Raw genomic sequence first — 72089 nt, forward strand, 5'->3', positions numbered from 1 at the left:
ATCAAAAGCTTCAGAATGTTTTGCTGGATCGTGACAACCTTCGCAATAAGAATGATGAATTGAAAGGTATGATTTTCTTATCTGTGTCTTCAATTTGCCTTTCTAATGGTTTTTCCTTCCCATATTTAATTATCCTTGAAATCCCTCTTTCGCATGTTAAGCCTTAAACCAGAAACGAATAATGATGAGATATCAATTTGAATCTGCTGTTGAAGAAGCCCGTGTTGATAAAGAGATTTTGATGGATCAATATAACCAATTGGATAACCTTTATTCATATTCTCTTGATCATATAAATAATCTTACCAATGAAAATACCCAATTAGCTCAGAAGCAAGATTTATTAAGTAATGAAATATCTCGCCTTTCTTATTCTTTAACTAAAGCTAATTTAGGGATGAAAACTTTATTAGATGAGAATAAAACCTTATCTCAAGAGAAGCGATCTTGTTTAAACAAGATGGCGATATCTTCGCAACAACTTAGCATTCTTCATAAAGTATGTGATGACCAAGAACAATCTCTTTGCTCTTTGAGAAATGAACTTAAAGAAGTGACAGAGTCATCTATTGCTGAAAGAGATACACTCATTCAAGGTAGAATAGCTTTAAGTGTGAAGGCAAATCAACTTAAAGAACAATATTCTAAATTAGAAGAATCTTATTCTTCTCTTGCGAAGAAAAATGCCTTTCTTATTTCTAAAGAGAAAAATCTTCAGTCTCGACTTAAAGGTTTGGAGATAAATTTGATGATGCGATGGGCCGTTGGGAGAATAGTTGTCTGAATTTGATTCAACATCTTATTTCGCAAAAGGAAGGTAGTCATAATAGTTTGGCTGCCTTAACTGTCTTTTCTTTGTCATATCTTTTTGAGTTTTTCATCTTATTGAAATTTTGTATTTTACCTTTCGCAGAGTCTGAGAAGAATCTTCGTTCCTCCATTTCTGCTTTGGAGGCTAAATATGCCAAAATTCGCAAAGAAAATGCATTTCTTGTCTCTGTCCTTACTAGTTCTCGCGACCGAGCAGAAAGAAGACTTGATTATCCTGCTTACTTTAAGGATATTCAAGATAGGAATCATCAGAGAGAACTTCTTCGTCAAGTTCATCTCCGGGCTGAAGTCCTGGTAAATGATATCTTATTGTCTAAATCTCTTCCTCCTACAATAATTGAACCTTTGGAAGTAGATGATGATGAAGTTCCTCGTCCTGCTGATAGTGATTATGATTACGAAAGTGGTGCAGAGGATAATCTCTTGGAAGATGAAGAAGAAATTCCTTCTAAGGAAGCATCTGCTGGTGTTAATCAAAATGAGAATGAAAAAGAAATCTCTTCTGAAGAAGCAATTGCTGGCGAAAATCAAGGTGCTAATCAAGGCGAAGATCAGAATCAAAATGAAGGAGAAACTTGCGATAATGAGAACATTGGCGAAGAACGTCTATTATCTCCTTCTACTGGAACTAATATTGAAGCATGAGCTTCTTGTCTTATCGTTATTACTTTTTTGCGAATAACATTCTTCAGCTAACTTTGGAATCAATTTTCCCTTTTAGTATTTTGCTGGTGAGAAAGATAATGTTTCTTGTTTATTGATTCCCATACTTGCCTCTCATTATCTTTCTTCCGAAAAAATAATCTGTTATGAATACTTATGAATATTTTATTTTATCATGTGATCTTATTTTTCCTTCCTAATTAAAGGTCTTATTATGCCACCTCTTATCATTGCGACAAAATCGCAGGACATCCTTGCATTTTCATGCAAAAACCCATTGATCTTGACTTAACTTTTTCTTTTGTATTATGGCCTCTTCAGGAATGTTGCGACAATATGACATGCCTAAATATTCTTGCGAAAATAAATCCCCATGACATTTTCGTCGTGCGACGAAATCGCAGGACGTCTTCGCACTTTCATGCGAAAACCCATTGATCTCGTCTTATATTTTTCTTTTGTATTATTGCCTCTTCAGGATTGTTGCACAAATATGACAAGCCTTAATACCCTTGCGAATAAAAAGCCTCATGACATTTGCGTCTTAAGACACTTATCAGCTCCCTAATGGAGGGTGCCGCCATTATCTCCCCCTGGTTGTCCCTTCAAGGAGGCGTACTTCTACCATACAAGGTTAGCTCCTCCCATCCGATCTTAACAACAACCAGTTGTTGGGGTTTTCTTCAGGCCGAGTGCAGTATAAGCCAAGAATTGTCAAGAATGGCAAGGTGCACTTCAAACGCCCCTGGCACTCTTGACTCAACCGTGTACCTCGGCACCTTGATCAGATCTGCACTCCTTGGGAGAGTCCTTATTACCTTAGTCGCCCAACCTAAGTCATATGCTTAAGCTGAGAATCCAAGGTGTCTCTCCCGGATGGGCTTTATTGACCCCAAATCTCCATGACTCAGGTTCCGGTGGCGGTGTAGCCTTTCCCTTAGCCATGCAAAAGGTACCCCCTTATATGACGTACTTTAGGTCTTACATTTGCCTCTTGCGAAATTTTATTCGCGAACTAGGGTGTACGTCATAAAGGTTCGCCCCTTTCTTTTATGTCATTGTTCTTTGATTATCTCTGCGAAAGTTTCTCACATCATGATCTTGTTTTGATATGAATAATCTTGCAATTATTCTTTCAAAATCCATAATTTCTCAAAGCTTCTTACGGATAATATCTTTTTAAGTACAACCTGTTCCATGGTATGTCAAGTCTATGACCAACATCTCTACCTTCTGGATCCATTAATCTATAAGCTCATGTTCCAATTATCTCCCTAATGATGTAAGGTCCATCCCATTTTTTCGCTAATTTTCCACCATTTTCTCGTTGATATATTGGTGTCTCTCTCAGAACTAAATCTCATGGTTGAAATTCGCGTATTTTGACAAGTTTATTATATTCTCGGGCTAATCTTCGCTGATAATTCTCCATATGTTGTAAAGCTTTTTCTCTTCTTTCTTATAATTCATCAAGTTTGTTTAAGATCAAACCCGCACTAATATTTTTCTCCCAAGCTTATCTCTTTGTTGTCGGAATAACAACTTCTGTTGGTAACACCGCTTCAACTCCGTATGTTAAACAATAAGGTGACATTCCAGTAGCTTCTCTTCTAGTTGTATTATAAGCCCATACTGCATTATGTACTTGTTCGCACCATGCTCTGTGATGTCCTTCCAATTTCTTCTTTAATATATCTGCGATTGTTTTGTTTGTTGCTTCTACCTGCCCATTAGCTTGTGGATACAAAGGAGTAGACTTTCCACATTTTATCTTAAATGCATTAAGTAACATTTCTATGTTCTGTCCTTCAAACTGTTTCCCATTATCAGATACCAACTGCGCAGGAATTCCGAATCTGCAAATGATATTTTCGAATATGAATGTAAAGATATCTTTGTCGCGAATATGCTGTACTGCCTTCACTTCTGTCCATTTTGTGAAATAATCTGTTGCGACTATTAAGTATCTTCTTTGTCCAGAACCTGGTAAAAATGGCCCCACAATATCTAAGCCCCACTTTCCAAAAGGCCACACTGGTTGAAGATGACAATGGTGCTCCAGGTGCATGTATTTTCTTTCCATGCCGCTGACAATCTTCGCAACGTCTTGATATTTGTTTTGCATCTTCGTGCATGTATGGCCAGTAATAGCCTTGCATTTTTGCTCTATGTGCCAAAGATCTTCCCCCGCTATGATTGCCAGCATCCCCACTATGTAACATTTTTAGCACTTTTTCTCCTTCCTCTCGTGTCAAACATCTGAGTGATGGTCCATTAAAGGATTTTCGGTATAGCACCCATCTCTTAATTCATAATTCGTTGCGCGGCTTTTTAACTTGTGTGTTTCCAATCTATTTCTTGGTGTTTCTCCTTTCGCCAAATATGCATGAAGTTCCGTTCTCCAATCTGCGATATTGTTCGTTTGTTCTTCTTCTTCACGTCTATTATCATCACGTCCACTTCTTCTTCTTCTTCTTTATTGATTGATGGTGACAGAAGTGTTTGTATTTTTATGCATCTCGCAGTTGGATCTGTCATCATGCTTGAGATGAAAGCAAAAGCGTCTGCGAGTCTGTTATCCTTCCTTGAAATGTGCCTCCATTTTATTTTTGGGATTTTCGCTGACAATTCTTCAACGCTTCTTGTATTTCTTCAAGGATGGTTCATTTGTAGTATACTCTCCCTTTATTTGGCGAATAACTAGCTGAATCACTAGTGATCCTGGCATTTTCTAGTTTCATTTCTATTGCGAATTTTAAGGCATGTATCACACGCTTCATATTCCGTTTCGTTATTAGTGGATGCGAATTCCAATCTGAATGAAAAAGCCATCTTTATTCCTTCTGGCGAAATTAAAACAATTCCAACTCCATTTCCTTCTCCATTTGATGATCCATCTACCAATATCTCCCATCTATTTGGTTCTGTTAATAAATCTTTTGGATCTCCGTGTTCTTCTTCTATATCCATCATTTCTTCTCTACTCTTCTACTCTTCTTCTGCTTTCTTCTTCTAAAGGAAATTCTGCCAAGAAATCTGCAACAACTTGTGATTTTGGTGAAGACAAAATTTCATATTTAATATCAAAGTGGCCTACTTGTGCATTCCATCTCTCCACTCTTCCTGATCTTTTAGAATTCTTCATCACTGATTCAATTGGTACTTTGTTAATACCTTTATCTTGTGCGCTTGAAAATATGCGGAGCTTAAATGATGCATAAACTAATGCTAAGATTAACTTCTCAATCTTTGAGTAATTCTTCTCGGCAGTATTAAAAGTTTTGCTAATGTAATAATGGGTTTCTCCACTCCTGCGTCTATTCGCAATAACACAACACTTAATGCATGCGACGTCGTCGCAAGATAGATCAATAATTCTTCTCCTGATTCTGCTTTTTGTAAAATAGTTGTATTCATAAGATGTTCTTTGATCCCTTGAAAAGCTTTTTCGCATTCATCAGTCCATTTGAATTTCGCACCCTTCTTGAGTATATCGAAAAAATATTTGCATTTGTCTGATGATCGCGAAATGAATCTCCCCAGCGAAGCTAGAAGTCCATTCAACTTCTGTACATCTTTTATTGTTGCTGGTGTTGGCATGTCACGAACTGCTTGCACTTTTTCTGGATCAACCTGTATTCCTTCCTTTGATACAATGTAGCCTAAAAATTTTCCCGATGCAACTCCAATAGTACACTTCTCAGGATTCAATTTAATGTTATACTGCCGCATTTGTTCAAAAATCTCCCTCAGGTCCTTACATGGTCTTTGGTTCTTTACTCTTTACTAACATGTCGTCCACGTATACTTCTAATGTTTTGTGTATCCATTTTGCGAACACCTTCTCTACCATTCTTTGGTATGTCGCTCCCTCGCATTTCGCAAACCAAATGGCATTTTCGTGTAACAATATAAACCTCTAGGGGCGAAGAGTATATTTTGATCTTCTTCAGCGAGAGGGATTTGGTTATACCCTTTGTACCCATCTAAAGACGATACCCTATCATTTCCCGCTGCGGATTCCACCATTTGAGGAATATCTGGTAACGGAAAACTATCTTTAGGGCAAGCTTTGTTTAAATCAGTGAAATCTATGCAAATCCTTATTCCTTTGTTTTTCTTTGGGACAATGACCATATTCGCTATCCATTCTGGGTATTTAGCTTCTCTTATGATTCCTGCATCAAGCATTTTCTGTAGTTCTTCTTCTATTTGGGAATGGTAAGTTTTGCATTTTTCTTATTCTTTGTTTAAATGGTCTCACATTCTTTTTTAATCTCCAACTTGTGGCATGCAATTGATGGATCTATTCCCGGTATCTCATCCATGCTCCCTGCGAAAACGTCTTTATATTCTCGCAAAAGGTTAACAGTTCTTTCTTCTTCTTCTACATCCATCTTGGTTCCAATTCTCAATATTAGAGGTTCTTCTATAGTCCCAACGTTTATTCTTTTGTTGGTTCTGCGGCAGTGTAACTGGACTTGGTTCTCCCATTGGTGTTGGTTCTTTTATTGTTTTCACAGGTCCTTCTCCTTCTTCCGAAATTTCGCTGGGTATTCCCTGCCTTCTTTTGCCCTTATCATGTATACTCTAAATTCTTCTTCTTTCTTTGCCTCCTTTGCCAACTTTCTGCGAAATTGTTTCTTTTTGCTTGTCCTTCATAATGCTTTACTTCAATTTGATGACATAATTTCGCATTGTCAACATCTCCTCTGATTTCACCTATTCCATTTGGTGTGGGGAATTTAATACATTGATGCAACGTTGATACTACAACTTTTTATCGCATGTATCCATGGTCTTCCTAGCAACATATTATATGGATTCCATATCCACCACGCATAGTGTCACGTGTTTCGATCTCTCCTAGTGGAATTCGTACCACTATTTCTCCTTTAGGTTTTGTTGTGGATTTTCCAAAGCCATGAACAATATGTTGAACTGGACATTTCTTCATCTTTAAATCCCATTCCCCTGAATGCATGATAAAATATTATATCCACTGAACTTCCTGTATCGAAAAGTTCTGTTCAATATCCATTCTCCGTGGATTTTGTTGTTGTCCCTTCTCTTTTCGCGTAATAGGCACTGTAATAACCAATGGAGATGTGTGGTTCAAATTTTTTTTGGTATTTCTGCCGCCATGAATGTATTTTTTGCTTTTCCCAATCTTTCAAGGGTGATGTCTTTTCTACCGCCATAACCTTCCTTCCTTCAAAATTTCGTTTATGTATTCTTCCTTTGATGTTTTCATGGAATTCATTAACCATTGTTTTTGTTATCATATTACACTCCAATCTTTTGTCATCTTCATTGACTCTAATCATTTTTCTTTTAACTGGTTCACTGATTTATTTAATCACTTTCTTGATTTGAACAATCTCAACAACAATCTTCAACTTTCGATCTTCATGTCCCTGTTTCTAGCGCCATTATGTAGTTACATGAAATCCTACACTACACCCCTCATATGATTTCATTAACACTCAACTCATTTTAGATTAATAATCTTAATTTTATTGATGAATCTTTGAACAATCTTACAAGAAAATATAAAGGAATCAAGAATAACTACCGCTCTAGATTTTCTCTCTCCTATTTACTTGTTTGTGACTCAAAAAAGATCTCCCTCTTTCTTCACAGTTGAACGACTATTTATAGGGAAATACATAGTGGATGAAATCTAATCTGTCCTTTATTTTCGGATATGGCTTGCGACATTCTCGCAACCTTACAAATGTTAATCTCGCAAACTCTCTAATTTTCGCAGGACCATCATATCTTTCTCATGATTTTAGCTGACGTCGTTTATTATATCGTTTCTGAAATTGTTCTGCGACGCTGTTGTGTTGTGTTGTGTTGTGTTGTTGATAATTTCGCTGAGACATTATTGCTGCGAGATTATGATCCTACAATCCATTACCATTTCATGAGATCAGTGGATTCGATCATGAAATCGGAGTAATGAGATAACACAGTTGTGTTTTATTTCCATTCTATGAGATCAAGCCGTGGATTCGATCATAGAATCAGAGCAATTGCTATTTCCATTCCATGGGATCAGGCCGTGGATTCGACCATGGAATAGGACAATGTTATTGCCATTCCATGGGATCAGGCCGTGGATTCGACCATGGAATAGGAGCAATGATAGATTATTCTGGGAATTCAGTAGTGAATGTCACGACAGAAGTAATCTATTTCAGAAAAGATATTAGCCAGTTAAAGCGTCACATCCATTCTGAATGGTGCACAATCAGGAAGTCACGATGTTGTTTACGACCTGAAGGCGTTAGTGTTCTTAATCTACGGAGAACCGCCTGAATCTATGCACTCTCTCCACATAATCAGGGAACGGTGAGTGTCACCGACATCCTGAAGGCGTCCGCCGCCCAACTATTCTTCTATGTGGAGGTGGGTCTCTCTCCTGCAGTCAAGGAACAATGAGTATCACCGACGTCCTGAAGGCGTTTAAGTTCTCAATCTACAGAGAACCGCCCAAATACGTTATTCTGCATAGAGGGCACGACGAAATGCCAAGGATCGAACGCTCAGCTAGTGGAGGCTTTTCGAAAACATATTCGTCATGGCTTCGTAAAATATGAATCATTGCATGCTTGAAAGCCGTGTCAAAAAGCCTCATGATTTTACGGTTTTTCCCTTTGTTGAAAATCCACCATCTACAACAAGGATAGATAAATCTGTCTCCCACAGATAAACCTAAAAGTTTTGTTCTGTCTTTTGATAAAAATCAAGGTGAACAAGAACTAATTGATAAACCGGACTTATATTCCCGAAGAACAACCTAGTATTATCAATCACCTCACAAGAATCTGAATCGTATGGTAGCGAAACTAGATATTGTGGAATCACAAACGATGAGACGAAGATGTTTGTGATTTATTTTTATCTTGCCCTATCAGAGATATAATCTCAAGTCAATTATTCAATTGAACTCGTACGATATATAGAAAATGGCAAGATCAGATCGCTCAACTACAAGAGAAGTAGTTTCGTCTGGCTTCACAATCCCAATGAAGTCTTTAAGTCGTTAATCGACAGGGTCTCGAGAAGAAACCTACGATTAAAGGAGAATCGACTCTAGCAAACCAACTAGTATCACACAGGAGGTATGGGGATTAGTTTTGCACAGTTGCTAGACGTCTCCTTATATAGTTTTCAAATCAGGGTTTGCAATCTAAGTTACCTTGGTAACAAAGCATTCAATAATCACCGTTAGATGAAAAACCTGATTTATCCAAGCTAATATCTTTCAAACGTTACATCGAAACTTAGCTTGTCACACACAAATGAAATGTATTCATTTAGGTTTGAGTAACCGTACCTAAACGTGTACATTGGTTGGTTCACAAATGGTTGACCAATAGTTATCCATATGAGTGCTTTCATATTAACTGTATTCATATTTCTCATAACTAGTTCAAATGACTCATAAGAACTAGTTCAATAGTTGTTCAATTTCTTAGGTTTTTATACATAGACACAGTTGAAACAAAATCAGTTTGATTCATTTGAATCAATTCATGAACAATATACCCACGGTTTGCAAAGATTGCATTCCTTATAATTTATTGTTTTAAGTCCATGAACTACAGATTTGAGAAATAACTAGCTTGGGTACGCGTACGGGTATGCATACCTTAGCTACCGGATTTTGAGTTGGTTTTAGTTTCCAAACTCAGCAGACTTTTTCGGGCGAAAAAGTTCCGCCAGTATGCGTACGGGTACGCCTACCTAAGGTGACTGTTTTTTGAGTTCGTAAACTTCAAACTCAGCAGAATTTCACGGACGTGAATTTCCGCCAGTGGGCGTACCCAACCTGTCTCCTTCACCAATACCGCATGCACACATATGCACGCACTTGGTTTCCGGCACATGGATTTATACACTAATATGCGAACACACTATATGCTTACATTCATAGGTGGTTACATATTCTCAACTCTACATTTCAATCATTGAAACATTCTTCTATAATGTTATAACAGTCGTTAGACATAAAGAATCGACTATCGTCATCAAAGCTATTTTCAAGATTGAAACGTCATCATGAATTTCATCACGGGTAAAGATGAAGATGGTTAAAGCAAAATCTTACCAACACGTATTTCGAGAAAAATATAGGCGAGTAAACTCGGCTCGAAATAGCAAATGTGTATGTATGAAACTATCATACTTATACTACTTTTGTCTCAAGAGTAGGAGATAGAGTAAATAGACTTTTGAGTGACAAGATGAGTTCTAGTCTCCACATACCTTTTGGTCGGATGAAGTTCCACTGGTTCCTTGAGTAGTTCTTCGTCTTTGCAAGATAATCTCCATGGAGTCTGGAGCTCAACTATTCCTAACTATCCTAGACCGAGACTTAATCGTAAGTATACTAGAAATTAAGACATATAGTTTTGATCACTAATATTGACAAACATGCTTGAGATAGCAACGGATGCGAGTTCGACCGAGCAATGCTCTAACGGGTTCTGATTGAAACTAATATGTGAAAAAGTCACAATATGTTGAATCGTTATTGGTTTAGCATAAAAGCATATGTGTTTTGGGGTTTCAACTTTTGCATCGCGTTAACTAAAACCGGTTTTCAACCTTTCTCTGGTAACATCATAGTTCTCATATCACAACTTCAACAACAATACTATGGTGATATGTATCACTCCCTCTTAGTCAATACTTTCGTCTCAACATGAAAACCACTCCCCCTTACATAATGACCCGTAAAGCACGTAAATCATATGTATTTGTAGTGTGAACTACACATTAATTCCCCCCCTTTTTGTCAATAAAATTGGCAAAGGTACGAAAACGGGATCCTAATGAAATTTCAACGAAGACGCTTCAAGACTAAAGAAAAGTACATATCTACTTGTTTAGATGCAATCATAAAGCCGAGGCTAAATGCATTCATAAAGGAGTTTATAAAGATACAAGATAACCCCTAAATAATTCCACAGTCGCATTCCCCACAAAGATATGGAAATTAAGCGCAAGTTCAAAAGAACTCTCCCCCATTTGATGTCATTCCCAAGAGAACAACAAGAGCGACCTTTATTTTTCAAGAAAAGAAAGATTTTATTGGACACCAAAAACCATAAAAATGATTTTCTATATCCAAAATTATCAATTAAACTAACCGCAAGAGGACTCATGATTAATTTAATCGGAATACACAACCAAAATAACCACAAACGAATCTATGATTAATCTAGTTGGAAATGCTCGACATAAGAGAGCTTACGGAGCTACGAATAAGTTCACCATAAAAGAATAATTAACTCAATCTTCTTATGCTCAATCACAAGAAAAACTAATGGAGCATTGCAGTATACACAAAAAACACGGATCAGGGAATGATCAATACTGCGGCATATACAAGGATTCATTATATTTTCCATCACTATTTGCACAATGACATACAATAGACATAATCCTTGTAAACAAAAGATTTTAACCTATCTTCCATCAATAATTGACATAATAGGCTTAACTTTTGTTTGTCAAAAGTTCATCGATCTTGTATCAATACTTGCATATCGACATATAAAAGAGATAATTTTTGACATCATATGGGACAATAATAGTTCACGGACGCAAACACACATATCCCATAACATATTGCAATATATGAACCATAAAGATTAATACTGCAAAAATCATCTTCCAAACAATTTTTAGAATTTAAATAAATAAACCTAAAATATAAAGATGAAAAAACGATGGACATAGCTATGTGTACTCACAATAATGGCTATTCCAAACTCTAGTTATTCTTCCTAAAATATAAGAAATAACTTCTCATAAGAAGACTTTCTAGACATTATAGAGCTTTCTCAGAGCATGTACTGAGAATTCCTTCTCATTATTGAAGAAACTATTGATTATGGGATCATTCAATTCCTCTAGATCTTCAGAAATGTCAGTTAACTCACTAACTTCTCTTTTTAGTTCACACAAGGTGTTCTTGGTTAGAGACAAAATTAGTTCATAGTGAGTTATCTTTTCCAAAGAGGAAACGATTTGAGATTTTAAATCATTTCTCTTGTTGATGAAATCTTTCACCATGCCTCTAAAATTATTATCATAATGACAAACAGATAAGAGACAGTTAGAGGAAGAACCTTCCCATTTGATTTCTTTATCCTTGAGGAAGAGATTCCTTCACAAAGACGCACATTAACTGCTTCAACTGCATCTTCTTTTGTGATCCTTTTAGTTACATGAGCCATGAGACTGTATCTTATGACAAAGAATGAGAAGGGAAGGATAAAGAAATAATACACAGATTTATAAACTCAAAAACCCTAAAAAGACATTGAATAAGTCTTTCAAGATTTGTTATCCGCTTTCCATCTTTTTAGAAGAATATTTTCTTAACAAATATAGAAAGATTTATAATCACAACGACTTGATCCATTTTTTAGTCCAATCCTCATCTTTCCCAAGCTAAAAATGAGGATGTGCACGTCACCATCATTAGTTGGTGACTGAGTGAGCTTTATGCTCACACCTCTTATTTTTTTCGTGGCTTATCACTGTTTGTTGTGTAAACAGATTTCTTACCTCGTCTAGATATCGATTTCTTTAAAAAGAGCTTGGTTTTCAGGTCCTAGACTCATTTTCTGCATGTTCTTTTGAATTTTAGTGATTTTCTTATTGCTCCTTCTGAATCTCCAACAAGAGTTCTGATCATGCTTTGAATGTACACAAAAAGAACAAATCAATGAGGATTTTTCGTCTTTATGTGAGTTTTCCTGTTTAGCACAACAATAAATAATCGTTGTTCCTTGATTAGTTGGAAATGACAACTTTGAGTTTTGCTTTTGAATCCTAAACCATTAGTGTTTCCAAAGGATCTCTGACCAAATAACATTGCTGCAATTTTGTCAGAGCTTCCAGATAACCTTTGCAAGTCATATTTGAGAGTATCAATCTCTTATTCCTTTAGAGACATGGTTTTGACGAACTTATTATTCAGACGCTCTATCTCAATAATTTTCGCCAGGAGCGATGATTTTACTTGCTTCAAGGAAGCCTTTAAATGAAGGTTCTCTTGAAGAATCTCTTTATTCAAGAGATCAAGAAACTCTATGTCATACTCAAGTTCTGAATCAGAAGTTGAAGAGGAGAGAGAATCTTTTTCAATTGAATCATCTGAAGCAAATACTGAGGATGGATATTCATCACATCTATCCTTCCTCTTTATCAAATCCTCGACCTTTCTGATTATCAGTGATTTATCACGATCAACATTCATCAGCCCAAGACAAGTGAGAGGATACACTTGTTTTGGTCACATCATTGAACGCAATTGTTCTACCAGTGTCAAGATCAAGAATTTTTAACTTTCCTATCAGAGAGTTTCTGAAAAGTGTATCAAGGTTATTTCCCTCAACGATGGCATGCTTCTTAGACTCGTATCTAGATGGCAGTGATCTGAGAATTTTCATCGCAATGTTCTTTTCAGGAATAGTCTTACCCAATGCAAAAGATGCATTAACAATTTCAGACACTTTATGATTAAACTCATCAAATGAATCCTCATCTTCCATACGAAGGTTTTCCCAATCGGAATTAAGGTTTTGAAGCCTAGCTTCCTTTTCACTGGTATTTCCTTCGAATAAGATTTCTAAGATATCCCACACATCTTTAGACCTAATGCAATTTGACACATGGTGCTGAAGATTTGGGGTAATGGCATGTATGATGGCATTCAAACCGTCAGAGTTTTGCTTTGCAGCAATTATCTCAGCAGCATCGTATTCGCCAATATTTTTTGGAACATTAACATTACCTACAGCAACAACGGGAGCATCATAGCCATTAACAACATATACCCATGATTAAAAATCACGCGCTTGAAGAAACGCTCGCATAGCAATTTTCCACCATAAGTAATTAGATCCATCGAAGACTGGTGGTACGTTAATAGAGATAGCACCTCTGTCCATAGAGTCAGATCGCTACAAACACAGACTTTTGAGGTCTTGAACGTGTTTGCCTGCTCTGATACTAATTGAAAATACGGGGGTCTAACAACCTCACCCAATATTTCGATTAGCAATCTGTATGGACTAACTCCAATATACTTTCTAGAGAATCAACTAGACAGTCAAACTCAATCTAGATAAAAGTACATCGAGGAGTTAATATCTCTCTCTTGATTTGATTTTACTCAATCAAATAGAAATTTGCGAGTCTTTATCAAATACAAGGATAATAAACTTGGATGGTACCAACGACCAATATCCAAGGATCAATCAATTTCCAATCAACAACCAAAGGTTGGATTTCACAATTGATCGATACAAACGCACAACCTGTGATATTTCAATTATATAACAAAATATAATGCGGAATAGAAATAACATAGACAACAAAAATTTTGTTAACGAGGAAACCGCAAATGCATAAAAACCTTGGGACCTAGTCCAGATTGAACACCACACTGTATTAAGCCGCTACAGACACTAGCCTACACAAAGTAACTTCGGTCTGGACTGTAGTTGAACCCTAATCAATCTCACACTGATTCAAGGTACAGTTGCGCTCCTTACGTCTCTGATCCCAGCAAGATACTACGCACTTGATTCCCTTAGATGATCTCACCCACAACCAAGAGTTGCTACGACCCAAAGTCGAAGACTTTAGTAAACAAATATGTATCACACAGAAAAGTCTACAAGGATAGATAAATCTGTCTCCCACAGATAAACCTAAAAATTTTGTTCTGTCTTTTGATAAAAATCAAGGTGAACAAGAACCAATTGATAAACCGGAATTATATTCCCGAAGAACAACCTAGTATTATCAATCACCTCATAATAATCTAAATCGTATGGTAGCGAAACTAGATATTGCGGGATCACAAACGATGAGACGAAGATGTTTGTGATTTCTTTTTATCTTGCCCTATCGGAGATATAATCTCAAGTCAATTATTCAATTGAACTCGTACGATAGAAAATGACAAGATCAGATCGCTCAACTACAAGAGAAGTAGTTTCGTCTGTCTTCAAAATCCCAATGAAGTCTTTAAGTCGTTAATCGACAGGGTCTCGAGAAGAAACCTTCTATTAAAGAAGAATCGACTCTAGCAAACCAACTAGTATCACACAGGAGGTGTGGGGATTAGTTTTGCACAGTTGCTAGACGTCTCCTTATATAGTTTTCAAATCAGGGTTTGCAATCTAAGTTTCCTTGGTAACAAAGCATTCAATAATCACCGTTAGATGAAAAACCTGATTTATCCAAGCTAATATCTTTCAACCGTTAGATCGAAACTTATCTTGTCACACACAAATGAAATGTATTTTGTAGGATCAGAATATCGCAACAGTTATGTCTCAGCGAAGTTATCAATGGTATTGCATAAAAGCGTCGCAGAACAATTTCAGAAACGACATCATCAAGAATCATGAGAAAGATGTGATAGTCTCGCGAAAATTAGAAAGCTTGCAAAGTCAACATTTGAAAGGTTGCGAGAATGTCGCAAACCATATCCGAAAATAAAGGACAGATTAGCTGTCATCCACTATGTATTTCCCTTATAAATAGTCATTCGAGTTGTAAAGGAGAGAGAGATCTTTTTTGAGTGAGAGACAAGTAAATAGGAGAGAGAAAGTTGAGAGCAGAGATCATTCTTGATTTCTTCATTTTCCTTGTAAGAATATTCAAAATTAATCAATAAAATTAAGAGTGTAAACCTAAAAAGTTGATCAATGAAAAATCATATGAGGGGTGTATTAGGATTTCCTGCAACTACATAATGGCGCTAGAAACAGGGATTAAGATTGAAGAATTCTAGAAAAATAAGATTATATTGAGATTTGTGAAAATTTAAAGTGTTGATTAAGAATTTTTCATAATTTCTTGAAACTGTTAGCATTGAAGAAATGGCTAGAAGAAGAAATACATCCGAACAACCACTACTATTAGAAGAAGCAAAAGAATTGCTGGAAGAGAAAGAAGTGAAATGGGAGAATCTACTAGAATGAGAAATAATAGAGAAAATCTAATTCAATCGCCAATTCAACAAACACTAGTTCAAGAGAGGAATACAGATTATGACAGAGTGAGCGTACACACTTGGCGATCAAATTCAGCAGAAGAAATAGAAGAAGAGCAACAAAATAGAAATTACAGACAGGAAGAGAGAAATCAAGAAGCAGATGAAGGAATAATTCATGGAGGTGAGAAATTGGAGCGTTAGAAACATTGAGACGAAGAATACATGAAGAAAGAAGAGCTGAGGCAGAAGAACGTGCAATTTAACAAGACAAAATCACGAATTAAGGATGGAGAATATCAATTGCAGAATAGAAGATCGAGAAGTATTACAAAATCATATTCCAGATCGACTAGAAGAGAAATGAGGCAAAATTCACCTACAATCAATGTGGAAACAATATTCAAGAAGAAATTCAAATCCTAATGAAGAATATCGCGAAAATAGAGAAAGAATGATGATCGTTACATTCCACAAAATGAAACTTTTGATGATGGCAAATTGGAGGAAATCAAGAGAACGGGCAAAATCAGAGACAAAATAACCAAGATGGCGAAGGAAATCAAGAGGAAGGAAGAAGAATTTTACATGTGAGAGAAAATCAAAGAAATCAACAGACAATTGAAGAAGAAATTGAAAGACATAATGCTGAACAAGCACGTTTAATCTGCGAACGTGAAAATTGAGAGCGGAAATGGAAGAACAAGAGCTTCAGGAGACAATTCGCCAGAACAATCATGACAACGAGAAAGAAGGCGTACAAAACCGGAATAATGATAATCTCAATGAGGAGTATGATAGAGTAAGAGAATGGCTGAAAGACAGCGAATTGAGTTGATAAGAAATGAACAAAATTATGGAGGGGAAAATGAACGACATCATCATTTGCGAATTCAAGATAGGGATGAGGAAGAGAATCGCAGAAGAAGACGAGATGAGGATAATGAAGAAGAGATACAAAATTTCGCAAGAGAAGATAACGTGAACGCAGAAGAGAAGCAAAATTAAAGAGACCAATGGGTCAAGATTCAGGAGTAAATAACAAATCTTGAAAGAATTAGAAGAAATGAGAGGAATGCTAAATAACAGAGGAGAAGTAGGTAGAAGACAATTGGATGAAGCAATAGAAGAAGCTGCGAAAACTCCATTTACAAGGGAAGTACAATTAGGAGGAATACCACCGAAATGCAATTTGCCCGCATTAACCAGCATTTTCGATGGAACAACTTGTGCAATTCAACACATTAAAGCTTATGTGAGGTGCATGTTACAATGGGAAAATCATGATGCGGTATTGTGCAAATATTTCGCATCCAGCTTAACAGGAGAAGCGTTAAAATGGTTTGAAGGTTTACCAAAGAATACAATAACCTCCTTCAATCATTTGCAGACCACATTCTTGGGAGCATATATAAGTAATAATTCCTCACGACCTGGTATAGAAGATGTGTTTGGATTAAAACAAAGGATTGGCGAAAGTTTGAAACACTTGACTAAAAGATGGAGAACTATGTGTAGCGAAATGGCTGGCCGTGTAGATGAGAGATATCTCATATTATCATTCAATGCTATGTTTGCAACAAACCTGTTGTATGTCCAAATTTTCAGAGTCAAGAATACGATTACAATGACTGAATTGCGAGAACTTCAAGAAGAATACATTGCTTTGAGGAAACAAAATGAAATGAATGGAATCATATCCAGTTGCGAACACCAGCTCACAAACAGCGAATGCAAGCTTATTACCCAAGCTAATAAACAGTGGCGAATACTTCGCAAGTACAACAAGAAAAGGTGACAGTAACAATCAGCAGAAGTTGGTAGCTATGGGAGCGAGATCAAGAAGAGTATGAAAGAGAAAGAAATTTCTACAGTCGTGGAGGAAATAACAAGATTCAAAGACTCGATCAACCGCAAGAAACTTATGGAGGTCAAAGACCAAACTTTAATAGAGGACAAGGAGGTCACAAGGTAATATGGGAAGAAATCAAGATGCCACCTCTAAATGCAAGTGTGGAGAAGATATGGGAAGCTATAATCTTGATGGAAATATACCAACACCATGGAACATGGGAACGGAACCACCTCCAAATCACAGAAGTCATGAATTTTGTTCTTATCATCATTTTCATGGACATACCACAAACGATTGCAGAAAAAAAGAGAATTATTTTGAGAATGATAGATCAAGGAAAATAAACGACTTTCTGGTAGGGCATCCACAACTCAACCATTACCACCACCACCAGAACATCACAAAGTGAATACGATGAAAAAGAAAGAAACATTCTTCATAGAAGTTGGTGCAAAAGCAAAAAATCTATTCTGTCACTCTATCGTACATTCATATAAGACAATTGAAGATTTTCATGATAATGTTTTAAGTAGAGTGTTCGCAAGAGATAATAATGGAAGAGAAATTATGAATATTGCGAAAATTTCGCACTAGAGGAATGGCAGAAACAGATATTTCTTTTACCGCAGAAGAAATTCCCGAAGGAGAAGAGGTGCATGACAATCCATTGGTAATAAAATTAGAAATTAATCCAAAACCAAAAGATGAGGATGATGAAGCTGAAGATTCATGGGCAATCAATAGAATCTAGTCGATACTGGAAGCTCTGTGAACATCTTATTTTATCATACTTATAAAACCATGGGTGGAAGAGATGATGATCTTATACCATCAACATATAAGATATATGGTTTTAATGGTACTGCTAACAAGCCTAAAGGGGAGGTTACTATGCAAATTCCATTGAAGGGAATATCTTCTGAAATCTCATTCTGTGTCGTTGATGTAGAATCACCCTACAATGCATTAATTGGTCGACCTTGGCTACATGGGATTCTAGGTGTAGCTTCAACTTTCCATCAATGCATCAAATTCCCTCACCCCAATGGTGTAGGAATCATAAAGGGAGATTGGGTTGAAGGAAAGAAATGTTACGAAACTGAGATAGAATCTTGCGAAGGAAGAGCAAACAAGAAGGAAAACTGGCGACACAAAATCAAGATGTACAAAGAAGTGAGAGTTGATGGTGGATACAATCGAAAAGAAAGGAGAAGAGATGTTAAAATCAATGCTAGCTCAGATAAAAAGGATGAACATACCATACCAAGGAAGCAGTAGCAGAAAAATAAAGAAGCAGAGGAGGGAAAAGTAATAAAACAAGAAATGTATGAATGATTAAGTTGTTGCGATAATCTCGCAATAAGTAAAATTCTCAAAAATACATTTGATTGAACAACAAAATTGAGATTGCGAAATTCAGATACAATATATGATTGCGAGACTCTCGCAGAGATAATGAATTTTACAGAAAATAATCAGAAAGAATGACAAAAGAGAAAGAGGCGAACCTTTATGGCGTACACCCTAGTTCGCGAATAAATTTCGCAAGAGGCAAATGTAAGACCTAAAGTACGTCATATAGGGGGTACCTGTTGCATGGCTCAGGGAAAGGCTACACCGCCACCGGAACCTGAGTCATGGAGATTTGGGGTCAATAAAGCCCATCCGGGAGAGGCACCTTGGATTCTCAACTTAAGCATATGACTTAGGTTGGGACTAAGGTAATAAGGACTCTCCCAAGGAGTGCAGATCTGATCAAGGCGCCGAGGTACACGGTTGAGTCAAGAGTGCCGAGGTTTGAAGCGTCCTTGCCATTCTTGACAAGTCTTGGCTTATACTGCACTCGGCCTGAAGAAAACCCCACTTAGGGTGCAGTCTCGTAACCATAAGCCCTATAGGTAAAAGGGATAAGAGGCTGCGAAAACAACTGGTTGTTGTTAAGACTGGATGGGAGGAGCTAACCTTGTATGGTAGAAGTACGCCTCCTTGAAGGGGCAACCAGGGGGAATAAGGGCGGCACCCTCCATTAGGGAGCTGATAAGTGTCTTAAGACGCAAATGTCATGAGGCTTTTATTCGCAAGGATAATTAAGGCTTGTCATATTTGTGCAACAATCCTGAAGAGGCAATAATACAAAAGAAAAAGATAAGAAGATCAATGGGTTTTCGCATGAAAGTGCGAAGACGTCCTGCGATTTCGTCGCAAGACGGCAATGTCATGGGGCTTTATTTTCGCAAGAATATTTAGGCCTGTCATATTGTCGCAATATTCCTGAAGAGGCCATAATACAAAAGAAAAAGTTAAGGCAAGATCAATGGGTTTTGCATGAAAGTGCAAGGACGTCCTGCGATTTTGTCGCAATGACAAGAGGTGGCATAATAAGACCTTTAATTAGGAAGGCAAAATAAGACCACACAGGAATGAGATTTTGAAAAGAAACAAAATTCACTTCGCAAAGTTGCGAAATTATACAATAAGAAAATTTATGAAATCTCTCATTTGGATTCAAATAACAGAGGCAAGTATGGGAATGTATGAAATTAGAAAATGTTATTTGTCTCCATATGAGAGATTTACTCAAAAAATTAAAGAATTAATGATTATATTGATTAAATGTATTGCAAAGAAGAATTTTTTTAATTTATGCAGGCCAAAATGAAAGAAACACAAATATACAGAAAGAAGAAATAAATATACAAGTGCTACAAAGAATCAAAGAAGAAATAAAGACTATTTCTTGGTTAATCCTTCATTATCTTCATCAGACTTATTTCCTTCTTCATCTGCGTCAGAATCCTCATCACTATCAGAACTTCCATCACTATCAGATTCTTCATCGTCAGCTTCACTATCAGAGATAATCAAATTGGGAGTATTATGTGGGATTTCCTCTAAAAGACAAGGGTAATCAGAATGTGGGATATTATGATCATCACAAACCATCTGGATGGTTTGATTGCGAAAATGCGTAGCATCATTATTAAAATTGTCAATGGTGATTTTTATTTGATTCTTCAATCTAGAATACTTGTCGTTGCGAGAAGAAAGATTCTTTGCGATTTCCTCCTTTTTGAGCTTCAAGTTCTTCAATCTTTACACGGTATCTATTTTCAGAATCTGCGAACAAAAGACAACCAATTATTAACTTGATGAAAATCTATAAGAAGCGAAAGATTAGTAAAGAAGAGCAATTAGCAACCTTCTCTGTCAGAAATCATGTCTCTAATCAAGGTTGTATGTTCAACTTGGAGACTAACATTTACGCCTAAATCTTTTCTAGCATCATCTAAAATTTTCGCAGCCCAGACAAATTCTTCCTCACTACTTATGAGAAGACGAGAACGAATTTGATTTTCCCTTTCGCAGAGTTCAATATTCTTGCGGTTAGCTTCATCTCGCTCAAGTTGAACTTCAAGGAAAGCCTCTTGGAATTTCGCCAGAGCCTTGGCACCTTGGTCAGAGATACGATCTTTATCATCTATGAGACCGCTAATCTTGGTTCTCAACTCATTGGTTTTTTCTTTGGAATCAATAAGGAGACATTTAAATCTGTTAGCTAAGCCTAAACTGGATCTATGATCAATTTCTAAGAGGCGAAATTGTGATCTAAGTTTATTTAGAGAAAGAGATGAAATTCTATCATTAGAAAAGCTATTTAAGGAATTGTTAAGACGTTCAAGAAGGGTATCATTATCCAAGGCATTAAGAAATGAACGAAGAAGGGTAGCTTCATCAGAAAGACCATAAATGTCTGCAAAAAGGATCATTTAAATAAGATAAAACAACAAGATGAATGAATAAAGAGAAAAGAGAAAAGTAATATACTGTAAAGCTGATTATTATCTTGTTGAAGACTAGAAATTTTGTTCTCATAAGAGGAAGAATCAATTTCTAATTGTCTATTCTTCTCGCGAAGACCTTTAACTTCAACTTCTAATTCTAATTCTTCATTCCTTTTGCGAAATTGAAGATTCTTATTTTCAAGAATTTCGCGTCTTCTCTCTAGATCTGAGGCAACCGCAAAAGAAGCTTTTCCAGCCTGCGAAGAAAAAAAAAAATATATATATATATATATATATATAGAAAGATATTTTGATCTATAACAATGAAGAAGTAAAAAAAATAAAAGTATACCAAACTATTGAGAGAGTGCAAGAAGTCGGGAGTCACTGATCTAGAAACTCCGCGAAGAGAGTTATCACCATCTAGTAAAGGAACATCACAAAGGGTAGCGAGAGCTTTACAGGTATTTGCGAACTGGCTATCTCCCATTCCTTGTAGAGAATCAGAAAAAAGGCCTGAAAGCTTAGCCATAGAAGATTTGGGTAGAGAATCTTCAGTTCCAGCGATATCATCATTATCCTCATCATCCTTGTCACTTTCATAATTTTCGTTAGGAAGAATATTTGAAGGAGAAGAAGAACGAACTTTTCTTTTCTTTGGAGGAGGACCAGTTGATTTTTCTCTGCGAAGAGCACCTTTACCTTTATCGCCAATCTTCGCAGATTCTTCTACTTCAGCAATAATATTTGCATACAGATAGAAGTAAGAAATGGGAGCATGGGAATAACAGTACTATTTAAAGTCATAAGACAAAATTTCTTACCTCATCTGTATATGAGCGAAGAGCTAACAGAGTACTGGATTTCCCAGTTCTGTTATAACTATCTTTTAGTTTTTGGATCTGCGGAATATCGCAAGAGTTAGCGAACATAATAGTAAAAATCAATAAATAAGTATAAAATGAGTTAAAGGGGAGAAGTATACCTCTTTCTCCTTTTCGGTCCAGGAGAAAACCCAAGGTTGATATGCTGCGAGATTCGCAGAAAGAATGTTTGATCCAGCAATGTAAGGACCCTTTAGCATTAAAGGAAACACACACCATTTGTCATCTTTGGATTGGCGAGGAGTTGTATTTTTACCAGAATGCCAGTCAATATCTTTCATAATAATTTTGGATTCATCAATGTTATCTTTTCTTCTTAATCGAATACCCCAGCGAGTATTCTCTTTCTTCATGGAGATAAGTTCGTAATTTTCAAAGAAATTCGCCACTGTATACTTCTCAGCAACTATTTTTAGGTCTGCGAATTTTGGATCCCTAAGTTCACTAGAGTAAATAGATCCTCTACCAGCACCACGATTAGCGAACTATAGCATTAAACGGATGCAATCCCCACTTAGTTGGAAAATGGCTCGCGAAAATCCCGGATGAGCGAGAATTTCATAAAATAAAGGGATGTCTGGGTTATAAAGAGGAAGAGGGAGACCTGTGAGAATTTGACCTAGCGAAATTATGATTGATTGATCATCACAATTTTGAGTGGAGAAAAGTTTGACAGAAAGAATTGATTTGGCATTCACATCAGGAATGGGGGAGAGTGTAAGACCTTTATTAGCAAGATCTTTTTGGACATCTTGTAGATTCTTCTCATATCTGTGACCACTTGGAGCCATGATTGAATAAAGAGTATGGGAATGTATAGAAAGTAAAAGAATTGAAGGAAGAAAAAATTACAGCAGCAGAATTTGCAGAAGAATGACAGAGTTGCAGAGATGAGAGAACAAAAATAGAAGAAAAAGTAAAGAGAAAAGTGGAAAGAAGGAGAAGAGTATATAAATAAATTTACTTCTCGAAGAAATAAACACCATTAAGACGAAGAGACGTGAGCGGTTGAAAAGTAGCGGTTACAAAAGACGTGTCAAGAAATAAGTGGAAGAGAGAGTACGTGTGATAAATGTGAAATATGAAAAGATAAGCAGTTGCGACAGTTCTCACATCATTCTCTACTTTGCAGAGAAGATTTGAGAAGAGGCAAGATGTAGGATCAGAATCTCGCAACAGTTATGTCTCAGCGAAGTTATCAATGGTATCGCATAAAAGCGTCGCAAAATAATTTCAGAAACGACATCAGCAAGGATCATGAGAAAGATGTGATAGTCTCGCGAAAATTAGAAAGCTTGCGAAGTCAACATTTGTAAGGTTGCGAGAATGTCGCAAACCATATCTGAAAATAAAGGACAAATTAGCTGTCATCCACTATGTATTTCCCTTATAAATAGTCATTCGATTTGTAAAGGAGAGAGAGATCTTTTTTGAGTGAGAGACAAGCAAATAGGAGAGAGAAAGTTGAGAGCAGAGATCATTCTTGATTTCTTCATTTTCCTTGTAAGAATACTCAGAAATTAATCAATAAAATTAAGAGTGTAAACCTAAAAATGAGTTGATCAATGATAAAATCATACGAGGGGTGTATTGTAGGATTTCCTGCAACTACATATTTATTTAAACGTAAACGTACCTAGTTCAAATGACTAAACATACCTAAACGTGTACATTGGTTGGTTCACAAATGGTTGACCAATGGTTAGCCATATGAGTGCTTTTATATTAACCGTATTCATCTTTCTCATAACAAGTTCAAATGACTCATAAGAACTAGTTCAAGAGTTGTTCAATTGCTTAGGTCTTTATACATAGACACAATTGAAACAAAATCGGTTTGATTCATTTGAATCAATTCATGAACAATATACCCACGGTTTGGAAAGATTGCATTCCTTATAATTTATTATTTTAAGTCCATGAACTACCGATTTGATAAATAAATAGCTTGGGTACGCGTACGGGTAAGCGTACCTTAGCTATCGGATTTTGAGTTGGTTTTAGTTTCCAAACTCACCAGACTTTTTCGAGCGAAAAAGTTCCGCCAGTACGTGTGCGGGTACGCGTACCTAAGGTGACTGGTTTTTGAGTTCGTAAACTTCAAACTCATCAGAATTTCACGGACGTGAATTTTCTCCAGTACGTGTACGCGTACCCAACCTGTCTCCATCACCAATACCGCATGCACACATATGCATGCACTTGGTTTCGGGCACATGGATTGATCCACTAATATGCGAGCACACTATATTCTTACATCCATAGGTGGTTACATATTCTTAACTCTACATTTCAATCGTTGAAACATTCTTCTATAATGTTATAACAGTCGTTAGACATAAAGAATCGACTATCGTCATCAAAGCTATTTTCAAGATTGAAACGTCATCATGACTTTCGTCACGGGTAAAGATGAAGATGGTTAAAGCAAAAGGTTACCAACACATATTTCCAGAAAAAGATAGGAGAGTAAACTCGGCTCGAAATAACAAATGTGTATGTATGAAAACTATCATACTTATACGACTTTTATCTCAAGAGTAGGAGATAGAGTAGATAGAATTTTGAGTGACAAGATGAGTTCAAGTCTCCACATACCTTTTGATCGGATGAAGTTCCACTGGTTCCTTGAGTAGTTCTTCGTCTTTGCAAGATAATCGCCATAGAGTCTGGAGCTCAACTATTCCTAACTATCCTAGACCGAGACTTAGACATAAGTATACTAGAAATCAATACATATAGTTTTGATCACTAATATTGACAAACATGCTTGAGATAGCAACGCATGCGAGTTCGACCGAGCAATGCTCTAACAGGTTCTGATTGAAAATAATATGTAAAAAAGTCACAATATGTTGAATCGTTTTTGGTTTAGCATAAAAGCATACGTGTTTCGAGATTTCAACTTTTGCACAACATTAGTTAAAACCGGTTTTCAACTTTTCTATGGTAAAGGTTGGTCTTTGTTGTTGTTCTTTTGTCTTACGACACAACGAGGGAGAGTTCTATGCGAACTTACGCTTAATGATATATCTTTCTGGGGAGAAGAGGATGCGGAACTTGAGGTAACGAATTTGTTAGTTAATCGTTTTCCTGTTTAAGAAAAGCCTAACTTTATTGCATATATTTATTGCTTTTGCTTAACAAAATTTCGGTACAATTGATGTTTATTCCGTTATTTGTGTATGGATGTGTGTGTGATTCAATTGTTTCCGGTTAAGAAAAACTATTGTTATCTTTCTTTATGGTTTGGTATCAATTGTTTAGGCTTACGAAATTTCGATGCAATTGCAGTACTATAATGTCTATGTTTGTTCCAGTTGCTTCAGGTTGAGGTAAATAATTATGCAAGTTGATTTATTTGGTTTATATGAATTGTTTATTGTTTAAAAAAAAGGTTTCCGGGGTCAATTCTTTAGTCCAATTCGATTCCGGATAAGAGAAACTAAGTTAATTCTGATCTTAGTTAGACTTATCAAAGTGGAGGTTTCGGTTATTCAAGTCTAATCGAATGCCTTAACAAGAAATGCTAGTTAACTAACCTAGTACTTGTGTTGTTTAAAAGTGAAAGGTCTAAGTTATTGTTCAAATAATTAGAACCTGATGAGAAAAATAGAGTTAATTATGATCTTTCTTTTGGTCTTATCGAACAAGCGATTGTATTTGTACAATCGGTTTAGCAAAAGAACTAAGGTGCTTAGTCAATTTATGATTTGCTGAACTATTAGGGAAAATTGCTTCGGGTAATTGCTTCCTTGGTAACATATCAAAACAAAATTACTTTGTAGTTTCGGTTTTGATATTGGTTATCTAAAATGGTGTGTGGAACCCTCGTGCTTAAGTCTTATAGGTTATGCAAGTCTTTTAAGATTTGTAAGATCCTTTCGTTTTTTTTTATTTGCTTGTACCTTTGTCATTTTGTGACCAAAAGGGGGAGAAATATATGGAGTAAAAAAGTGATTTGGTATCACTAAGGAAAGGACAATGGTGCTTAAACGTTATATCTAACGAAAGAGTAATGCATAGACTAAGGGGGAGTAACATATCATATTGATACTTGTGGTTATCTTAACTACAAAAGTAATAACAAAGACGTGCGGATTGAAAATCTACCTATCTTACCTTTAGGGGGAGTATTAGCTTTGTTATTATAATGTCAACAACGGCATTTATGGATTGAATGTATACAAGTTATTGTGCTGTTGAAACTTGGAATCAAGCGTATGCGTAATGAATTCTTGTAATTTGTTTATCCATATGATGTAAGAGTTTTGTCACTAAAATTGACAAAGGGGGAGATTGTTAGAGCATAGCTCGGTTGAACCCACCAACCATTGGTATGTCAAGTTTGGTTGTCATATTTTAGTGAACCAAAACTCATTTAAAGAGTCGCTTGATTATTTACTAGAGTCAACTTCGTATAGGTTAGCTAGAAAGTTACTAGGATATGAGACTTACAAGTATTACTCGAAGACTTGAAAAATGTGAAGAAGTAAAGAGCTACATCGACGACATCATCCTTCCTCTTGAGGTTAGTAATGAATTGAACTGTTTCATTCCTAACGTATCTTTCAAGTCGTGCATATTGAAAACATAACTGCGAAGATGTGAATGATTATACTCTAGTTAGACACAGTATTAAGGAATTACAATACAAAGTATAACGTCTATCTTTTGAACTTCGTATATAAAACATCGACATAATCATATGAATGCTTTTGTGATTATGTATGGGTATGGGTGAAGATTTCGTCCTAGGAAATAATGTTTTACATTCGTTTAAAGGAAGTACAATTCATAAACTTGTTTTGTGAATCGAAAGGGAAATTGCTAGGCTTATTGGTATTGTTATTCATTGCAAATCTTTGGATTACCAATATGTGTGTTTAGTATAACCGCTCATAACTTGCTTATGTATCTTGGTAAAACTATTCACAATGTCTGACTTTTGTATTGGTATGACTTTTATTAGTGAAACCGATCTTAAGTAATCACCTGAAATGGTATGATCGATATTTTGTAATTGGTATGACCAACTCTAGGCATTGGGGAACCGATCCTAGTAATAGGTGCAACCGATCACAAGTATGTGGAATCGATCCTTGTAAGAGTTACAACAAGTCTTAGTAATTGGTAACCGAGCCTATGACTTGTGCAACCGATTACAAGTAAATACCATAATAATGTGGTAACCGATCCTAGTACCTAGTCAACCAATTTTTGGAAAGCTAGTGTGACCGATCCTAGTACCCACACGGAGGTAGAACCTAAGCTTTGTGTTTTGGTAGAACCGTGAAACCCAATAATGGTGATTTGATAGGATCATCAATCACATAGTTCTTGGAAGTCAGATGAACCAATTATAAACTCGTTTGGAAGTGTGGCAAATCGGTTCCAAGATTGTAAATATAAAAAAGGATTTAGAAAGTAAAGATGTCGACATACTTTGAACATGTGCAGTAATTCTTATCTTTTATTGTTCAAATATATTCATTAATAACTAAAGGAGAACCTCGGATCGAAATAAATTGAGAATCTTTTAATTAAGGTTTTTAGTTTTATATGCTTTTAATTTCCAGCAATTAAATGCATATCTTTAGAAAATAAAATTGGTAATGTGCATTTACTAATTGGAGATTTTCTACTGAGATTTCGGTCAATATTTGGACAGAGCATTTCCAGGAATTATGAAAACCGTTTTTTGCTTTATTGCATATCTTTGAGAATATTCGGTTTTGGAAATTCCTTGGTGTCAAAACTTCCTTGGTCTATAAATATTGAAGTTTGCATTTCCAGCAAACTAATCCTCAGAGCCAGCAAAACTACCTAGTTGTGTTGTTACTGGTGGATCCGTCTATTAGGAGAGGAAAGTATCATAATTAGCCGAAATCTCTTACAGCCGCTCGTTTTAAAGACTTCTTTGGGATTGGGAAGCTCTACGAGTACCGTTGGTGGGAAACTAGATAATTGCAGTTTATTATTAGTTTTCGATTCATTTGATTGACTAACGGTTGTTGAACTTTGATTGCACCTAGTTTGTTTATGCTTGATAATCTTCTCTTCTGATATAAGATTCACTCAAACTAGATCGAAGTATCGATGGGAATATTTAGAACTGTTTGTAGATCTAAAGACGTCTTGTGATAATCCATTGTTAACAGACTCCGTTCTGTGTGTGATTGATCACAAGAGATTCAAGTTGATTGTGTGCAGGTGTTTAATGAAGATCTAAGAAAATTTGAAGACAAAGAAAATTTCTTATTTGAGTTCATAATCTTTAGTGTGCACAAAACTTGATCGGTCGGGGATCCAACTATAATCGGTTTATCTTTGTGATAACCTTGATTGATTAGTTGAGTAGATCAACATCAATACATTTCTTTGTGATTAAGAGTATTGGTTGCATAGTCTAGACAATTACTTTGGTGTTGTTAAATAGATTGATCTAAGAACCTGGCAAAGGAGTTTATTGGGATAAACGGAAGAGCCTTTTGTAAAATTCATATCACGTTGTTTGAAAAGAGTTGTTACCGAACAGATTTGTTGTTCCTTTACTGTTTAGAATACGAACCAAAGGAATTGTTCCAAGTGCGTGACTTATTGCAAGTTGGAGGCGCAGGGATACAGACGGAACTAAGTGAACTATATGTTTAGTGGCTTGGTTTCAACTATACAAAGTTGGTTTAGATTTTGTATAGCGGCTTAATCCTAAGAGTATTCAATTCTGGAAAAGGTCTCGGGGTTTTTCTGCATTTGCGGTTCCTTGTTAACAAAATCTTGATGTGTCTTTTACTTTTCTATTTCCGCAATTATAATTGTTTTATTATAATTAGAAGAAAAATACACAAACGTTAATTCCTAATTACTTAATTGCAATCCTATTGTGTTTGGTTAAGTCCGAACCTATTATCAAGTAATCATACTTTGTTTTTGTATTGTCTCGATCTCGTATCCATAGACGATCACACGAAGTGTGAGCCGATTAGTTGTATTGTCTCGATTCAGTCCATAGACAATCACTTTTGGAGAAAGGACTTATAGATGGAAAAGTTTTAGATTGAGGTATATTTGGGAACCCTCCTCTTTTCATTAACAATCTTAGTTAAAAGCGAGTTATTGATTAAGAATTATTTTTGTTTCAAGATGATCATTTGAAATTCGCCCAAGCAACAATGCATACTGCATATGGCTATTGGGAATGTTTCAAATCAATTATGTGAGAAAATAACAGCTTGGTGATAGGTAAGCATACTTGTATGTTTTACCAAAGTCGGTCTGAATTCCACGGATCATGTAGGTTCGCAAACCCAATTTGTAAACCATGTACATATGAGTTCCAGAATTAGGTAGATTCGCAAACCCGGTTTGCAAACCCCTACCATCTGACTTTCGTGAACCGACAAGGTTTGCAAATCCTCGTGGCCTGACTTTCGCAAACTGCCAATGTTTGCAAATCCTTGTGGCCTGACTTCACGAACTGTCAAGTAGTATGCAAACCAACCCATTTCCAGTATATCAGAAGTCACGAAGTATTCTATATGTTTATGTTCGACGTTGCTACGATTCTCATACACACTCTAAGAAAAATTTTATTCACTAAATCATTTTGTATTTGTGGATCATTGATTGACTCTTGAGAGTTATTGAACACCATTATGTGCTTGTAATTTCAAAGGATACTGAGCCGCTATGAACCACCATTGTGCACGGTTCCATAACCCTGGACCATAGTGCATATTCTTCTGTGTAATTTCAAGGCGGGCTTCTCACATGCTTAGATGAATTCCTAATAAGAATTTCATCTAAACTAAAAAAGTGTCCGTTTGGATCTCAAGTTATATTAGCTTGAATTTAAATCTAGCTAGAGCCTTGAAAATCTATTAACAGAGAGACTCTTGCAATAGGATATCTTAATCCGTGCCACTCTTGTGTCCTAGTTGCTAAGCTAGAGTCGTCCTCTATAACCTAGGTTTCCTTTGAGCTACATAAATAGGTTACAACTTTGAAGACTTCAATTAGAGATTCGTGAAGTCCGAAAAACTATATTTTACCTAAGAGTTCTTGTATCCATCTCTTGTTCTTATTGATCAATGAGGTTTTCAGAATCTCGTATTAGGAACAAGATAGATATAAGTCACAAATTTCACTTCGCCTCAGACTTTTTGATTCCTCAAGATATATATATATATATATATAAACTATTCCTTTATTTGTTTGTATTTTTCTTGAGAGGTGGTTAGTAATCCAGGTTTCTCAGGTAATTGAGTGTAAGTGTACCATAATCTGCAAACAGATTTCCAAATTTGTACTGAAAAATCAGAAGGGAAATAAAATAGGCAAGTATTTTAGAGGCAAATTAGAATCAGGAGTCTCCACTAAGGTTGAAGCAACTCTAAGTCTGTAAAAGACGTCAGCTAAGGGAATCATGTGTAGATAATCTTGAGAGGTTCGAGATGCATAAGAAACATGACTACAACTGAATTGTGTGGAGGGTTAATTTGGTTTCAACTACGTTCCAGTTCGAATTGATAGTAGTCTATAGTGGTTTAATACAGTATAGCGTTCAAAGCTGGACGACGTCCCGAGACTTTTCTACATGTGCAGTTTTCCTCGTTAACAAAACTTCTGGTGTCTTGTATTTTTCCTGTTTTGCTTTATCTTGATGATTGGAGTAGCACAAGTAGTAGTAATCAATCCAGATAGTTTAAATCCTTATTAGCTGAGATAAAAAAAAAAAACAAGAGTTATTCTTGTTGAATTCGTATATTGAAAGATAGATTGCAAGTTTCAAACTTGTTAGAATTCGGATACAACTATGTTGATCTTAGACACTGCTTTTTGAGATTGTGCAAGAACTCTTCAACACGATCAGGTTCACCCTTGGTCTAAACGTATTGACTATGGAAGAGAAAAGAGAAAAACTCTATATATAATTTTATTGAAGGGTCTTTACTTTGACTTACTTGTGATTGTATTAGGTTTTCTCCATACATGTTGCCGACTGAAAAAATTGGTGGTATACTTGGTACCCTTTTCTTTTCACCATGAGTCAATGAATATTATCTCTCATAATCCAGATCATAAAAAATTTAAGCATCTCAATATTAAATAGACATTTCCAAGCCTAAGAACAAACTTTAATACATGAACCATCAAATAATTCTGAATAGGTAGTATTTAGCCTTAAAAATACTACCAAGAAGAGAATCAGGTTGTTCAACTAATTCCCAGGCATTTCTAGTTATCCTAGCTATATTTTTCAGCTTAACTTTCCTTAAGCTTAGACAATCTTCAGATTCAGGAGAACAATGGCTTAAGCTTCTCAATATTAAATAGACAACCTAGAAGATGGAGTTTCGTATATATCCTTGGGGTTAAGAGTTCACCCCAAAAAAGCTAGCAAAGATTGAAATCCATATTTGTACAAAGATTTTTTAAGATAAGAAAAATAACCATATGATAATTTGGGATAGCTGTCTCGACCAACAATCTTAGCAAGAACGGTCTTGCTGGCTTGGGACATAAATTTGTTGGACTAAGAAGAAATTCTAGCATCCATATAGTGTAAAATACTCACATGGGTTTGAGTTATGTATTTTTGGAATAAAATCGGGGTACCATAATAATCCCCACCTAGATCATGAGTATGAAAAATAAGATGGATAATTGATTTACAAGAGCAGAATTTAGGTGTTTCCTAAAAACCGACAATCTTATCAAAATTAACTGTTTGACCAGAAACGAGACATTATTTATGAAGATATCTTTTGATTTGCAACAAATCAGACACAACAAATAGAAAATAACAATAGCATGTTTAGAGACTTTAATGCCCCTGTTTGAGGGTGAAAACAGTTTCTGCTGATTTCAATAATTTCGCGTGAGTGGGTGAGAAACGAGTCTAAACCCTAAACAATGTACTGCAAGGGAGTACTTTAGATTCGAGAGATCAATCTGTACAAATCCAGCCTAAACCAAGAAATGACCGTTCCATACTTGCTTCGGTCACAAAGTGAAGGAGAAGGGTTGGTTTTGGGGAGGGAAGCGAAGAGAATGTTGAGACCAGAATAGTTGATTATGGAAGAGTAGTTGTTTGACTTGTATCAGAAAGTGAAAGCTAACAGGTGATTTCTGAGTGTTGTATGCTCCTGACCAAAACTTGTCCTTTGGTGGAAATAAGTAAGACCTATTTATACAAGTCGTAACAAAACGTACTCTGGTCTCGTAAGAAATGGAAACGGCTGAGTAAAGTGGAAGGACGTGGTAGCGGGTAACGCCTGGAATTGATGTTCCATAAGGAAAGAAACGTTTCCCCATTACTCCTTGTATTTACTAACCGACTCATTCTTATGACACTTTCTTGTAACGGGCGTAGTCTACGGCGCACGTTGTAAACCTGTCAAACCAAAACCCTAATGAGCATCCCCCAGTTTTTGACATGTGTTGATGTCTCGAGTGTTTTCATGGAAAACGTGTAGCATGTTGCGGTTGTTTGGCAAGTTGATCTTGGGAGACTTGCCGGCTCGGTGGTGACCCTCGACGGTCGAGATTTTGCATCTTGAGAGGAAGGGTAGTCGTTGATTGTTACAACCCTTCGTTTGGTAGCCAGCGGCATGAAAGCATGGAAGACATGGCTTTGACATGGTTAGGCGTGGCCAAGCTAAGATTTTGGCATAGTTTAGGCGCGGCCAAGAACTAGGGTTTTGGCACAATTTGGGTGCGACCAAAGGTTGCCACACGTTAGCTGGTGACATTGGACGGCTAAGATCTGCATCTTAGATGGAAGGGAAGCCGTTGATTATTACAACCCTTCGTTTTGGAAGCCAGCGTCGTGCATGGATTTGGCATGTCTTAAGTGCGGCCAAAATTGGGGTTTGGTGTCGTGACCAAAGAATGGGCATCGTAGCCAAGTGATGGTTTATCAAATAGTGATTGTAGTAGTAGTGGTAAAAAGGGGTCTTTTCAGACTTGTGAAGAAAACAATTTTTTTTAGATTTAAATTAAACACACAAATAAATAAAATAGTTCAAACCTTTAGAGAAAAACACCAAGACTTGGATTCCACCATTGACCCATTATTTGATAAATTCTAATAATTAATATTCATGCAATTTTTCTTTTAGAGTGATTCTAATATTATGCCTTTTGTAGATTTTTGAAGTAATAAATGTAAACACCAAGCATGAAACATCAAGAGTCTTAAACTAAGCATGCTCCATCAAAATGAATCACAATTATTCAATAAAAATCAATTTTTCAATTAAAATTCCATGCAAATAATCATGTAATAATATTGCAAATAAATAATAAAGTTAGAATTATACCATAAATAAGGACCAATGGCTTCCTCCGTCGCCTTGGCTAATGGGTTTAGCTCCTCATCCCAAAAACACACTCACAAGATAAATTCATGGCTAAAATAGGTGTTCTTATTGATGAATATAAGATGAAAAAGGAATTTGCAACGCTGTAGTGGTGTTACAGCGCCACTGTTACAAAAGAGTATGGTAATTTAAGACTGCTGTAAACGATAACTATCTACTGCTGTGAAACAACGACAGTGGTATGAAAATAAGTCTGCTGAAGAACGACTGACTCTGCGAGTCTGTTCTTCGTGTTCTTCAGAAGCTTTAATGGCAGCAGCAGCAGCGTTGTCTCCTCTATAATTGCTTCTCCTAGGCTCTCATCGACTCTAAACTCTCTCCTAAAGGTTTCTAACCCTTCTATGACTTGAACCCTCTCTTATATAGTCTTTTAATCCCCAAAAATCTCTACTGAATCCGACTTTTTCTTTTCTTTTTCTTCTCGGCGCTGTTGAGAGAATAATCACCTCTTCAGTGTTTGTACGCGTCTGTTAGCTATAAAATAGGTACCAAACTCTTCTTAAGACGTGAAAAAGACTAAATACATTAATTTCCAGCGTCAAACTCTCCCAAATATCTCTCACAAATCTTTGAAACTTGAACAGAAAGTACGTGTCCTGTTTGAACTTTGATTACGTCTCCCGGCCATTCCAGCCCAATTGGTTGGGTCCAATTGATTGTATCAGGCCTGTTTAGTCATGCAGAGTCCATACGTACCAAATACAGCAATTGAATCTCCTAAAATCACGTCCAAAATTCGATCTTCAAATCTGCCAGACGCTGCATGCATTTTCCCGCCATTTTTTTAATTCAAAACGTGAAGAAGGTGGGTGCCCTTATCCTGTGCTGTTCTCCCTTTAGCAGCTGCCTGGAAATAGGTCACCCCTTAGTAATTAGGTTACCCCTTATCCAAAATCAAGGGTCCGTATAGCAAGTGTCCTCTGAGGCATTTTCCGCACTTTTTTCGGAGTTCCTCCGGGGTATTTCTGGGATACTTCCGGTACACTTCTGAGGCGCTTCCGGTACGTTATCAACGGAGGTCCAGATGCCACATTTTTAGCCAAATTCGCCGCAAGAGATTATTTTCCAAAAAACACCTACAAATACATAAAATAACCAAATAAGTACAATATCGAGTACTAACAATATATACAAATGAGCTATATTAGACACATAAATGCGTCTATCAAATACCCCCAAACTTATTATTTGCTAGTCCCGAGCAAATCAAATAGAAAATAAAATCCTAACTCACTGTCGCAGGCATCGTCGATTGCATTTAGCGTATGCAATAAGCCTTTAAACCCCTAGGTGGCCCTAGTGGCCGAGTTATAGTCTCGGGAGGGCTTACCAGAGATATACCCACAAAACCTTAATACTCCAGACCTTAGCTATCTACGCAAAACCTTGGAAGGCACTAAAGAAGCTCCTTGGTTGGCATACTTATTGACTACAGGAAGAAGTACCCTGATGCGAAATTCCAATTATTGTACACGAGTTTGAACTCAAGCATACTAAAATTCATATAAAGTGACAGAGCTCTACTCAGATAGTTGCACTATGGACATCATATTCGGAGTCAAAACTAATCACATGGATAGATCAAGAAGATGGATATAGAAAACATAGATGGTTTTGATGTTTACTAAGTGAACGACGTTTCCCATATCTGTCTGAAGGCCTCCGCCAAAATGAACCTATCCTAATGGATTGAGATACTAGTCTGACTAATATCAACACACTGGCATATACAAGGGTACCAGTGGTCGATAACCTAACTCTAGGTCAACACAACTGGCATATACAAGGGTACCAGTGGTCGACTTTATTGAATTTATTCCTTTTGGTCAAATGGTCTGGTCTCAATTTTTTTTTCTTTTTTTTTTTTTTTTTTTTTTTTTTTTTTCATCTCTTTTTTTTTTCATTTTTTTTTTTTTTTTTTTTTTTTTTTTTTTTTTTCATGGTATCTCAATCACTCTAATTCACCCTAGCATTGGTAACAACTTGAATCGTGGGCCCCACCTATCACTTAGAGAAACATAGTTTAAAAACAAAATAAAATAAAAATAGAAGTGAAAAGGACTCAACGAGATATGGTGAAACTATCATGTTATTTCTAACACCTGAGCTCTGTGCTTTTATGAATAGACTCTTTAGATGTTTCCATCTAATCAGATTGGTTCCTCAAACTCCTACAATCAAAATGCTTCCATCCACTTAGATTAGTTAGTGCAATCCTCAATAGGCATAAATTTCTAGGCTCTGGAGTTTATTTATTGCAAAAAGGTGACAAAAAATGTTTCTTCCCCACCCCCAAACTTAAATCTTACATTGTCCTCAATGTTCTAAAGATGAAATTAAAAGCATGAACAAGGAGAAACTATTACCACTGGAGGGAAAAGAAATAAGGAAGGATATTACCGTATCACATGAACGCGGGAGCCTCCCAGAAATGCTAAATTTATAGTCATTAGCTAGACATCAAATACCTCAAAAAGAATTTTCACCTTCCAAAGTCGTATACCAATAGTCGAAATAATTGTGGGTCCATAAGACCAAATAGAACTGCCACAAATAGGAGACAAATGCTCAAGATCAGAAAAATGAGCAGATAGAGCACAACCTGATCTAAAGTTTCTCGCAAGACAACTGGATTTATCTGAGGTGCCCACTTGGGCTTCATATGAGTGTCTCGGCAAACAGATTCATCCGAAAAACGGGTCTCTAATTTGGATTTTTCCTGGACATTATCAGGCGGATCAGGTTGTGGAGTCTGAATACACTCAGCGATACCTCACTAGGCTTGAGTCCCAAGTTAGGGACTTCTATTGGGGATAATTGACAATCTCTACCCCCAAACTTAGAATTTTGGGTGCCTCTACAATGACTAGTCACAATGTTCCTAATTTCTAGACCATCGGGTTCTTGAAAAAGGTCAATTGCTTTCTCTAAGTCATAATCAGGTGGTTCATCCTCAGCTTGCTTCATATCTTCTATGGTCCACTCTAAGGCTTCCTTATTTTCTTGAAGCACGGTCTCTGGACTACTTTCCTGATCACTATCCAAATCGGAGGCTATAATCACAGGGAAAGACTCGGGTGGGCCTAAAAATGTATAATTAGACTCCAACTCAGGAGGCTCTTTTAAATAAGGTATTAAGATAGACTCAGAAGCTAGTAATGGTTCGAACCTATCTTTCCATATATCAATATCTAACATAGGAACAGAATCCAACAGAGCATTTACTTGTTCAATGTTACTATCATCGTCGAAATCCAGGCTAAAATGGGATAAACAACTCTCCAATGTATTTTCCGTACGATGTTTGGTAATGACTCCTGAACTAAGGTTCCTATCATGTTCACCTCTTCAATACATGTGCTATCTAGCTCAGAATGTAGCTTGTTTACATTAAAAATATTCAGCTCAATAGTCATATTACCAAAAGATAGATTCATAATACCATTTCGACAGTTTATGATCGCATTAGACGTAGCTAAGAATGGGCGACCTAAAATCACAGGTATTTGGTTCTCTGGGTCGGGGACAGGTTGGGTATCTAGGACCACGAAATCCACTGGATAAATAAACTTGTCGACCTCAATAAGAACATCCTCGATCACACCACGAGGGATTTTAACGGACCTATCAGCTAACTGGAGTGTTATCTGGGTAGGTTTCATCTCACCAAGTCCTAGCTTAAGGTACACATGGTATGGCAGTAAGTTCACACTGGCTCCTAAGTCAAGCAACGCTTTCTCAACACGGTACTTACCTATTGTACAAGAAATGGTAGGGGACCCTGGGTCTTTATACTTAGGAGTAGTGGTATTCTGAATAATAGAACTCACATGACTAGCTATGAAGGCTTTCTTCTGGACACTGAGCTTACGCTTTCGCGTACACAAGTCCTTAAGGAACTTGGCATAAGAGGGAATCTGCCTAATTGCATCTAATAATGGAAGGTTGATATTAACCTGCTTAAAAACCTCCAATATATCATTAAAGTTGGACTCCCTCTTAGTCGGAACTAGCAGCTGGGGAAACGGGGCTCTGGGAACAAAGTGAGGCTCAACAGGACCCTCATTGGTCTCTTTGGAGACTCTATCAGTCTCCTCATTTTCTGGCTCAGCAGGGTGAACTACAGCATGTTCACTATCAGGCATGGCGACCTTGTTGTCAACTTTCTTTCCACTTCTTAGGGTTGTGACAGCATTCACATGATTGTACGATTTCTCTCCTCTAGGGTTAGGATCAGTATGACTAGGGAACCTTCCATCTCTCTCTCACTTATAAACTTAGCTATTTGTCCTACTTGAAGTTCTAATTTGGCAAGACTCTGGGAATTATTCTTCAATTCTTGCCTAGTTTCTTGTTGAAAGCTCATGTGGTTCTTTGATAGCATTCATGGTTATTTGCTAACATAGTGATAGCTTCCTCTAAGGTAGAGATCTTTTTCTCGGAAGTGTTCTGAAACTGGGTTTGACCTGAAGAGTTCTTAAAACCAAAACCTGGGGGAGGCTGAGAATTGCTAGACTGGCCTTGACTCTGGCCCTTAGACCAAGAGAAATTAGGATGGTTTCTCCAACCAGGGTTGTAGGTTTCTGAGTATGGGTCAAACTTCTGACGGTTCTCAAACCTAGATTGTTATAGACAGCATGGGCTTGCTCTTCACTAACCTGACCTTCCCAAAATGAATTATCGGGCTCTATTCCACAACTAGAGACTTGAGAGGCTCTATTAGGTTCAACAAGGGACCTATTTTTAGACTGACCCATTTCAAAGCTTCTAACCTTCTGGATAAAGCAGCAAACTTAGCATCTGACGCAAAACTCGTATCTACCATATTGGTGCTACTTCTATTGACCAAGAGTCTTTTAGGGGGTTCAACACAAGATTCCCACTGTTGGGATTTTTCAGCGATAGCTCCTAAGAAGGTAAAAGCATCATCAGCATTTTTACTAGTGAACTCACCAGCGCACATAGACTCAACCATGGCTTTGGTCGAATAGTCTAAACCATCATAAATAATCTGTACAAGTTTCATATTATCAAATCCATGGTGAGGACACTGAGATAGGAGATCATTGAATCGCTCTAAAAACCTATAAGAGACTCTCCCTCTTGTTGCACACTAGCACTAATTTTCTGCCTAACAGCTGCAGTTTTATGCTTAGGGTAGAATTTCATATAGAAGGCAGCGATAAGTTCCTGCCATGTTTCTATGGATTCAGACGGTAGGTTGTTAGCCAGGTCTTGGCTTTCTCTCTCAAGAAAAGGGAAACATCTTAAGTTTCAAGACTTCATCGTAAGGTCCTTTATCCTAATTGTCCCACAGATTTCCTCAAAGTCCCTAATATGAAAATAAGGGTTCTCATCATCTTTTCCTAAGAATATAGGGATCATTTGAAGAATACTAGGTTTTATCTCGAAATTAGCCGTAGTGGCTGGCAATTTAATGCATGAAGCTCGGTTGGTCCTAGTTGGGAACATGTAATCTTTCAAAGTTGCCATCGCTGGCACAACAGAAGTACTAGGGGTACTATCCTCACAAAGAGACAGATTCTCAAAACAGAAGTTTCCAAAAACAGGGCTCTCAAAAGAAAAGTCTTCGAGCTCCCTGCTTAAATCAGAAGAACTACTAGGTTTTTCGCTAATCAATCGACCTAGAGTATCTCTTTTCCAAGCCCTAACAAAATCGGGCATACACTAAAAAGAATTCAAAAAGAAATAAAAATCCTAACAGGAAGGTTCTAGCAAACACACAGCAGGCTGACTCGACTTTACCACAGCAAACCTAAAGATTTCTAGCAAACAACAAGCATGATGGCTCCACTTAGATTGTTTCTAGACCAGCTTCTAATCCTTCGAAAGGGAATTCGTTACAATTTAGCAAACCCCTCTGGAATCAATCCGAGTTAAAGCAAGTTGAATCGAGGCGAGGGAAGCTCAGTGGAGCTTTGATACCCAAAACCTCACCGATCCAATGCGGCGCAGTCACGCATTCAACTCGCAGAACCGTCAAGAACTTCAGGTGTGCTTAAAAGAGTAACCAATATTTTTCGAATGATTGTCCTGTTAAGCTCGATACCCTATAGGTCTCTTTCTAGTCCAAATTTTAGGCTTAGGTTCGCTTTAGGTTTCGTTTTCCTAAGGCGGGCAAGAAGGGAGCGGTGATGAAATCCAAACCCTTATCTTGTTTAGGCCAGGCCTTGCCCTTTACTAGGAATTTAAAAACAGTCCATATTCAAGTCCTCAGCATATATTCACCTTAAGGAGTCCAGTAACCCGCTTGCAGGAGATTCGCGGGTGTTTAGAATTTTACCTCCCGTACCAGACGGGCGAAGAACCGCTGAAGTCGACTCGGGCCACGACTCCTATGCCGTGTGCGAACCCGAGGGGCCGAGACGATATCGTAATCGTCGTCCTTCCCTGCAAACAGTTTATATTTAAGGGTACCCTTCCGTAGGGTTAAAAAAATAAAAATAAAATGTCCCAAAATTAATGTCCAAAGTCCATAAAAAAAAATACAAAAGAAAAGAAAGTCTAATAAAAAAAATTACAAAAAAAATGTCTCTCTTTTTTTTTTCTCTCTTTTTATCAAAATAAATAAATAAAATTTTTCTTCTTTCGCTCCTTTAGCTTTGCTTTTCGCTCCAACTTTCAAAAATCTGCAAGGAAACAAAAAAAAACCAAAAACGTAAAGAAGAACAAAAATAATAAAAATAATAAAAATCTAAAAAAAAATGCTAACTAAACACAGGTCCGCGTCGGCGGCGCCAAAAATTTGATGATTTTCAAATAGTGATTGTAGTAGTAGTGGTAAAAAGGGGTCTTTTCAGACTTGTGAAGAAAACAATTTTTTTTTTTAGATTTAAATTAAACACACAAATAAATAAAATAGTTCAAACCTTTAGAGAAAAACACCAAGACTTGGATTCCACCATTGACCCATTATTTGATAAATTCTAATAATTAATATTCATGCAATTTTTCTTTTAGAGTGATTCTAATATTATGCCTTTTGTAGATTTTTGAAGTAATAAATGTAAACACCAAGCATGAAACATCAAGAGTCTTAAACTAAGCATGCTCCATCAAAATGAATCACAATTATTCAATAAAAATCAATTTTTCAATTAAAATTCCATGAAAATAATCATGTAATAATATTGCAAATAAATAATAAAGTTAGAATTATACCATAAATAAGGACCAATGGCTTCCTCCGTCGCCTTGGCTAATGGGTTTAGCTCCTCATCCCAAAAACACACTCACAAGATAAATTCATGGCTAAAATAGGTGTTCTTATTGATGAATATAAGATGAAAAAGGAATTTGCAACGCTGTAGTGGTGTTACAGCGCCACTGTTACAAAAGAGTATGGTAATTTAAGACTGCTGTAAACGATAACTATCTACTGCTGTGAAACAACGACAGTGGTATGAAAATAAGTCTGCTGAAGAACGACTGACTCTGCGAGTCTGTTCTTCGTGTTCTTCAGAAGCTTTAATGGCAGCAGCAGCAGCGTTGTCTCCTCTATAATTGCTTCTCCTAGGCTCTCATCGACTCTAAACTCTCTCCTAAAGGTTTCTAACCCTTCTATGACTTGAACCCTCTCTTATATAGTCTTTTAATCCCCAAAAATCTCTACTGAATCCGACTTTTTCTTTTCTTTTTCTTCTCGGCGCTGTTGAGAGAATAATCACCTCTTCAGTGTTTGTACGCGTCTGTTAGCTATAAAATAGGTACCAAACTCTTCTTAAGACGTGAAAAAGACTAAATACATTAATTTCCAGCGTCAAACTCTCCCAAATATCTCTCACAAATCTTTGAAACTTGAACAGAAAGTACGTGTCCTGTTTGAACTTTGATTACGTCTCCCGGCCATTCCAGCCCAATTGGTTGGGTCCAATTGATTGTATCAGGCCTGTTTAGTCATGCAGAGTCCATACGTACCAAATACAGCAATTGAATCTCCTAAAATCACGTCCAAAATTCGATCTTCAAATCTGCCAGACGCTGCATGCATTTTCCCGCCATTTTTTTAATTCAAAACGTGAAGAAGGTGGGTGCCCTTATCCTGTGCTGTTCTCCCTTTAGCAGCTGCCTGGAAATAGGTCACCCCTTAGTAATTAGGTTACCCCTTATCCAAAATCAAGGGTCCGTATAGCAAGTGTCCTCTGAGGCATTTTCCGCACTTTTTTCGGAGTTCCTCCGGGGTATTTCTGGGATACTTCCGGTACACTTCTGAGGCGCTTCCGGTACGTTATCAACGGAGGTCCAGATGCCACATTTTTAGCCAAATTCGCCGCAAGAGATTATTTTCCAAAAAACACCTACAAATACATAAAATAACCAAATAAGTACAATATCGAGTACTAACAATATATACAAATGAGCTATATTAGACACATAAATGCGTCTATCACCAAGTTGGTGTCGTGACCAAAAGTTGCCACAAGTTTGGTGGCGAACTTGCACAGCTGAGATCTTGCATCTCAGGAGGAAGGATAGTCGTTGATCGTGGCTACCTTTCGTTTGGAGACCATCAACATGGTGGTATGGTTGGCATGCTCGTGCATGTTTTAGGCGCGGCCAAAAATTAGGGTTTGGTACAAACCGTGTAGTTTTGGCGTTGGGCTAGAAGTTGCCACGCGTTTGGTGGCGAACTTGTACGGCTGAGATTTGCATCTCAGAATGAAGGGTAGCCATCGATTGATGCAACCCTTCATTTGTCTTGGAAGGGAAATGGGAAGCGCTTGCGGCTTGGAAGGGAAGCGCTTGCGGCTTGGTCTAAATTAGGGTTTGGTATGATGCAACCCTAATTAGGGCCCTTTACTAGAATCACTGTAGAATTCTCGTACGGACTCGGATTTTCATGGTCCGCCCCTCCATTCTGTACGGAAAAGAATTTCCTATCTTCCACGCGGGAATATTTAGGTTTTGAGCTCGTTCGGGAGGTGAAAACAGCCCGAAAGTAAAACTCAGGAAGAATTCAGGAGGGATGTTGGTAGCCAGCGGCATGGTGGCATGGTCGGCATGCTCGTGCATGCTTTATGCGCGGCCAAAAATTAGGGTTTGGTACAAACCGTGTAGTTTTGGCATTGGGCCAGAAGTTGCCACGCGCTTGGTGGCGAACTTGGACGGCCGAGATCTGCATCTCATATGGAAGGGTAACCGTTGATTGTCTCAACCCTTCGTTTTGGCAGCCAGTGACGTGCATGGCTTTGGCATGTGTTAGGCGCGACCGAATTCAGGGTTTGCATAAACCGTAATGTTTGGCTTTGGTCCGCAAGTTGCCATGCGTTAGGTGGCGAACTTGTACGGTCGAGATCTGCATCTCAGAAGGAAGGGAAAACGTTGATTATTGCAACCCTTCGTTTTGGTAGCCAGTGTCGTGCACGGCTTTGGCATGTTGGGACGGCTGGCATGGTCGGCATGCCTGGGCGGAGACGCGACTGGCACGGCATGCCATTTTCACATGTGGCACGATTGGCATGGTTGGCATGCCTTGACGCGGAGACGTGGATGACGTGGTTTTCCATTGGCACGGTGGTGCAGCTGGCATGGTTGGCATGCCTTGGCGCGGAGATGTGGATGGAACAGTATGCCATTGGCAATGTGGTGCGGCTGGCATGGTTGGCATGCCTTGGCGCGGAGATGTGGATGGCACGGTATGCCATTGGCACATGTGGTGCGGCTGGCATGGTTGGCATGCCTTGGCGCGGAGATGTGGCTGGCACGGCATGCCATTGGCTCATGTGGTGCGTCTGGCATGGTTGGCATGCCTTGGCGCGGAGATGTGGCTGGCACGACATGCCATTGGCACATGTGGTGCGGCTGGCATGGTTGGCATGCCTTGGCGCGAAGACGTGGCTAGCATGGTTTTCCATTGGCACGGTGGTGCGGCTGGCATGGTTGGCATGCCTTGGCGCGGAGATGTGGTTGGCACGGCATGCCATTGGCACATGTGGTGCGGCTGACATGGTTGGCATGCCTTGCCGCGGAGATGTGGCTGGCACAGCATGCCATTGGCACATGTGGTGCGGCTGGCATGGTTGGCATGCCTTGGCGTGGAGACGTGGCTGGCATGGTTTGCCATTGGCACGGTGGTGTGAGAATTAGGGTTTTGGCTTATCGAAACCCTAATTAGCATTAAAAAAAAGGTACCCTGGTAATTTTCTCGTAGACATATTAAAGGGTCCAATAAATGCGCTAGTGGTCGTAGTGACGTCATGTCAGATGTGCGGTTTTACGATTTTAACCCTAAGATAAAAACCACCATCAACAACCCCGAACGAATCATCGATGGATAAGCATATCAATATATGGACAGATAAAGCCTCAAAGAATAAATTTAGAGACAAGGAGATAAAGGATACCCTTGTATCATACCCTTTTGAGGATTAAGATGGGCAATGGGAACTTCATTAAGAAGGACAAATTAGGAAACAAAAGAACGACAATTCAAAATAAGGTTACTCAACTTCTCATAAAGACCAGGTTTCCTTATTACATTTCTTAAAAGCTTCATTCAAGTTTATCATAAGCTTTAGACATATTCAGTTTGATAGAAGCAAAAATATCCTTAACTCTTTTATGATTTACCACATAAATAACCTCATTAGCCAAAAGAATGTTTCCTGAAATACTTCTCTTTTGGGTAATGCACGCTCATTAGAGGAGACGAGATTATTGATGAGAGGTTTAAATATATTAACAAGAGTTCGGGATATTTCTTTGTAGGCAAAGTTACAAAGGCAATAGATTTTTACTATGTCGCAGGCTCAACCATAGGAAATTTGGGGATGAAAGCTATATAAATATGATTAAAATACTTTGCCACATTCCCAGAACTGAAACATGCATTTGTTAATAACTATGATAGGGGCACCAACTATGTCCCAATGATGTTGATAAAAAAGAGCGATAAAGACATCATGTCTATTTCAAAAACAATACTCTTAATTTCCTCATCGGAAAGAAGAATATTATGGCTATCTTTATCAGTATTATAGAACTTCCAAGGAAGGCCCTCACGAGTTTCATCCTGAATTTGATGAAGGATGAAGAATACAAAGATTTAAATAATCAACAATTGAGTTATAAATACTATTTCTATTAGTTAGAATAGCATCAGAATTGCCTCTGATCTAACTAAAAACATTCTTTTTCGTTTAAAAAGAAATAATTTTATGAGAATAAGGAGTTTTCTTGTCCTTGAAAGCATAACAGAGTTATTAGGATCAAAAGTCTGGATACGAAGAAGATCTGCTCTTACAACAAAAATATTACTTTCAAATACTAAGAATCTGAGATGTCTATACATGTACCAAAAATTGCCAGTTACATCTCCAAGGATAGAGTTTCCAATCTATGGAGCCTTAAAATAAAATGATTTAGTATAGGGTAAGGATCCGATGACATGGTTCGAATGACATTATCATGACATGATGATGCCTTTTTTTAGCCTTATAAAGCTCTATATTCCTACGTGTCATGTTTCTCTTATAAAGCTTTACATTCCTACAAAAAAAAAAAAAAAGAGAAGTGAAGTGAGTGTATTCCAAAATACGGAAATTCACCATTCACAAATTTAATTATCGTGTACGTCTCGAAATGCACTCATTTTTGGTTGGAGTATAGAGTTTTATAAAAGGAGCGTATCACCAAAAAAATTAGCTTCAAATTCATTTTAATTTGAATTTCATTAAAAAAAATGGTGTCACAATGTCATGATAGTGTCATTCTAACTAAAAGCAACAGATACATGACACTATGAGAAAATCTATATTCAAACCAAGACTTACATTATGTAGGACAATGATTCAGCTTTTCACAGCCAGGAGTCTCAGCTAAAGATCCCTAATAGTCTACACCCATAAGAAAATCTGTATTCTTTTATTACCCACTTCCTTAAAAAGATTGTAAGCGACCCAAGTTAACAGATTGATTGGACCGGCTCATTTAAGTATATGCTTGCCACATTTTCATAAGAGGAAATATTTAACGAGGAACAAAGTCAGGTGAGAATGCCCATCTACTTTGGCAAAGGATGACTATCAAAAACGTTTCAAAACAAAAATGTTTTCAGCTACAGAATTTCTGTTTCTAAGCTGGAAATATCGTAAAAATTTGGATCAGAAACTGGTTTATAGTCTTTATCTAGCATTTGTTTAGTCAATCGTCGAACTTCTGAATGAATTTTACCAATCAGTGGATGCATTTGATCTCCCGCAACAAATACAGAAACTCGGCTCTTTATCTCAATCCAACTGCACCCAGGTTCCTTGTTTATTCCTCGGAGTCTCATCAATCCTCTAATACGTTCCATATCTTCCCATTTACCCTCATCAGCATACATATTGGACAACATTATATAAGCAGATGAATCTTTTGAACCTAACTCCATCAATCTTTCTCCGGAATAAGCTCCTATTTCAAAATTTCTAAATCTTTGACAAGAACCCAGTAAAATTTGACAGAGACATTGCTCATGATGGATTGCAGCAGATTCAACGAATTCTTTGGCTTCTTGAAGCTGCCCACATCGACTAAGAAGATCAACCATGCATGCGAAATGTTTTAATTGAGGTTTTATTCCAAAATCTTCAACCATCGATTTAAAGTAGAACCAGCCATTTTCAACCAAACCTAAGTGACTACAAGCCGAGAGGACATTAACGAAGGTGACATAATCAGGTTTTGCACAGTGCAGTTTCATCTCTTCGAATAGTTGCAATGCTTCAAGACCATGCCCGTTTTGAGAAAGACCATATATCATTGCGTTCCACGAAACAACATCTCTTTCGTGCATTCTCCTGAAGACAAGGTTACAATCATCAACATTCCCACACTTAGCATACATAGTCGATAAAGCACCTCCAACTGAGACCTCTAAACCAAACCCATGTTTAATTGTTCTGGCATGAATTTGCCTCCCCTGTTCCAGAGCTGCTAAGGTTGAACAAGCTTTAAGTACACTAGCCATGGTTGACTCATTAGGTAAAACACCCTCCATTTGCATCCTGCCATACAAACTCAAAGCCTCTTCATTTGCACCGTTTTGCACATATCCTCCAATCATTGAACTCCATAACGCCGCATTAGGTTCTTGTAACTGATCAAAACCCTTCCGTGCATCATTGATTTCACTGCACTTAGCATACATATTAATAAGAGCTGTTCTAATATAGATGTGCGATTCAAATCCTAACTTCACTAAGTAACTATGAACTTGTTTTCCTTGTGCAGTAGCTGTTACATCACCACAAGCATTAAGAACACCAACAAGCGTGAATTCAGTAGGACGAAGCCCAATAAGTTGCATCTCTGAGAAATACCTTAAAGCCATGTTAGAATTCCCACTTTGTGCATACCCAGTGATCATTGCAGACCAAGTAATCGAATTCTTATCAGTCAATGATTCAAAACATCCTTGTGCATGATCCAAATTCTCACATTTCGCGTACATGGTAACAAGTGCATTTCCTACAGATACGAATGATAACATTCCAATCTTAATCCCAAGACAATGAATCTGCTTGCCGTTTTCGACTAATTCAAGACTAGATAAAGAACTAAGAACACTCGTAAAAACAAACTCATTCAACCCTTGTTCATCCTCTTCCAAACGCATCAAATCAAATAGCTCTAAAGCCTCAACTGCATTTCTCACACTAGCATACCCAGAAATCATAGTAGCCCAAGAAACAAAATTCCTTTTCGGCATTTCCTCGAAAACTTTGCGCGCATCACAAACAAGACCTGATTCGCAGTACATGTTGATCAAAGAACTTCCAGCAAAAACATCTGAACAGTTGGGAACTTTTACAGACAAACAATGAGCTTGTTTCCCGACAGAAGCACTCGACAAATTTGAAGCAGAAGTGAAAACACCAGCCATAGTAAAAGAGTTGGGCAACGTATTTTCTTTTCTCATCTGACAGAAAAGTTTTAAAGCAAGAGAAGAACCAGGAAGTCCTTGTTTTGAATAGCCATTGATGATACAGTTCCATGAAACTACATCTTTTTCCTGTATTTCTTCGAATTGAAGTTTCGCTTCGTTTAAACAACCACATTTTGAGTACAAATTAACAAGACCATTAGCAACAAAAGGATGAAATTTTAAACCTGATTTGATTATCTGGGCATGTAAAAATCTACCCTTTTTAAGGTTTTTGTTACCGGTAAAATCTTGCAAGAGAGAAATGAAGGATTCCGAGATAGAAGTCATTCACCATTTACTCTGTCTAAACGTAATTAGAAGTAGACAGAAGCGAACTTTAAGTTGAAACTGGTTCAGTTCCGAGTCTTTTAATGTCTCGAACCAAAGCCAAAAATTGCGTAGTTTTTGACACAGTTCCAAGTGTTTTGTAAATTGTTGCCAAAGTATCAGTTTGAATTTGGTACCGACTTGTACCCCGTCCCATGTATATCAAGCAGGCCAATGGGTTTTTTTAACCGTTTCAGAGATGAAATGAACCAAACATTTCACCCTGAACTGATGATCATGCAACTGTACCGCCCTGAACTGACAAACATTTGCAGCATTGGGATAATCTCATGCTACTACTCTTATGAAACATAAGAAGTTTGTGAGGCTACATTGAATTAAGAGTGCATAAATGTACATTTACAGTGACATTACACCCTAAGCTTACAGGTACACACAACAGTACACTGAAGATCAAAATCGGTTGCAAAGTGGACTGCACCATATAACTTTCAGCACATAACAGCTCATTTGCACCATAGTGACGGTTTAGGTACATTCGGTTGAACATTGACGGAAAGGCAAGAGGAAAAGGCGCCAACAATTCCCGCAGCAGTAAACCGAGGCCATTTGAATCCATTCAATGTGGTTTATTGCCTCACGATGCTCTTCAATTGCGAGGTGAAGATTGGGTTTCAAACGGAAGTTCAATAGATGTTGCATTGGCATAAAAATCTTCCAAGTTGTAGTATTCTCGTTGCGGAGGGAGCATAATGTGGATAACAACATCACCTGAAATCATGAATAAGAATATCAATGTATTAGCTTTTGGGCCTTTCTAGATAAATCATTCGAAGTTATCAAACTATCATAGAAAGAATAAGATAATGAATATATGATGATGAAGTTACATAACCAACACGATAGTTTTCAACAGCATAGTTCTTTGTTTTCTTTTATCAATGAGTTCCCAGATGACGAAAGTCACAGGGTTGAATGAACTTCATACAATTTTTTGCATCGACAAAGAAAGCATTGATATGCTAAAGACTTACCAAAGTCTAACAAGGTCCACGAGTTGGGTTTAAAGTCTCCAGTTGGAACTTTGTTGTATTGCTCCTCAGCTAGATCTTTTATTCTTGAGCTGCCATTAACAAGAAACTTGTTACTTCTGTTGTTCACGAGTTTCATATGCAAGTCAGTCCACCTACTAAGAACTAATGGACAATCGTGTTTCACAGATTTAAAGGTAAGAACTTACGCAATAGCATAAATCTGAGGACGTGAAAAAGCTGTAACGATAATGAAAAACCGAGTCCAGTACACCAAAGGCTTCACAAAGAGAAGTCGGATATCTGCAGCCTTCACCTCACTTGCTTCCTTAGCCATAGCAATAGCAACTACAGAAAAGAGGTAAATAGACTCAGGTTCATTGTGATTAAAGCATCTCCACATTTGTTCTCAGCTACCAACATCATATCTCTGATCACAAAGGTTTGTCTATAATCTACACCTTTAATCCAGTACGGCAACACGTCCACCTACGACCAGGCATTGTTTCATACAAGAACCAGTTGTAAAAGATGTGTAATTATGGTTTTTGTTATTGTATTGCATTGCAACATAACATTTGAAGAAACAATTGGGGAACTACATGGAACATGAGAAGAAAAGGTCACTTCTTAAGTGCGTTTACGGCAGAAAGTCTACTGCTTTAAACTGTGCTGTAAAAACCTATGCTGAAGAAATTAATGAACGACAATAAAATAAAAAGAATTTTGATGCCAATGTTTACTCAAAGATAGTAATCCATCGAATCTACAGAAACATCATTGTGACGCTGAAACCTAGTTTAAGAATGTCAATGCTCGGGCATAAAACTGAAATCTGACAAAATCCTTAAGTATCATTCTAAAGGTGAAACCTATTTTAAGGATGTCAATGGCATAAAACTGAACTCTGACAAAATTCTTAAACATCAGTGTAAAGCTAAACCTACTTTAAGGATGTCAATGCTTGGGCATAGAACTGAAATCGGACAAAAGTCTTATCTAGAGTAGTTTAGACATACATGCGAGACATTCAGCATCATCATCAGCTTCATCCGTCGGAGGCTTTTGATCACCGCTACTATACACCACCTTCCCATACTTATCAAACAAATCATCAAACATTTCATCGGATTCTTCACTTAAATTCTACAAAACAACAACAATGCACTAATGTTACCTCATACTTGATCAAGTAAATAACAATTATCATCCAGTACTAACACATTACGCAAATTAGTGAACAACTAACAAAACATACTCGCATATACACATAAAACATACGATTTATTTCATGAATGTAACCATTTACCCTTAAAATCCTAAACTTGAAGTCTTGAAAACTGAAATTAAGGAACCCCAATCATTTTATCTTCAGTACCAAATTGTGCAAACAAACAGAAGCAACCTAAACCAAGATAACTAAAAAGTAAAAGTTCAAACAAATTGAAATATTATTTGAGGGATTTTGTTTCATTAGTTAATGAAAATGACTTACATTTTCTGGTTGTTTCTGTGAACGTGGTACTAACAACCTGGAATGGTGAGAGGAAAGATAAGCTGTGCTCTGGGTTTCGAAATGGGTTTTCTTATTTAGAATTAGGGTTTTATTTGGATGATTTATATGGAGGAAAGAAACTGGAGAAACAGATAGCTGAGGAATTGAAGAAGAAGACGATGAACACGATGTAAAGTTGGGAGACTGAAAAACTGCTAGTGTACGCATGATTTGAATTAGCTAGAGTGTTGCTGAGGAGAATCTGGTTAGTGAATGTTAAAGTTAGGGTTTAATCAGAAAACAACAAGCTCTCCCTCTTCCTCCACGACGAACTTCTTGCTTTCCTGGGATGGGTTTTCGAGTTTGGGAGGAGATAACTCTCCCGACTCGTGATATATCACACGTGTGAACTAAACTTCTTCTCTTTGATTTTGGACTTCTGGGGCATCCCGCATCCACTACAAATTGATAAACCGTATCCGATTAGGAGTGTCCTAGAGGAACTAGATAAATTACTTAGTTACCCCTTAGATTAGTTTTTTTTTTTTTTTTTTTTTTTTGAAGCATCCTTGATTAGTTTAATTGTTTCCTTATTTATTATTTATTTTTTATCTATTTTTTTTTAGTTTGGTGTTCTTCGGATATAGAGAATACCCAGAGGTTCAATTGCGAAATTATCAGCCAAATCTACATTTTCTTAAAAGATATAGTATTTAGGTTCTGATGACAAGTTATCAGCCGAACTTCATTCTATAATTTATTCAAACACAAAATAAAACAATGAAGATAGTGTTGTTTTTCATAAAATGAAGTTCAGGTTCCGCTATTATTTTCGTGTTTCATCATCATCTGAACTGTTCATCAACACTTTCAGAATGAAAAATAATGAACAGTTCAATAAATAATTAATTTCAGTTGCCACACTTAAATTCCTGGCATGACAACTCACTAGGCACGCTTCTCCGTGTACCTTGCTAGCATAACACACTTTACCCCTCTACCAAATGGCGGTAATTTAGTCATCGTGGGTCACTAAAAAAATAATGGGTCGTATCCAGGTTAAATAATGGGTCGTATCCAGGTTGGGATACCATCAGTATCAGGACGGAGAGATTTTTTTTTCTTTCCTCTCCTAACTATACATGAGTTTATAGGTAGTAGACATATTTAAGATTTAAACTTTCATATAATCTTTGGGTTTTAACCTAATCTTTTTCGGAGAAAAATGATGAGTCACAACAAAAATCTTAAATCACAAGATAAATTTTCGGCCCCATGATAAAAATTTCGGCCCCATAATAAATAAATACGGGATCACCTCGGAGAGTCTGAGCAAATACGTTGAATTTCCATAGTATGGGATAATAAGTCGCAAAACATTGCGAATACTGGCCAGATTTTATGAAGAAGGTTAAATTTTGTTTCGCATGAAAGTTAACTTCTGCCAAAACTAAGTCGTTAGATAATTTTCTTTTCAGAATCTCACAAACTTACTTATACGGAGTATTTCCAAAGAGCTTGCGCAGTTTGTGAGACCCAAACAGTACTACCAAAAAGATCACAAGGCCTGAAGGCCTTAAATGCTAAAACTATTGACATAAAGCTCTAGTTCGTGGTATTTTGGAACAAACATAAATATATTCAAATTGAAATACGAAGTATCTTAATGTCTTAAAGAATTAAGACAAGAGGAACCAAAGTTCCAAAATACTGAATATACTGTACAAACATTACTATTGCTGCTTCCGCGGCTAACTTTAACATCCATGTGATCAGGCGCATGTTCCTCTTCTTCAACTTCAAATAAACCTGCCTGCTGGAAATTCTGCATCTTTGCCGACGTAGCTCTTATTCATGGGTCGATCATATGCTACTGACGATGCCGGTGAGTACTTCTCTTTCAATCCTAACAACCTATGCCATATATGTTTTAGAATCTTTGGAGCCATAATTTCTCTTTGCTTTAGCTTCTGATTAATCTTAGAGAGAGAGAGAGGGAGAGTTTTTTCCTAAGAGAGGGATGGTGATTCGGTGAATGAATAATGGTATGGACTATGGACTCATCTTATGTATTTATACAAAATCTTCATTCATATCTCCAAAGAAATTCTATTCCCGGACGCCGACTATCGAGAGAAAGTTCCAAATTAAGGAAAAAGAATCCCAGTAGAATTAGGAAAAGATCCCCTTCGAGAGCATATCCGGTAGTATAATCCACAAACTAGATTTTGTTTGGATAAGATAAGCAGGCGTTTTTAGGGGCCATCCCAAAGGATTTAGGGGCTATCAATTTATACCCAGCCAAAGACTCTAGTTAAGGGGTACCCTATATGATATTGAAGTTACATAAATGCCCTTCTGGTAAAACTGTATAAAAACCAAATCAAAAACAATTCTACTCATTTCAACTTTTCTTCTTCCAGTTTCATATTATCTTCCGATTGTGGAAGAAAAAAAAATTTTCCTCGTTCAACCGAAACATCGTCGCGAATCGTAAAATCAAAACATCGTCGATTCGATTATAAAACAATGGATAAGAGAAATGAAACCCACAGACCTAGAACCAAAAATGTTGCTCGGGGTATCGATCCAAACATTGGAATTTTAGCAAGAAATAAAGAAATTCTTGCTGCAAATGAAGAAGAACGCGAAGAACGCGAAGAACAAGTACCCGGCAATGTAGTCGGTGGTGGCGATTCCGAGACTCAAACACTTCGTCAACTTCAAATGGCCCCAATTAGGTAAGAATCTATCATTTTTGGGGTTTATTTCGCTTTAATTCGTCGAATCGAGAAAAAAAAATTCTAGGGTTTTCGGTTATTTATCCAGATTCGGACGATATGCATGCTCATTTACTTCCGAATGTAGTCGTGTTCTTCATTTTTCAAGAACATCGACAGTATTCGGGAGAAAGATTTGATGATTATCTGCCGAATATTGGTGGCCATATCTTCCTGGATACAAACTGCTAATAATCGGTAGTTTAATGAATTTTTTGGCTACCGAATATATTTAAGTAGACACAAAGTATTCGGAAGAACACTCACTACCGAATGTATATATTGAAAAAATCTCAAAATTTATGATATAGGAAAAATCCCATTTTGGGGCCAGTATTTATTTGGAAGACAATATAATGTTTTATACCTCCGATTGTGTAGGATAAAATTTTAGAGTTTCTGAACTCCAGTTGATGAATATTCGGTTGTAAACGTGTTTAGTTATATTCCGATTGTTTTTCATTCGAAAAAAATATGTGTCTTCTTACTTCCGAATTTGTACATTCGGGTTATAGAGGTGCACTTTTTCTTCCGATTGTGTAGGATGAAAAATTTACAGCTTCTGAACTCCAATTGATGTATATTCGGTTGCAAATATGTTTAGTTAGCTTCCGATTGTTTTGGTATAACAAGGTATATGTTTTGGTATAACAAGGTATATGTCTCCAGACTATATTAAATTAGATGACTTCATTATCGACACTGGTAGACGAACCATCCGAGGTGATGAAAATTCTCCAGACTATATGAGTTGGTATAACAAGGTATCACATCCTTTGGTTATCCGTGAAATCAAATCCAACACTACTGCGGCGGGTTCAAGTTATAATTGTATCATCAAAGACAAACCAGCTGGTTATGATAGACTGGTGCGTGTTCTTATATTTTTGTTCATTTTATATTATTCCTATAAATCTTAGGTAATTACCGTTTGATGTTATGTCATTACGTATAAAAAACAGGTGAATAGGTTCAAGCGTGTTTCCAAAATGTTAACTGCATGCTTGAAGAGCGGAGATCCCATGCCAGCTGAGAAGATCAAAGAGGCTAGAGATCTAGTTGATAATATGGATAACGAAGATTATGCTGCCCAGTTTGGGGAGAAAGTCACGAAGAGGCATCAGCCCAAGGTGGCAGTATCAAAGACGAGTAAAAGAACTCGATCTTCATCGAGCGCTGAAGCTGCTCCAACTGAAGGTGCTCAAACTGAAGGTGCTCAAACCCGTGGTCGTGCAGGACTGGGAGGTAGTCACGGTCGTAAAGTAAAGAAGAGCAGATAAATGACAATGATTTTTGTTGTACATTCGGAAATTTGTTTGGGTAACTAAGTTAGACAAGTTCAAATGACAATGATTTGTGTGGTATATTCGGAAGTTTTGGTAACTAATTTAACTTCCGATTATTTCAAAGACAAAATTTGAAAAGTATAAGTTTTTCCAAATTCTGATTTTTGGGCCATCGTACATTCGGAACTTTATAAAAAACCTATCCTCCGAAAATCACAAGTTCAAAACAAACCACGCCATGGCTCCAGGTGGTTCCAAGGGCCAATATTGAAGGTTAGACATCCCATATTCGGAAGTTTTGGTAACTAATTTAACGTCCGATTATTTCAAAGACAAAATTTGAAAAGTATAAGTTTTTCCAAATTCTGATTTTTGGGCCATCGTACATTCAGAACTTTATAAAAAACCTATCCTCCGAATATCACAAGTTCAAAACAAACCACGCCATGGCTCCAGGTGGTTCCAAGGGCCCATATTGAAGGTTAGACATCCCAATTCGGAAGTTTTGGTAACTAATTTAACTTCCGATTATTTCAAAGACAAAATTTGAAAAGTATAAGTTTTTCCAAATTCTGATTTTTGGGCCATCGTACATTCGGAACTTTATAAAAAACCTATCCTCCGAATATCACAAGTTCAAAACAAACCACGCCATGGCTCCAGCTGGTTCCAAGGGACAATATTGAAGGTTAGACATCCCATATTCGGAAGTTTTGGTAACTAATTTAACGTCCGATTATTTCAAAGACAAAATTTGAAAAGTATAAGTTTTTCCAAATTCTGATTTTTGGGCCATCGTACATTCGGAACTTTATAAAAAACCTATCCTCCGAATATCACAAGTTCAAAACAAACCACGCCATGGCTCCAGGTGGTTCCAAGGGCCCATATTGAAGGTTAGACATCCCATATTCGGAAGTTTTGGTAACTAATTTAACGTCCGATTATTTCAAAGACAAAATTTGAAAAGTATAAGTTTTTCCAAATTCTGATTTTTGGGCCATCGTACATTCGGAACTTTACAAAAACATTATCCTCCGAATATTACAAGTTCAAAAAAAAACTGTTTCCTGGAACCAAACAACACCATAATCGGAAAGAAAGTTGACTCATAAAATAACCGAATATTACAATCGGTAGGTTGTTTAACAAAATAATCTACCGATTTCGTATAATCGTCTAGTTTTTATATTAATAATACTCCGATTACATCCATTACATAAAGTTCAAACGGCCTTAACCTTACAATTTCGTCAAAAGCACCTAAATCCATACTCCTAATTGACCATAAAAGTATTAAAACAGATCATAACTTCCAGTGACCATAGAAATTGTCCCTCTTGATTTTGTAGCATCCTTCATGTTCAAATCGTTTCCCGTAGAGGTCCACATACCGGCGATCCGCAAGATTTCTCTGAAATTACGAATGAGTAACAAGTTAGTACTAACTTTTGTTAATGTGAATTGGAGTTACAGAGATACTTACTCGTTTTTCATACGTCCACCAAGAAAAGCGTTCCTAACAAACCGTTCCTCATCTTCAAGTTTGTCAATCTCCTTATCTAGCGCATTCTTTCTCATATTAATGTCATTGGATGATCTTCGAATTCGATTACCATCTAAGGCCTCAAATACCATTAAGATACGGTTCCATATCTGCTCTTCGGATTCCGATTTGTGGAGCTTGTGAACACGATCATGAGTAGTTACCACAACCCTCGCTCTATAAATAGCACAATCTTCTTCTTCGGCAAAAGCAATATCCATGTTTTTTGTTATGAAAATTAAAACTGAAGAGAGGAAAGAGTTTGGTGCAATTGGGGTGATAGATATGAGTTTCTTTATATAGGTTTAGGGTCCAACGGCTCTTTTTCTTTTTCCCAAAAACTCCAACGGCTAATTTGACGAAAGTTGAATGTGGAGAAACCAATAATCGGTAGGTATTGGATTTAGCATATCTACCGATTATGGTAGCTTTCAAAATTTGAATTTGCGGCAACTTATAATCGGTAGGTTTTGTAATATATTTAACTCCCGATTAACGCTGAATCCAAAACACGAACCAAGAAATACTGCACCTCGTATAATCGGACGTCTGGCAAATATTTTGGCCTCCGATTGCATTCGGAGGGTAACAATGTTATCATATCCTCCGAATATATAAGGGTAATTTCGCCATTACGAATTACGCGAGATAAGGGCTGGCTACATTTTCCCTTTGGGTGACCTTTTTTGTTTTATTGTTGGCCCCTAAATCCTTTTGAGTGGCCCCTAAAAACGCCAGGTAAGATAACCCACAAAAAATTAAATTAGAGTTTTAAAATTATCCAAAAATTAGAGTTTTAAAATTAAAAAAATGCCAGTTTTAAGATATAGATATCAAGTTTATTTAGGAACCCAACCACAAACGCCGGAATATCATTTTTTCTCTCTCTTTCGTTGTGCAGTATATCGTATGTTGTGATGTATAACATCATCATCTACCGGTTTGGTTTCCTACCATCAGCTACTAACAAAATGCAATATATTTTCTTTAGTTATGTTTTTGGGTGATCAAATGATTGTTGGAGATGGGTGATCTACAGTTTTCATTAGAAAAAAAAAAGAAAGATAATTTGCCAATTATGTACATGTTTCATTGTTGTGCCAATTTTTTACCGTACCTATATCCTATTTTTGGTGTACGTAGGGAGAGCATATGTTATATCAGCATTAAATCTAGGTAGACAAACATGAAGTGCGACAACCCACTTGGAACTTGAATCTGGGTATCTGCATTTTTTGGAATACCATGTCAGATTACTCGTTTTGCACCGTCACAGCCCGCGCCAAAAGTACTTTAGTCCTTGGGACAGTGAAGTAGTGAACTGGTTTTCCATAAAAAAAAAGAAGAAGAAGAATTAATGAAGTCACCAACTGGCAACAATCATCTGATCGAATGACCATTTGTTGATTCACACTGCAAGTTTTGACCGATCAATAAAGAGTAAAGACTATAACTAAGCCACCATTAAAGATGGAAATGTCTTTAATGTGGATCTTGTCAAGTTAATAGCCCCAAAGGCACCAAATTTATGATGTAGGATTTCGCTTCTTAATCAAGAAAGTCTAAATATTGGTAGCGAAAGCAAAGTAAGAAAACTTAACACTAAAAATGAGTTAATAAGAAAACAAATTCAAATCATTAGTATATCTCTCCCATTTTTGGAGGATGGAATTACAACAAGAATTCATCAACAAAAGAAAAGAAAAGAAAAAAGAAAGGAATTGCAAGTCTATTAACTATAGTTAGTGACCTTCATTCCCTGTTTAAATAATAATGAGAAATGGAGTCATGCAACCATGCATTCTTCATTGTTAAGAAAAATGAATGAAAAAAATGGAGAACGAACTAATTAAAACTTCGAAAACTTGTTTCATTGAGCACCCGCAGTGTTCTTCTCGTTGATTTGCTGCGCGCTATTGTAATTCAGCGATCATTGAACTTAGACATAAGATCTTGCAAGTCCATATAATGCGCAGCAGGGTTTCTTGATTTAAGAAGATCAAGAAGATATTTGAAAAGATCAATTTCACATGCAATCCTCAATGCACCATCATATGAATATCCGAATTCTTCACTTGACAACTCAAGTAAATTCTCAAAGAGAGGGTGGTTCAAGTAATTAGCTTCAACCTCAAATCTGCATGGGAATTCTTGTTTACCGACATAAACCCTTACATGACCTTGAGCAACACGATCCGCCCGTGACGAAGATCTCTTTAAACCGCAGCATAAAATATTTTTCCAAAGCTCGATAGTATTAGTCATGATCTTCTTAACCTTAACAGAGAATTTGCTTGCAGAACTAATAGTATATAAGAGTAGTCTAGTAGTAGTAGTTGTTGTTGAATTGTGAGATGTTGATGGTTATGGAGGAAGAAATGAGTTGGTATTTATATAGGGGATATAAAGTTTGTATAACATGTAGAAGAGAAAGACAGGTAGATAGTAGGTACAACCGTACAAGAACGCGCCGTAGGAGGAAAGAATGCATATTAAATAGGAGAGTGTACCTCTCGCTCCTTCCCGTACAAGAAAATGAGCATTTATTTTAGTGTTGTATGAGTATTAAAGAATAATAACTGCTAGTTGTACAAGAAAACATAAACAAGAAGACGATCGATTAGTTAGATATGATTAGCAGGTTCATATATGCAATGGCAATTCTATTTCTAGAGTACCTCCCATTGTCGTGGTGGTGTATATGAGGCATAGCGTTCAAGGATCCGGACTAAGAGCTGATTTGTTTGTGGCAATACATGTTGTAGATAATGCTGAATGCCTGGATTATTTACTAACAGTCAGTCATGAGAAAATTGATGCGATAAAACGTAGACTACAATCCATAAATAGAAGTAGGACTATATACTAATCTCAGTCTCCATCTTGTATGATAATGATGCCTAAAGCTGATCTTCTGTGAATATTTAAAAAAATTTATCATGTTACATTGTGCCCATTCTTAACTTTCATTTCTACCTTAACGTCATTATGATGCCGCGTGAAGTAAACTATGTATATCCAGAGTCAGAATTAAATTTTTATTACGGCCACAGCAAATTAAAACTATTTCAGCAGTACTGCTGTGTTACCTTAACGATGGAAATGGTGGTCATTTTAAGTAGAGTTAATTAGCTAGGAAACTCATGATTTAGTTATGTAGAGAAATGGTCTAGCTATCTTAATGACTTTATGGCATGTGCTTGATGAGAAATTTCCTAATTAGTATTTATAAATTATTCTTCTGTTATTGAAGAAGAGATAGATCAATGTGGGAAGTGGGTGGTGATCAAGTTTCTTTCTGCATTTTCTCTTTCTCAATAATGTGGATGAAGAATTAATTGAGGATGATGATTCCGCGGTTTTCTTTTCAATTATTAGATTGCTCATCATCCATTTTCTAGAACTAGTCAGTCCTTCTATGCTCTTGGTATCTCTTTTTTTTTTTTTTTTAATTTGCAAGGACTATGAATCTTGACCATAACTCTTCATCGGATCCTTATACTTGCTTCTCTGGCAATGGCAGCTTCTTTTCGAGGAGACGAAGAAAGTTTATTAGGAGATTATTTATACCTGCGTAAACACTTACATCACCATAAACAAATCATAGAACGATGCTAAGACAAAGAAAAACCAGACATACAATTCAGAAGATTTGTGGGATCGAGGTGCAAAATACCTTTTAGATACAAAACCTGTAAGGCTTCTGGTTAGTAATTTTCTGAATCATTCCAGGATGATTCGCGAACGTATCCGAACTGACCGAATCCGAATGATATTTCCAAACTATTTGAACTCCGAACTTAGTTCGCGGATTATATGGACCTCACGAATGATTCGCGAACGTATCCGAACTGACCGAATCCGAATGATATTTCCGAACTAGAACTCCCATAGGTAACTCTCTGATCAGAGTTCTGTTGATTGGTTTTTGTCTGATTTTGTATATACTTTACATTTAAATATAATTATTCAGTTAAAATTTTCTTTTGATAGTTGTTTAACCAGTATTTTATGTGTTGATTTTTGTTTAAAAATCTATAAACTCGTTTTGTAATACATTTATGCGATTAAATTGTTTACTTCTTGTTAAATAATGACGGTAAAATATTTTTTTCCATCTCATAAATCATATGCAAATAAAATCAGTCTCGTAATAAGGTCATAATACTTATTAATTTATCATATATGTAAGCCGAATTTTAAGTGCTGAACTCACATTTATAAAACGAATATGCACGTACGTATGCCGTTCCGAACTACTGTCCGAGCAACGAACCGTTGACCGAATCCGACCTATCTGAATCCTTATAATTCTCGAATGTATGACGTCCCGAACTACTACCCGTACCCCGAATTGCTAACTAGGATAAGGCTTACTCTTATCCTTGGTCAAGATTCAAGGCTTGACATGTCAGCTTGAGTCAACGACCAAGTTCTACCGTGATTCAAATTAAGTTGAATCAAGATGGGCCAAATCATTTGGTACCGAAAGATCAGAGCCATTAGACTTAAAAAAAAGTTTAAAAATTGATGGTTGAGATTTACATGGAGGTAGTCAATTGAGATTTTAAATGACTTCCGGAGATTTTAAATGACTTCATGTTATTGGATTAAGATTTACGGGGAGGTAGTCCATAGAGAGTTTTGGAGAGTCTCTTAATGTTTCTTGTTATTGATTAGAGACTTTTCTCAAGTAATTCAAATTCTATGAAACTCCATATTATTGGATTAAGATTTCGTAAGAGTCACTCCAACACCCCTGTTATTCGAAGGAGAATTAAAAGTATTTTTTTTTTTGTAAGTTAATTGCATACCAAAAGACTAACTTAGGGAGTTAGAATCCCTTACAACAACTTGAGTAGAGTCATCTAATGTTGGGCTAGTGGAAGCATCCCTAACATTTGATTTATCTACTGTTATAGCATAGTTAATACAATAAGGAGGAATAGTTCTCCAATTTAAGATGTTCTTAAAGGATTTAGCTTCTTTCGCTAAGACATCCGCTACATTGTTTGATGTTCTAGGAACCAAATAAAAACCCAAAAAGTTGTGACACTGAGAGAATTTTTCCTTAACTTCATCCATAATAGTTTTATTCTTCCAACCTATTTGAGAAGCTTTCCCGTTTAGGTAATCGAACAGATTCTTGCAGTCACCTTCCACTGTGAAATTTGACCGACCTTTTTCAACTGCCCAGTTTGCGCCCTGAAGTAATCCTATGGATTCCACTTCTTCATAGGTAGAGGTTGTGAACGATCCTGCCCTGCCAAGCTCGAAATCTCCTGCATCATTCCTAAGAATCAAAGAGAAACCTGTAGGAAAATCTAAGAAAATCCAAGCAGCATCAATATTGAGCTTCAACTGTGATCTTTTAGGCAAATACCATTTCTGTATCTTCAGGTTACCATTAGTGGACTGTCTCGATGGCATATTATTCTTGTACCAGAATTCCAAGAATCTTTGTATTTCTAAACCTAATTGAGTTTTGGTTTGCTGTTTTTTTTTAAAAACTCTGTTACATCTTTCTTTCCAAATAAACCAAGCTTTTGTCAAGATTATTTCAATAGGTATGCCAGAATCTAATCTCCCTATCCCTGCTTTGCAAATTTCCAGAAAGGAGGTTATACTATCTGGGTTAAAAATTATAGGATTTGGCTCTATATCCCACACAGACTTGGCATAAGGACAGGAAATTAGTAGATGTTCAATGGTTTCAGTTGTATTACAACCAAAAGAGCAATTAGGATGTACATCTTCCATAAATTTAGACAGTTGCAAATTTGTTGACAAAGCACCATGTAAACACTTCCAAGCAAAAATTTTAATTCTTTGTGACACATTAAGTTTCCGCAAATTGTTCCAAAAGGATACAGGTTGTCCTAAGTTATAGAGATTAACAGTTCTTTCAATAAGTTTATTGTACATGGATTTCACAGTATAAACACCTGAAGTTGTAAGGAGGCATCTCATGGTATCTGGTTTGTTTCTAGCTATTCTAGTATTGATAATTTTCTTAGCAATATGAGCAGGAAACATTTCAAAAGCTAAAGCAGAATTCCACTTCATAGTGTAAGAGTCAATCAGATCCTTCACAAGATTACTTTCTAAAATAGGTATCCATCTATCATTCCAAATATTGGTGCTATTACCATCCCCTATTTCACAAATGCTATTTTGTTCAATTAGGTGTATGCCCTTGCTTATACATTTCCAAATCCATGAGCTAGTTGATGGGGTTTTAGCTTTAAAAACAGAAGTATTTCTAAAGTATCTAGGTTTTAACTGAGACACCCACAGTGCATTTGGCTCAGTTAGTAATCTCCAAGCAAGTTTAGTTATCATAGCAATATTAAATTTATGAGCATTCCTAAAACCTAAACCACCCTTACTTTTTGGTTTACAAAGGCAGGAATAAGATTTAGGATAATAACCCTTATGATATGTTTCCTTGCCCCACCAAAAATCTCTTTGTAAGGCATCTATTTTTTTAGTAATTTTTTTAGGTAAGATGAAACAGTTCATTTGATAGCTGGCCATACTTGCCAAAGTTGATTTATTAAGAATTAATTTACTAGCTTAGGCTAGAATTTTGCCCATCCAACCTTGTATTTTGTGTTCCATATTTTCAATCAGACCTTCAAAAATTTTGATTTTGGCTTTGCTAATAAAGAGAGGGGTGCCTAAATAAGAGTCTTTAGGGTTAATTTTCTTGATTTTTAGGACTTTGTTAATCATTCTCTGGTATTTAGGTTGTACTTTTTTACTAAAAAAAACCCCTGATTTCTCAAAATTAATAAGATGACCTGAGGCTTTGCCAAAGGATTCAATAAGAGCAACAATGTTGTGACACTCTCTGAAATTTGCTCTGATGAATAAGAGGCAGTCATCAGCAAAGAAGAGATGATAAATAAGACTGTTTTTAGGGGTAATCTTGACTCCATTGATTAATTTTTCTTGTTCACTTGTTATTAGCAGTTTGGAGAAAATCTTCATACAAAAGATAAATAAGTAAGGAGAAAGAGGATCCCCTTGCCTAAGCCCCCTAGAAGATTTAAAGTATTCACCTGGACTACCATGATTAAAACTGCAATGGATGAAGTTGATATACATTGATAAATTAAGTTACAAAATTTTTTTTTAAAACCAAAAGCTTTCATGGCATTTAACAAGAAATCCCAATCAACTCTATCAAAAGCCTTTGACATGTCTATCTTGATTCCCATTCCAGCATGTTTCACTTTTTTTTAAAAAAAAGAGTGAATTATTTCTTGAGCAATGATAATATTACCATAAATTTGCCTTTTGGATAAAAAAGCATCTTGGAAAGGTGAAATGATAGTATTAAGAAGAGGATTAATCCTATTTGAGAGAATTTTAGCTAGGGTCCTTGGGGTGTTTACTCTTAGGGATTAAGAAGAAAAAAGTTTTATTGTAGTCAGGATGTAGAATTCCTGATTCAAAGAAATGTTGAATAGCTAGAACTACTTATTCACCTACAGTTTCCCAATTCAGTTTAAAGAAGCTGGCTGGAAATCCATCTGGTCCTGGGGACTTATTGTATTTAAATTTTTTTTATAACTAACCAGATTTCCTCAGTTGAGGGAATGGAATTTAAGGAGATGTTCTCCTCAAGGGAGATGCAAGGATGAATATTTTGAAATAACAAATGGTTAGGAGCTAGGGGAGGAGAAGGTGCTGAAAAAAGGTTTGAGAAATAATCTAGTAAGGATTTATGCATTCTTCTCTTTTAAAAGTAACAGTATTATCACTCTTTTTGAGGGATTCAATATTGTTCCACTTCCTTCTCTTTATAGTTTTAGTATGAAAATATTTGGTATTTTTTTCTCCTAGATTAACCATGTTATCTCTGGATTGCTGTTTTGCTATGGCTTCTTGAGTAGCATAAAGGTTTTCTAGGTGGGTAAGTTTTTCTTGAACGCGCAAATGGGGGATATCAAAACTAATTGGGGGTAGAGGAAAAAGACAAAAATTGGATTCAAATATCAAATCAGGGTCACCCCTTATCTAAGTATTTTTTAAAATCCTAATCTACCCCTCACTAATCAGGTTTAGTGGTTAATAATAATTAGTAAAAATCTTAAGTATTTGTTAAATGATTAGTATGTATTTGTATTTGAGTGAGTGAGATGAGAGTAGAAAGATGGAAAACAAAATGAGAGGAAACTTTTTTTGGTGAAAGTGGAGGATGATTGTGAAGAGAGAATTGCTGCTAAGAGGTTGAAAATTTGATTTTTTTTTTTCTTTGAATCCACCATTGTTGCAGCTGAAATAGCTCGATGTCGGCATTGTATTCAACCGAAAAAACCATGCCGGAATTTGTTGGAAATTTTCTGGTTTTGATCTTCAAAACCTTTTTTTTTGTTTTAATCAGTCCACTTCCGGCACAGTCAGTTAATTCTCGAGCATGCCGGTACCTATGCCGGCATAGTATGTTGCTTAAATTTCTATGCCGGCACATGATGAAAAGTATCCAGAAAATTGATGTTTTTTTCACTTGACTACCAGCATTGATAGATTTATATCGAGCATGCCGGCATTTAGTTCCGGCATGGTCTTCATCACTTCCGGTGATGTAAAAAAATATATTTCCGGCATGGTCTTCATTACTTCCGGCATTTCCTTCATCATTTCCGACATGTTCTTCATCACTTCCGGCATGGTATTCATCACTTCCGACATGGTCTTCATCACTTCCGACATGTTCTTCATCACTTCCAGCGTGGTTTTCATCACTTCCGGCGTGGTCTTCATCACTTTCGACGTGGTCTTCATCACTTACGAATGTGAAAAAAATAAATCGTTTTCAAAGTGAGGAGCCGACAGAGAAGGAGAAGAGAATTTGAAAGGGAGTGGGGAAAATTTAGAATTTGAAAGGGAATGGGGAACATTTGGGTTTCAGAGCTTTAACCCTAAAAGAGATTAATAAGAAGTGGAGATGGAAATGGGGGATATGATTTTGTTTTTTGATTTTAAGTTTTTTGATTTTTATTTTGAGGGAAGGGTATTTTAGTATTTTTGCCCCCAAAAACACCCCTTAACAGACACTATTGGTTGGGGTAAGTAATTCATATCCCCCAATTAGTTTTCATATCCCCCAATTGTGGGTTATTTTTCTTTTATCTTTTCTTCTTTATGAACACAAAACTAGACTTATTCAGGGCATCAATTTGGGAAATATTTATCTTAATTTGTTTGGAAGGAAGACCAAAAATATTTTTCTTCCAATGATCTAAATTAATTTGTAAGGTTTGGAGGTTCAAGATCAAAGACTCAGTAGGATTTTCTCTAATAGAATGATCCCAAGAATTATTGATAGTTTGAATACAAGAATTTTCCTTTTTCCATGTGTCATAGAACTTAAATGTGTAAGAGTATTTGGAACTATTAATATCTAGGTTTAAATCTATAGGGAAATGGTCAGAGCCAGCTGCAACTAGATGAGAAACTTCAGCATTATTAAACATAGAACTCCATTCTATGTTAGCTACTGTTCTGTCAAGCCTCTCTTGGATATTAGCCCCTACCTCTATGTGATTGTTCCAAGTGTATTCATAACCCTTAAATCCTAAATCTAAGAGACCGGCTTTAGACAGAATATTATGATAATATTCATTTTCATTTTTCTTAAAGGGTAGACCTCCAAGCTTGTCATCTTGACTAAAGTTCATGTTAAGATCACCTAACAAAACCCAAGGCATGGAATTTCTATCAACTTGATGGGAGATTTCAGTGAGAAAATCCCAAGCCTCTTTTTAATTGTGAGGGTAAGGACTTCCATAAGAGCAAGTCAATAACCATTTCTTAGTTTCTGAGTTAGTTTGAACTATTATATTAATCATGTTCAAATTCCATTGAACAATATCAAAGGAAAAACCATCAACCCAAGCAAGAGCTAGACCTCCAGCTTGTCCTACATGATCAACTATATGGACATTAGGATAGTCCTTAAGGAGATTTTTAATTATATATTTCGTAGACTTAGTTTCTGATAGGAAAAGTATTTCTGGTTTATCACCATTGATAAGTGTAGATGGGGGAAAAAGATTTGCTGGTTTTTAAGGAATTGAGGAGACGACCGTACGGAGGAGACTCCTCAAACCGAGGAAATGTTAAACCTCACACAGATGCACCGCTGCAAAGGGGGTGCTTTAGATTCGAGAGATCAATCTGTAGTACTCTGGCCTAAATCAAGACAATGACCGTCTCAGAGTAAATTCGGTCACAAGAGAGGATGGGTTGATCTGTAGGAGGGAAGCTGAGAAATGTGTGGAATCGATGGTAATCAAAGATTGTGGGTGTGTGAATTACGAATACGATAAGCTCTGAGTGATTGAAATTGCTCAATTGAGAGTAGTTTCTCAATTGATGAGTTGATGATCTCGTGTTGTCGATGAGACGTGAGATTGGTGATACTGATGATAATTCAATCATGATTCAGAGACTTATTTATATTGCTGGAATTGTAGACACCATGATTCCATGAAGTGTGACAGTTGATAGAATCAAGGAGTGGGGAAGTGGAGATCGTGTTTGAAACCAGTTGCTCAACGTGTGGAGACTTGGTCGATTTTCCACCCACTACCTCGTGAATTCCTTCAACTGATTGCATGACTTGCTCACATCCCATCGTGTGTTTGAACACACGTGCCGTAGGCCGCCAGACCAAAACCCTAAGTGATATCCCCCAAGTGACACGATTAACGTCTCGTGGTTTGTTAGTCAATTAATGACTTCGTGGTTTGATGGGACGATGAGTCCATGTAGTCGTTGAGTTGAACATGATGTTCTGAAACTCGTGAATTGAACATGTCATGAGACAGAGGTATAGTTCTTACGATGAAGTGAGCAAGTATTGCTCATTCGATGGATCGTTGAATATTGATTGTTGAATCAATATTCCTTGGTTTGAACAAATATTTATCATCTGAGCAAGTGTTTCTCATGTGATGAATTGTTGAATATTTGGTCGTCTGAGCATGTGTTGCTCGTCTGATGGATTATTGGCAGCGTGCCAAAAATATTATTTAGAATACTGGTCGTTGAACCGAGCATAATTAATAAAATTAATGACCATGAAGTCGTCATAAAATTATTAAGGTTAGAATCTGGAATGATGATCCTTGGATTCAGAAACCCTAATTTGATCAATTGATGATCAATTTATGGTTCTTCAGAATTTCAACCATGGGACGAAGGAGGGAGCGACTACATGGGACTGTGGATCAACCATATAGTGTCCGTATGCTCACGTGAGCAAATACGAAGAACTCCTGAAGAGTTGACGATTTGTTGGTGGAAGAATGATTAAATGCTGGCTTAATCATTTATTCAAAAATGCTCGTCTGAGCCTTAGGTGAGAAAACCTAATTAATTATGACGAGGCGAGGGACCGACCATGGAGTCATGAAACCGGCCCTGGGTCACTTCATGAAAATCCAAAGTGTTTGGGAGAGTTTTGGACCTAATACGAGCAATTGTGCAAATTAGGTCAAAACTGTGAAAATTGATGGGACCGGCTTCCGTGAGCCAAAGAGTCAATCTTGGTCGGTCAAGATAGCGTGCTCGTGTCCCCAAGGCGTCCGCGTCTCAGTCCTGAGAATTTTGATATTTTCTGGCGTGCAATTGAGCATCCATTCGAGAAAATATGTCAAAATTAGGGTTTCGACGAAACTGAGGAAAACACCATGAGATGATGAAAAATAATTATAAAATAAGGAATGAGGAGGCGTGGGACCGCCGTGGTCAAGGCATGGTCGGACGGTCGTGACCACAGTCCCGTGGTGCCTTTTCCTTAATTTTATAATATTTTGATGATTTTGTGAAAAATTCATGAATTTTGAGAAATTTGATGAATTTTGGGAGTTTTCATGAATTGAAGGAGTTTTCATGAGTTCAAGGAAGCAAAAGATATTAAAATAATAAACAAGGGCGTGTGGGACAGTGGAAGGCATGGCCGGCCGGCTAGGGCCCGGTCCCACGAGTTTCCCTAATTTTATAATGATTTTAAGAAAAATTCATGAATTTTGAGAAATTTGATGAATTTTGGGAGTTTTCATGAATTGAAGGAGTTTTCATGAGTTCAAGGAAGCAAAAATATTAAAATAATAAAAAAACCAGGGCGCGTGGGACCATGGAAGGCATGGCCGGCCGGCTAGGTCCCGGTCCCACGAGTTTTCCGAATTTTTTAATATTTTTAGGTATTTTGATGATTTGAGGGAATTTTTCCTAATTTGAGATAAATACCATGAAATCAAGGAGTTTGATGAATTCAAGAAAAACTAATAATAAAATAATGAAAAAGGGGTGTGTGGGACAGGCTAGGGCATGGCCGGGCGGCCAAGGCCCGGTCCCACAAGTTTTCATAATTTATTTTATTTTATTATTATTTGATGATTTGTGCAAAATACCATGAAATCAAGGAGTTTTTTCATGAAATTAGAGAAATAATAATAATAATAATAAAATAATAAGGAACCGTGGGTGTGGAGCCGGTTGGGACCAAGGCATGGCCGGTTGGCCAATGGTCACGCCCCACACTCCTTTCCTTAATTTTATATTATTTTTTATGGATTTATGGAAGTACCATGAAACCGAGGAGTTTCCTCAAGACGAAGGAGATTTGATAAAATTAGAGAATTTTCATCAAATCATGGAAAATAATAAAAATGCATTGAAAATATAAAACTGGCGTGGGATTAACCACGATACGGTCGGTCAGTCGTGTGTCCGTGCTCCCAGCACCCTGGTCAATATTTTAATTATTTATTATTTTCTTCTCTATTTTGCATAGGTTCATCGTTTCGTTGTATTTTTGAAATACTCGTTCGTGCGGTGACTGTTAGTGTATCATCGTTGAATACACATTCACCATTTGAATCGGGGCTTACTTAGAGGTAGCTCAGACGCCCGGTTGTTGATTATTTATTACTAGTTGTGGAATTTAATGGAGAATAATTCACAAAACTGAGTAATAAGATGTTTATTATTAATTCATAGGATCAGCTGAGGATTCGACTATGAATTCAAAATAATAAAGTGAGCATTACCATTCCATGGGATCGTAGATTCGACCATAGAATCGGAGTAATTAAGGTTTATCTATTACCATTTATGAGACCAGTTGTGGATTCGATCATGAAATCGGAGTAATGAGATAATATAGTTATTGCTATTCTATGAGATCAAGCTGTGGATTCGATCATAGAATCAAGACAATTGTTATTGTCATTCCATGAGACCAATCATGGATTCAACCATGGAATATGAGCGATTGTAATTAGGAATAATTAACTTTGTGGCTCTATACTAGCAGAGCAAGCTGTCTAGGAGCATTAATCATCCCGATATGAGCTTGTCGGTAAGTCATATCCTTTATATAGTCAGGGTAAACTCGTTGTTTGTTCCTGAAGATGTTATCGCTCTATACTAGCAGAGCAAGCTGTCTAGGAGACGTCCATCACGTGATGCTATATAGAAATAATCACTGAAAGTATTCAGTATTCCTGATATATGTCGTTGTCCGGTCGTGAGACTACATATCCACATGTACTCTGAGAGAAAGTACTCTCCGTTGAGATTTCGATGAGAGAGTCGTGTCTCAATACTCGCGTCTGATTGCTGAATCAGAGCTTCGTATAGTTATGAGTTTACAATTTTAGCCTTTGTCGAAAATCCACCATCTACAATAAGCTGGTTAAGGTGGTTTTGGGTAAAAGGGTTACCACACCCTTGAACATTTCAGGCTATAATTTTCATGTTAAAAACAAAAATTAAACTAAATAAAGCAGGAAAGGAAAGGCAGGACTATCAAGAAACAAACAAATGTAGAAATATCAAGGAGCACAGCAAAGAAATTTAGGATTAAGGGTTACCTGGATTTCATCCTTTTGCTCAGATGGGAACTCAAGATTAAATAGGATTGGTGAAGCCACATTTGTTGCCTGATTCTGCTCTTTCAGGTTGGAGCCATATTGGTCGATATTAAACCGATTTTCCGAATCAGTTACTAAAATTCTAAGCCCTTTAGAGGAAGAAGATGATTGAAAATCTGGGACCGACAGCTTAAATGCAGATTTTGTTTGAGTTAAAGGAGTAGACAACATTGAATGCAAAGGATGATGATATGAATGCAATGTATTATCATGAGATGCAACAATAGAGGATGCAATAGATTCAGAGGAGATAGGAGAAGAAAGATTTTCCTGAGCATCTTCATATGGAGGAGAAGAGAAAGATAGTCTTCTGTTAACTAGCATAGGTTCTGGTTCTAACCTAGTATTTGTCTGATTAAGACTAACCGGTTCTAAAGCAGCATTCAAAGGCGAATTGGTTTCGAACTGAACCATTGAGTTAAGTACTCGACGCGTCTCCGAGTTACCCGATCCTGCTGACTCAGAGCTATTACCATGAATGGGAATGAAATTTTCAGGCAAATTAAATGGATAGGTCCTCTTTCCCAGAATAAAATTAGATGCATCCGGCATATCTTCATCATAAGTTACAGGCCCCAAAACCTCATAATTGTGATCGGATAGAGTCGAAACTTGTCCAGCCTGAGGATATTCTTCTCCAAACAACTCTCTCAAGGTTTCTCTATTTCCTGGGATATCAAGGAAATATTCAACTGGTTCCATATTTCCATGTGCATCAGTATTATCTTGAGGGTTCCAAATCTGGATAGTGGTATTATCTAGCCAAAAAATATCATCGGCCGGACCAGGAGAATGCATAGAGATATCATAGATACCCTCCAAAGGCATGTGCTGAAGAACGACACACTGAGAAATTTTATGACCGAAACGAGAGCAATGAGAGCAGAACATGGAAGGGAGATTATGGTAAGTAAAAATTAGTTCTCTAACCGGGAATTGCTCAACCTTAACTAAAAGCTTCGTTACAAGGGGTTTTTCAATGTTTACCCATACAAGAACTCTAGGTTCACATTCGAAACCACATTTTTCTACTCGACTAACAATACCTATTCTGCTAGCAATAAGACCAATACGTTCTCCAAGTCGATGTTCATGCCTTGAGTTTTAAATACTAGCCCAAAGAGGAATCTCTTTAACTACTTCAGTGGAGATTTGCATTCCATAGAAAGCTGATCTTGCAGACATAACATTGTCATATGGGTACTAAGGTCCGTTCAAGGCTATCCACTTTAGATCATCCGCAGTACGGAAAAAAATGATAAAAAGATTAGGATCCACTTCACGAATTTTAAAACCAATATTAAGACCCAAAAAATGACGTAAAACTCCTCTTATATCTTCATTTTTATACACCTTAGTTGAAAAAATCCTAGCTAATATATTATTGTCTTTAATGCCGAACTCCCTCATTAAGGCTGGATGAGGTGGTAAAATTCCGACATTCGTGTAGTTGGCATATCTTTGATCCATTGAAAGACCACTTAAATGTTTGTAAAGGTTGTAATTGCTCATAATGTAAGAAAGATGAATCAAAAGAATAAATCAGATAAGTATTTGAAAACCATCAGGAGAAAGAAAGAAGAGATGATAAGTAAAGAGAGAGGGAGCTCAGGTTAACAAAGACTTTAATGACCTGTTTGTTTTAAACCGACAACAAAAATTCTCGGAAAACTAACCTTAAATAAAGGAAAAAGCAATTCAAAAAATAATCCTCCGCCTATAAAAGTTTGACAACACTAATTAAGATAAATCATGCAAAAGTTGATAGATTTTTATGAATTCCTAGGAATAAGCATAAATCACACATTAAATTGTGATAAAAACCAGTCGGCTGGAACAGAGCAGCAGAGATTAAATGCATAGTAAGGAAAAGATCATACGTTTTCTAAACTAGGTCAACCTACATAGATGTTATAGAATCCTAAAAGCTATGTAGACGCACCGCTCAATAAGAGAGCAAGAATACATGGGAACAAAACATTGATATTTATCTTATAATGTTAAAGGTCAATACTTAGAAGGTGAAAAGAAAAGCTATAAGTCTACATTAGCCTGTATCTAATAAATGGAAAACAAGTCACTAATCAAGCCATTACAGGGAGACGAAGAACACATCTGAGATTAGAGAAAACCAAACGTAAAGAGATTAAAGAGCATTAAAAGGGCGGAGAAACTCGAGGATTCCAATTGTACTATAAAATTCGCATACCCATATCAATACAACACCACAGTGCAAAATCATAGAAGAGAATAGAAAAAGCAAGAAGATTTTTAAGAAAAATGGCCTGTAACCACTTTAGAATTCCAATAGGGGTACCAGTTTCTTCTACTAAGGTAATTCGCTGTC

At 36.9% G+C, this 72089-nt stretch overlaps 3 protein-coding genes across 3 annotated transcripts; all 3 read right to left on the minus strand.

Annotated features, from left to right (window-relative positions):
- Positions 1-45164: 45164 nt before the first annotated feature.
- On the minus strand, positions 45165-47659 carry LOC113361437 (pentatricopeptide repeat-containing protein At2g33680-like). The gene has a single exon (XM_026604684.1). The coding sequence runs from the start codon at positions 47650-47652 to the stop codon at positions 45511-45513; it is 2142 nt and encodes a 713-aa protein (XP_026460469.1). The 5' UTR covers positions 47653-47659; the 3' UTR covers positions 45165-45510.
- A 339-nt stretch (positions 47660-47998) lies between these two features.
- On the minus strand, positions 47999-50554 carry LOC113361438 (protein Iojap, chloroplastic-like). The gene is made up of 5 exons (XM_026604685.1): positions 50179-50554; positions 49703-49829; positions 48893-49031; positions 48687-48775; positions 47999-48423 (listed from the first exon to the last, which is right to left on the minus strand). Exons 1-5 carry the CDS (start codon positions 50404-50406, stop codon positions 48302-48304), a joined length of 705 nt encoding a protein of 234 aa, XP_026460470.1. The 5' UTR covers positions 50407-50554; the 3' UTR covers positions 47999-48301.
- A 7105-nt stretch (positions 50555-57659) lies between these two features.
- Positions 57660-58103, minus strand: LOC113361439 (auxin-responsive protein SAUR72-like). The gene has a single exon (XM_026604686.1). The coding sequence runs from the start codon at positions 58053-58055 to the stop codon at positions 57714-57716; it is 342 nt and encodes a 113-aa protein (XP_026460471.1). The 5' UTR covers positions 58056-58103; the 3' UTR covers positions 57660-57713.
- Between the last annotated feature and the right edge of the window lie 13986 nt (positions 58104-72089).

This window comes from Papaver somniferum, chromosome 3 (genome assembly GCF_003573695.1).
Source record: "Papaver somniferum cultivar HN1 chromosome 3, ASM357369v1, whole genome shotgun sequence".
NCBI lineage: Eukaryota > Viridiplantae > Streptophyta > Magnoliopsida > Ranunculales > Papaveraceae > Papaver > Papaver somniferum.

What these genes read in the sequence shown, in the direction of transcription:
- LOC113361437 (XM_026604684.1), bottom strand. Translation starts at nt 47,652, where the DNA reads ATGACTTCTATCTCGGAATCCTTCATTTCTCTCTTGCAAGATTTTACC.
- LOC113361438 (XM_026604685.1), bottom strand. Translation starts at nt 50,406, where the DNA reads ATGCGTACACTAGCAGTTTTTCAGTCTCCCAACTTTACATCGTGTTCA. An exon ending in CACAGAAACAACCAGAAAAT is followed by an intron (nt 49,830 to 50,178) that starts GTAAGTCATTTT and finishes GTTGTTTTGTAG; the next exon opens with AATTTAAGTGAAGAATCCGA. An exon ending in GTGGACCTTGTTAGACTTTG is followed by an intron (nt 48,424 to 48,686) that starts GTAAGTCTTTAG and finishes TCATGATTTCAG; the next exon opens with GTGATGTTGTTATCCACATT.
- LOC113361439 (XM_026604686.1), bottom strand. Translation starts at nt 58,055, where the DNA reads ATGACTAATACTATCGAGCTTTGGAAAAATATTTTATGCTGCGGTTTA.